Source organism: Ascaphus truei, chromosome 1 (genome assembly GCF_040206685.1).
Source record: "Ascaphus truei isolate aAscTru1 chromosome 1, aAscTru1.hap1, whole genome shotgun sequence".
Classification (NCBI taxonomy): Eukaryota; Metazoa; Chordata; class Amphibia; order Anura; family Ascaphidae; genus Ascaphus; species Ascaphus truei.
The window spans coordinates 476,928,356-477,000,444 of NC_134483.1; the positions used below are offsets into that span (position 1 = coordinate 476,928,356).

The following is a 72,089-nucleotide window of genomic DNA, read 5'->3' on the forward strand; positions in this document are numbered from 1 at the left end:
GGGATAGGTGGGGAACATGGGCTACATATGCAAACTTGTTTTTGGGGCTGGTGGGAAGATGTGATCGTTTTCAACAGCAGCAATTTAGCAGAATACACTAGTTCGATAGATCTATGGATGAGGTACATTGACGATGTGCTGCTGATTTGGAGCAGTGATCAGGAAACACTGATGCAGTTTATCAACATTCTAAACCACAACAATCTTAATTTTAAAATAACATGGGATGGCAGTACTGAATCAATTACTTTTCTGGATTTATTAATCACCAAGGACATAGAAAGAAACATGCAGATATCAGGCAATAGTCAACATCCGAAGTCTTTAATATCAGGTATTCCCACAGGCCAGGGGAGCGCAAACTTTCCCCGCTGCGCACCCCTGCCTGCTCTCCCCCCATGCTTGCGTACCCCCCTCCTTACCTTGTCTTCGGCATCAAATTAACTTAAATGCCTTAGGGAAGAGTGCGGGGCTTCAGCAATCGCCGTGCCCTCCCTGAAAAATCATGTGCCCCCCCCCCATTTGCGCACCCCTGCCTTGTGTCACGTCAAATTTGCTCCACTAAAGAGGAGTTTATCAAACAAGCTGAAGACTGGAAATTAAGATTCTTGAGGATAAGTCATAGCCTCAGAAATCTTAAGAAAGCATATACAAGGGCAATCAACACACATTATGAGACCTTATTGACCACCCAATCTAGAGCACAACAGCAGAACACCATAAGATACATAGGGACGTACAGCAAAAGATGGCGTGAAATAAGGAACATCTTCCAAAAGTAATAGTATATTTTACAATCAAACCAAGATCTCAAAGCGGTATTAGGGCATCAGCCTATGGGCACAAATAGGAGATCAAAAAACATCAAAGACACCCTTGTCCATAGCCATTTTAAAGATATGACACCCAAGCTTTGGTTACAAAATAGAACGATGGGGCCCTACTGTTGCAATTGTTGCGAGGCCTGTCCGTTTAAAACCTTTTGGAATTCCAATCATGATCGCGAATATAGCAGCAGAATTTATTAACTGCAAGACAGCAGGAGTTGTATACCTCAGCACCTGTCAGCGTTGTCAAGGTTCCAAACTGACTAACGGGGTGCATTTGATAATAAGTAGTTTATTGCAAAGTATGATCATACTCATTCAAAAGTCTATAAGACTCTCTGCCAGGGAGTGCCCAAGCAGACTCTTTTATACTTTTCTGGTTCCCTTGTTCAAAATGTGTTACTAGGCAGATTATACTAACCACTCCTTAATTCTTAAACCAATCATCTTACAGCTCATTAAACCGGTTTAGGACTTGCTTAAAGCAGCTATGAATAGGTACCTGGTACAATCTCTCACTAGGAATGTGGGCGTTACTTTAGTCACAGTCGTAAATCTACTTAGAAGCGAAACCACACCACACACACATCTTACACACAAAATGGATACTAATGACATAACTGACTTTACAAAATGAAAACTGAACATTACTTTCAATCCTTCTCCAGAGACCCCCCCCCCAGTCCATTTCAGTAATATATCAACAGTATGTTCATTTCAGCAATATTATTTCATCAACGTGGTGTGCAATACGTAGGTAAAACCTACAGACAAATGCGAAGACGTGTGAGGGGACATTAATTTGGTGTCTATGGAACTTGAGACACCAATAGCAAGGCACGTTAACAACTACTGTACCATAATGGAGACAGTAACTGTCTTAGATTTTGTCGTAGAAAACATGTTCAGTGCTCCGTCAGAAAAGGCGATTACAATGGGAAATTGAAGACATTAATCCCTTTTGGGCTTAACGAAAGAATCACCTTCAGCCCTTTCATCTAAACATGTTTGAATTATTTATGCATATGAAAATCTGACATAAATAAAGACTCTGAAAATGTTTTCTTAAAATAATCACCTTTATTTTTCTGTAATGATCCAAACAATTCATATAAGCTGCCTTTAGGTCCTAACAAACACAAAATAACTTTTAGTGATATTAAATATGACACTATCATAGACAAAATAGAGTTTTACCCCCATTCATGACAAACATATATCTACATCTTAACCTATTACAATAACAATGATGAAACAAATATTTGTGTTAATAGTTCATTGATAAACGTACATAAATACTTTTAGAAGTATTCTTTTAAAACAGTCTACACTAGTTTTTATTTTCTGTGTCCCTGCTCAGTGTCCAGTTACTAAAGAACCTTTGCCATTGAGGACCAATGTGGGCCAATAGAGGCTTGGCTGCCTGCTAGGGAAGGGGAGGACTTGGTGACACGGTAATCAGCTGAAGCTGCGTCACTGTGAGCGGACAGCATGCTTACTACTGCTGACTCAGCGCCAGCTCCCCAGCTGTGTGTAGAGTGTAATCGGAGGTGAAGGGGACAGACATAGGAGACTCTGCTTCTCCAACAAGAGGGTCAGTCTACTGACACCATCAGATACACTTACAGCAGCCTGATGTCCTTAGGCAGCGGCCAGGCAGGGAGCGAGCACGCTAGCGCTCGTGCGCGGTGACATCACGCGCTCTGCTCGGCCGGGAGATTTGTTGACAGCTAGGTACGTGTGCGGGGGGCGAGTCGGGGGGCACGGCCATGACGTCACGGAGCTGGTTCGCCCTCAGTGGGCGAACTGCTCATGTGACGCGCCAGCGAGCGGCAAATTCAAATTTGCTCGCTTCGGCAAGCAGCTAAGCGCCGGGCATGCGCAGGCGCTCGCTCACGCTGGCCACACACATTGCAGCAATGTGTTTCATCGCGGCCAGCGTGAGCGTGACTACGCCTGCTCAGCGGCACCCTGGACAAGGCTTTACACTGCTAGGCAAAGGGATTATTCCTATTATTGACAGCCTTCAGTTAGTTAATCAACACTACAGTTTGACTATTAACCCTTGGTTAGTGGGAGTCACTTCAACTTAGCAATAGCTAGCCCTACGCAGTACTACTGAGTTTTGAGGTGATTTTCCTCATTCCCTACCCGTAGCACCTTAGTCCTCATACTGTTTATAGGTATAATTTTGTTGGTTTTAGATTTCATGCCTTGGTGTACAATTTCTTACTGATTCATTAAAAGTTAATTTTTAGATGAATTCATATACCTAGTATCTCTGAAACAATCTGTACAAATTTCAGCTTACTGATACTCTGAGTGTATATCAACAAATATCTATCTTTGTGTTTGTGCGTCTATGTAGTATTATCTCTCTACCTATCATTATGCACCTCCCCCTCTGGGGATTTGAGTTAACTCATCCCCTACCCATTACTTACAAGTTGAGTCCTGAGCAGACTTTCCTCTGTTTTGTTGTTCTTACAGCTAAGCTAACCCATCATCATGCGGGATGATTGTACAGAGGTTTGTCACATCCATAGTTACAAGGAGTATCTCTTTTCCTCGTTATGGGACAGATCTTATTTTAGTTAGAAACTCAAGTCTTTTTGATATAAGAGCGAGCAATGGAAATTAGCGGCTGCAGAAAGGTTAATTTGTAACTATGGATTTGCCTAGGTTTTACAGCCTGCCAACAGACCCAAATACACAGCCCTCCAGCACAGCCATCTTGTTATTCCTATGGTGCTTTTCATGTATGTTTCGAGCTATGAAATGATATCTTAGTTATGTCATGCACCACCCCAGCTGGGGCACTGCTCGTCTCCTGCACTTGTCCTGTGAACACTTGGGATTCCTATATTGATCCCACCGTTAGCATTAACCTAGGGCACTACTGATAGTATTGATCGTGGCCTCATCTCTAGTTGAGTTACAACGGGTTGAATATTATTGGCTATTGTTAGCAGTGGGGATTTAATAGGTCTCTGTACCCTCTGTTGTTTGCATTCTGTTGGTCCAATTCTCTCACCTTACCTTTCAATCAGGCGGATTCTGCCCCAGTGTACTGTAAAAACCCAGTGCCCAAAACGTCAGTGGGAGCAAAGCCAACATGCATGATCTGACGTGGTGACAGCTGGAAGGGCGTTGACCCTCACGGTGACAAACCTCAAAAATGGTAATAGTGCAGCGAGTGGTGTATTGACAACATTGTTAACATTCTTGACACTCAGATTGATCATAAACAGTATTAACATAAACTTCGCTCATAAGCGTAATCTCTTTTCCCATAAAAAACTTTAGCGCTGTGTTCGGTTGCTGTAGCGGCTTTTATCTCTATCTCGCTTCTGTTAATGTTACCAACAGAGCTATCAACAGTGACAGCAGCTACAGTAATAACAATTATAATATTAATAACAATGGCTGTGGGATTTCTTTCATCGCTGCCCTGTTACCAATACTGGCGGTGATGCTGCTCATAAGCGGGCTTTATTCACCTGCCAGCAACGCTAATACATTAACTGTAACTTTTACTGGCTGGGGTAGTGACCAGTCGTTAGCACGTAGTGGCGCTAAAGAGGGCCTGCCCACGGAGCTGGTAGGGTTGGTGGCAAGCATATTTTGGTAGAGTATGTACTCGAGGCTGCCATACAGATACTTGGCAATGATACAAATATCTTGAACATTTCTCTTCTCAAAAATTAACTACAGGGCAAGTATATATATTTTTTGTGTTTCTGCTGCTGTTAAATCCTATGTTAGTTGGGTCTCTGTTTCCTAGATAGACAGAGCTTTAGTAAGTTGGAAGTGAGTAGTTATACTCATTACCACTCTGCGTGGAAGCATGTTTATTTTTCTGTCATGAAATCCTGCCATAAACACCCTCTTTGGAAAGTGCAGTCCCATGTAGCAGGTAAATGATAGTTATTGAACAATGCATCAATGAGATTGCCTTCCTCTGAAAGTTTAAGTGAAAATAGATTTTATTTTCAAGGAGTCCTGTAAAATGTATTATCGATCAGATACTTGTTATCCTCAATATAAAAGGTGTTTGGCTAATGACGGCATCATAGTGACTCTCTATAAAGAACAAACGAAAAAGTGTGGATTCATACTTTACCTGTAGATACAGATATCTCACAAAAGAAATTAGATAATTATTTTAAAAACCCACCAGAGCATTTGGCTACTGTGGGCAGGGCCGCCGACTGGGGGGATATCCGAGACAACTGTCCCGGGACCGGTGGCTGTGGGGGGCCCAGCAAGGCGGGGCTGGAAGTGCTGGAAGTTGGGCCTGTCCAGAGGTCAGCCCCAACATCCGTGTCTGACAGCCAGGCCCCAGCTGCTGATGGCCTCTCTCCCTCACTGGGCCTCTAGTTGCTGCCTCTCCCTCCTCTCCGCGCGGGAGCTTGAGTCCACCTGAAAGTTGGGCCCAACTTCCGTATCCACGCGGGACAGTCATGGCATCTCCCCCCTACGGTAAAAGGTGTGTTTCTCAGGGCGTGGGAGCTTAGAAAAGCGACCATTATGTGATCCCTGCTAGCGACACGGAGTGGCTACCGGCACCCCCTATGGCGGTAAGTATCTCCGGAACCAGGTGGTTCCCAGAGCTGAAATGAATAGGGGTTAGCTCCGGGGACCCCTTGCTTCAATCCTATGTTAAAAGAAGACAAAAAAAATTCTAACAAAAATCGCCAGCTTGGATTGCTTCTTTAAATCATTGTAGCAACGAAGAAAAAAAAACATTTCAGAAGATAATGTGATCAGTGAAAGAAAACATCCAGTGTATACTGGCCAACGTGAGACAACTCGTCAGGGAGATCTTGGCAATGTGCAGATCTCCTCATCTTCTACTGACATGTGAACAAGGGAACTTTTATAAGTGAAAAACATATAAACCAATATTGAAAAATGTCACTCATAAATAGGTATATTTGGATGGGATTGACAACAGACAAAGGTTTTACCCCTGCAGAGATCTGATGGTTTCACTGATGCGGTAAAAAGTGGAGAACAGTTATGGCGAGACATTCAGAAATGGATTTGCACCATAATACAATGCATGCTGGGTAACTTCTCTCTTAACGTCTCATTTTGCTACACGTAAGTGATCCCCAAATGAAAATCTACAATAAGCATCATAATAGACTGACACAGAACCCATTTGTTTGTCAGGTTAATGCCAAAATGACCACTGTAGGAGTCACTAATGAGGCGATATTTACTAAACAGTGCTATCTCATAAGACACACGTCAGCTGATTAAAGTAAGGCTGTAAGGTGTCTTCCAGCGCTAGAAGCTGTCTTATGGAAGAGTACCATATGGTAAATTCTGGCCATAAACCGGGATTCATCAAGCGCCGATGTGGGGTATTGTATTGAACATGGTCCAGCATTAACTGTCACTAGTTTATTTGTCAGTTAAGATGGGTTGGGTGCAATACCCCTCATCGGAGCTTGATTAAACTGCTTCCTGCACCCCTACAAATCTGTCCTGTTGCTGTACAGTTGTAAGCAGACACACATGAATTTAGCATATACTAACACGTCATATCATAAATAGAATATCCCTCTGAAGTAATTGCCAGTCAGCAAAAATAAACAAGAACACAACGAATAACTTTTTACAAATTGGGACATTTTCACGATTGCCAGTGTCCCCAATAGGTAGATTTTTTTTTCTCGTTGTTGGTTTTTTTAAATAATGATATAATATTAAAGTAATATTTTCTTTAGTGCATAAATTAAATTATATGCAAGCTTTGCTTATGAGGACATCAGTTTCAACATGCGTCAGCCACATCTGGTATTGAATGAGATGTTTCACAGTGCGCTCGTTCACAAGTATTGCACTGGTCAACCTGTACAGAAGTGTGCGTGCGTAAAAGGAGGAGATGTTCATCAGTCCGTAATGTTCCGAGAACGAATGGAGTGAATTCACAGGAAATAATGTCATAGTCACTGGTTGTCAGGACATTGCATGTGAGGAGACTCTAGTAGAGGCTGAAACTGCCATTCTTTTTAAACAGAAAACAGACAGTGTGCTCGTGTTTCTTTGTGCAAAGTTTTCTCCGCTTCTTTTTGTATTTACGAATGACGGTGACTGTTAGTAGAAGGACCGAGGTGGAGAAAAGGCAGAAGCAGAAGAATACCAGTGGTTTCTTCTGTTCTAGGAACACGCATAAAGGGCACTGGTTTTCATCACTTGCCACTCTGCATATGTTATCTGATGGATCCAATGGGAAGCCATTCAAACTGATTAGGGCGCTGTACACATCCACTGAGTATTTTGCTTTCAAGTTGTAGAATGGAGAGTTGAAAAATCCATACTGTGGTTTTGTTTTATCAGTCAGCTTAAATGCATAGTATCCTTTAACGTTGATTTTATCCTCTTGGTATGCTAAAAAGAGAAAAATACAAATAATCAGTTAGACAGAACGACATAGCACGGCTGATCAGTTCATGCAAATGAATATTAACAAATCTACGTAAGTACCAGCACTCACTGTCTAATAGCTAAATGATGAAAACAGTTGTAATGCAGAATAAACATTTAATAATAAAATGAACCAGAAATAAATCAGATGTGTTTGCAGAAACCAGTATCACAAATGGGCATGTCACAAAGTGAGGGGTGGGGGGGGGGGGGGGGGGGGAAAGAAGGAAAAGGGGAAAAAATGTTTTTTACAACTGATTTCATCATTTAGCTATTAGACAGTGAGTGCTGGTACTTACGTAGATTTGTTAGTACTATACAGGGGAATAAGGGTCCCCTTTTGTTCCGTGCACCCTGCAATTGCATATATTTAACACCATCAGAGTGCTGTCTATCGTCCCCTTTTACCCATGCAAATGAATATATTCAGCCTAAGAACACGATTATTTTAACATTGAGTTAAAAGCAACTTTTTGTCAGCAAATTGGAACGGCTTTAGGAAAGAAAAATACATGTATTTGCAGATTGTGATGCCATTTTCTGGAGAGAAAAAAACCCAGCAACAATTACCTTCGCTGGTGTAACTGCTTGAATTCTGTACCACAATAATACAATTGATGAGGTTAAAATAAATAAATGTATGTGCTTCAAACCTTTTGTCTAATTCTATACTGGTTTGGGTACTTTTGTATTCATATAGATCAACAATGATCCAAAGATGACAGAAGAAACTCAATCCCAACTCTGTTACACAAGAGGACAAAACGAACCCCTTTACTCCAGTGCCTGGTAGATTTCTCCCATGATCAGTAATCTGCTTTATGTCTTACTTTTTTATGCATACTCATTGATGCCTTTGCTTTCTAAGGCTGCGCCCACGCTGCTGCTGACCGCGCTTGGTGCTTGGCGCGGTCAGCCCAATCAATTATAATTTGACCGGCCACGCGGCGCGCGCTCATTAACGTGCATGTATGCTCACGGGTGCTGGGTGCTTGCCGAGACAAATTAAATTGACTTTCAGGCACGCTGAGGGGTCACATGACCTCCTCAGCGAGTTGGTGATGTCACCACTCTCAAGCATGAGCGCGATCCGCGGCACGGGGGACGCAGCCTAATGTGCAATCTACATCTGACATCACTGTCTCCATATCAGTGAATTCCCCATTTTGTGCCTATACTGTAGTTTTTCTTTAGTCCGTTACATTTTCATCACGCTAATCACAAATCGTGAAACTCTCTAGGTTTTACTGCACTAAAGGTGAGAGACTCTGAAACTGGGAAGGAAATTCATATTTCTGCAGGACAATGAGCCGAAGCAGAAAGCCAAAGTCACACTGGAGTGGTTGATCAAGAAGAGAATTCATGTTCTGAGTGGCCCAGTCAAAGTCCTAACCCAATCGAACATTTATGGCGAGACTTGAAGATTACAGTCCATTGATGATCTCCAACAAACTTATCAGAACTGGATCAATTTTCCCGGGAAAAATGGACAAAAATGTCACCATCCTACCTGTGCAAAGCTAGTAATGACCGATCCAAAAAGACTCAGTCGTAATTGTGGCAAAAAGGGCTTCTACCAAGTACTGACTTAAGGGGCTGAATACCTATGTGTAAGGAATCTGGTGTCTCAGCGTGACCATTACTCACCTCCCGTCGGTACTCAGGCGTCCAAGCGTCTGCAGCGCAATTCCCACATACCTCCGTTGTCTGCCACTGGCACTCTTGCTCCTCGCCATCACAGGATTGCACCAACCGAAGAGGTGCCTGTTGAACCGCAGCCTCTGCGTGTGTCCCCAGCTCCGCGCTCTATGCGCACACGTGCATCTGTCTCTGTCCCCATTTGCATACGCGCGTCAGTCACTGAATCCACGCACACACGCACGCCAGCCCCAGACGTTATGTGCATGCATTCCCAGCTTACAGAGCACACGCCTAACAGAGCACTTTTAACCACTGCTCCTGCAGTGAGGCGTCGCCCCCAAGCATCACACAGTACCATGCAAATCAATGATTACACTCAGCTGGGCTGTAACACCTCCGTCCTATCAGGGAGGACTCCTTGCAGTCCTCCAGGCCTGCCCCCTTTTCACATTGGCCTGCCCAGCTTTATTATGCCTGTGCTTCCCATCACTCGACGCTCGACATAGTTCTGTATGGAAGCATTTGACTACTCTCTCAGTGACTCCTCAGGTATTGACGCGGATTGGACGACTACCCCCTCTGGCTCTCGACTTCGGCTCTACTTGGACATCGTGACTTCTGGCATCCCTGTAACACGGCTTATACCTTCGACCATCCGCAACTCTCCAATCCCTGATCTTGGCAATGGCAATAACTACTCCTCCTTTACTACCGGTACCGGCAAGTATTGTCTTCCTAACTATACCTGGCCTGGCAACACTAACACCACACTCCGGACGCGCTCCCTTTGCTGCGGGTGCGTGTATCCCTACGTCCCACCTCAGCACACGGGACGGGTCTGGTCTGCGGGCAGCACCGGTGTAACATTATGTCGAGCCCACAAGACGCAGACCAGACTGAATTAGATATGAGGATTCCTAACCCCAAACCTTACGCAGGTGAATCTCAAGATTTTCGGGGCTTCATTAATCAATGGTACAATTTGAAATGGCCCCCCACCAGTTTTCTACTGGCCGAAAGAAGGTGGCCTACGTTTATAATCTGTTGACGGGTAGCGCACTGGCTTGGGCCTCCCCCATCTGGGAGCGGCGTGATGACCTTACCCAGAATTACTCAGCCTTCAAGACGGAATTCAGGCAAGTGTTTGATTCCCCCGCACGTCGGGAGGTGGCGTCTTCTTCTCTTTTACAGATTACTCAAGGGCGAAGACTGGTGACTGAATATGCCATAGAGTTCCGGACCCTTGCAGCAGAGACCAACTGGGAACAGGAGGCCTACGTCGCCGTATTCTGGCAAGGACTGTCAGACAGCATCAAGGATGTACTTGCTCTCCAACCCAGGCCAGGTCTTTTGGAGGATCTCATCACTCTGGCGATTAGAGTGGACCAACGTATTCAGGTACGCCGCACGGAGCGCCAGCGCACTCGCTCGGTAACCTCTTCGTCTCTCTCTCAGCACTACTACAGTCCCCAGGTCCACTTCACCACTCCGTCCTTCCTTGGACTCGTCCGAACCGATGCAGTTGGGGGTTCAACGGGTTCGCACCCCAATACGGCAATTCCGCCGCGCCGGGGAATTGTGCTATTATTGCGGACCTGAAAAAACATCTGACCCAAGAATGTCCTCCATCTCTGGAAAACGGGAACACCCAGTGAGTATGAAGGGGCTCTTCGTGGGTGTTATGTCTCCTCGTCCCCTTCCCCAAAAAGGATTCCCTAAAAAACTCACTATACCCGTGTGCCTCTCAGGCCGTAAGTTCCGCGTCTCCACAGTAGCCTTCATAGACTCCGGAGCCGGAGGCAATTTCGTGGATCAAGAGTTCGCCAAACACTACCAGATACCGCTCGTGGAGAAAAAGATCCCCATCGCCTTGGTCGGAATTGATGGGCATCCACTCACGCCGGCATTTATCTCATTAGAGACGGTTCTGGTTGTACTTTCCTCTGATAATCACAAGGAAACCCTGACCCTCGATGTAATTCAGGCTCCGGGAACACCCATAACCCTAGGTTTGCCATGGTTACAACTACACAACCCACGGATCAATTGGACATCCACCAACCCCATCACTTGGGAACCAAGGTCAAGCGAACCACAGCGACTCCTAGCGAATACCACCGTTCCTGAGACGAACCTCCCTACGGTTTACCAGCAGTTTCTGGACGTATTTAATAAGGTACAATCTGACCTTCTACCCCCACACAGGTCATATGACTGTCCTATTGACCTGATTCCTGGTTACACATTATCTAAGTCCAAGACTTATCCTCTTTCTCTCCCCGAAACTAAGGCTATGGACGAGTACATCCAGGAGAACCTGAAGAAAGGTTTTATTCGTCCATCTACTTCACCAGCTGGAGCAGGGTTCTTCTTCGTAAAGAAGAAGGATGGAACTTTAAGACCTTATATTGATTATAGAGGGCTTAACCGCATCACCGTAAAGAATCGCTACCCACTCCCCCTTATCACTGAACCTTTTGATAGGTTGCAAGGTGCCAAAATCTTCTCCAAGCTGGACCTCAGGGGAGCTTATAATCTTGTACGCATACGTCAAGGAGACGAATGGAAAACGGCCTTCAACACGCGTAGTGGCCACTACGAATACCTTGTGATGCCTTTCGGACTGTGTAATGCTCCGGCCGTTTTTCAAGATTTCATTAACGATGTCTTCCGTAAAGTACTCAACGACTTTGTCATAGTCTATCTGGATGATATCCTGATTTTTTCAAAGGATTTACAGGACCACATCTTTCATACATCTTACGTACTCTCTCGCCTTCGTGAACATCGCTTATATGCCAAGATGGAGAAATGTACCTTCCATCAGACTTCGACCCAGTTTCTAGGCTACATTATTTCCAGCGATGGTTTCATGATGGATCCGGACAAATTAAAAGCCGTTACTAACTGGCCTAGACCCGACTCTCTTAAATCCGTCCAGCGCTTCCTGGGATTTGCGAACTACTACCGCAAGTTTATCCGTGATTTCTCCAGAATTGTTGCACCTATCACAGCCCTTACGAAGAAGGGGGCAGATCCGTCGGTTTGGTCACCAGAGGCCAATACCGCCTTCAACACACTTAAGGAGGCTTTTGTGTCCACACCGGTTCTCCATCACCCCAACACTGATCTCCCTTTTCGTGTTGGAGGTGGACGCCTCTGATTCTGGCGCCGGTGCCATTCTATCCCAGAGACCTTCACCCCAAGAAAAATTGCATCCCTGCGAATTCTTTCAAAGAGATTTACCTCAGCGGAGAGGAACTACGACGTGGGGAACAGAGAGTTACTGGCCGTTAAAATGGCACTTCAAGAATGGAGGCATCTCCTGGAAGGGTCGAGGGAACCGTTCACCATCCTCACAGACCATAAGAATTTATAATATATAGAGAACGCTCACCGTCTGGGTCCACGGCAAGCCCGCTGGACTTTGTTCTTTTCCAGATTTAATTTCCAACTGTCATATATTCCTGGGACTAAAAATGTCAAAGCCGATGCACTCTCAAGACAACATTCTTCCGAAGAGAGACCAGAAGATTCCATGGAGACCATTTTACCTCACGATAAGATTTTCGCCGCATCTTCCTTCAGAAGCTTTGACAAGATTGTCAAGTCACAAAGGTCCATTCCAAAGAACCTGAAGGTCCCCAGGGGCAAGCTCTTCGTGAGACCTAATTTCATACCCGAGGTTCTGGATTGGGGACATGCCTCGAGAGCAGCTGGTCATCCTGGCTACAAAAAGACTTTGGACCTTATAAGTCGCAACTTTTGGTGGCCCAAGATGTCCAAAGACATTTTCGAATATACGCACGCTTGTCCGGTCTGATCGCAAAACAAGACAATTCATCAAAGGCCTCATGGTCTTCTCCTTCCTCTGCCCATCCCAGAACGTCCATGGTCACACATATCAATGGATTTTATTGTGGAGTTGCCAAGGTCCAAAGGGATGAATACGATTTTAGTAGTGGTGGATCGTTTTTCTAAGATGGCTCACTTTATCCCGCTCAAAGGACTTCCCACCTCACCCGCCCTTGCAGATATCTTCACTGATCACATCTTTCGCATTCATGGTATTCCTTAGTCCATCGTGTCTGACAGAGGGTCACAGTTCGTATCCAGATTTTGGAGAACTTTTACCAAAAGACTAGGGATCTCTTCTTCTTTTTCCTCAGCTTACCATCCTCAGTCCAATGGTCAAACAGAAAGGGTCAATCAGTCCCTGGAAAAATACCTGAGGTGTTTCATTTCCAATTCTCAGGATGATTGGGCACAACTTTTGCCATGGGCCGAATATGCTTTTAACTCCGCTACCAACGAGTCCACCCGAGAGTCGCCATTTTTCATCAATTACGGTTTTCATCCCCCATGTCTTCCCGTCTCCAACATTCCTTCCGGAGTCCCGGCTGTAGACGATCGTGTCACATCTCTGCAATCAGCATGGTCCAAGATTCAGTCTGCTCTTCTTACCGCCTCTCAACGGGCCAAACATCAGGCAGATCGCCACCGCCGTCCAGCACCCAGATACAAGCCAGGGATATGGTATGGCTGTCCTCAAGAAACATTTATTTGAAGGTACCTTCCCCAAAATTGGCGCCGAGGTTCTAGGGCCCTTTTCCGATAACTGAACAGATTAATCCGGTAGCATTCCGGCTTCAACTTTCCGACAGCATGAAGATACCAAACGTGTTTCACACATCTCTACTCAAGCCATTCGTATCCAGTCATTTCTTCCCCAACCATAACCGTAGGCCTGATCCGGTTATTACCCAGAATAGGGAAGAATATGAGGTCCAGTCCCTGCTCGATTCTCGCATATCCAGGGGTCAACTGCAGTTCCTCGTGCACTGGAAGGGTTTCGGCCCAGAGGAAAGGTCTTGGGTTCCACTTCGTGATATCCACGCTCCGGTTCTTCTGAAGACTTTCAGGAAGAAGTTTCCAAACAAACCATTTAAGGACTGTCCTGAGGCCGTTCCTGAAGGGGGGGGGGGTACTGTAAGGAATATGGTGTCTAAGCGCCGTCAGCGCGACCATTACTCACCTCCCGTCGGTACTCAAGCGTCTGCAGCGCAATTCCCACATACCTCCGTTGTCTGCCACTGGCACTCTTGCTCCTCGCCATCACAGGATTGCACCAACCGAAGAGGTGCCTGTTGAACCGCAGCCTCTGCGTGTGTCCCCAGCTCCGCGCTCTATGCGCACACGTTCATCTGTCTCTGTCCCCATGCGCATATGCGCGTCAGTCACCGAATCCACGCACACACGCACGCCAGCCCCGGACATTATGTGCATGCATTCCCAGCTTACAGAGCACACGCCTAACAGAGCACTTTTAACCACTGCTCCTGCAGTGAGGCGTCGCCCCCAAGCATCACACAGTACCATGCAAATCAATGATTACACTCAGCTGGGCTGTAACACCTCCCTCCTATCAGGGAGGACTCCTTGCAGTCCTCCAGGCCTGCCCCCTTTTCCCATTGGCCTGCCCAGCTTTATTATGCCTGTGCTTCCCATCACTCGTCGCTCGACATAGTTCTGTATGGAAGCATTTGACTACTCTCTCTGTGACTCCTCAGGTATTGACGCGGATTGGACGACTACCCCCTTTGGCTCTCGACTTCGGCTCTACTTGGACTTCGTGATTTCTGGCATCCCTGTAACACGGCTTATACCTTCGACCATCCGCAACTCTCCAATCCCTGATCTTGGCAACGGCAATAACTACTCCTCCTCTACTACCGGTACCGGCAAGTATTGTCTTCCTTACTATACCTGGCCTGGCAACACTAACACCACACTCCGGACGCGCTCCCTTTGCTGCGGGTGCGTGTATCCCTACGTCCCACCTCAGCACAGGGGACGGGTCTGGTCTGCGGGCAGCACCGGCGTAACATTATGCAACCAGTATTTTTCACCTTTGCGGGCATTTAACCTCTTCCTCATATAACAGTGAGGAGTATAACCACTAGAGCTCGGTAGCTTTGAATAAAAATAGTTTGTTTGAAAAAAAAAATGCGCATACATTCTTTGTAATTCAACAACTTGTGACACTATTGGTAAGGGGTGATTACTTCCGTACGCCACTGTATTCCTCGTATAGGATGGAACCATGATGGAGTTTGGACCGAGTTGAGACTAAAAACTAAAAGTAAATATTTTTCTTTACACATTTTTCACAGTAGTGTATCCTGACATCACAAATCGGCAGTCTTTAACTTTCATAGTTTACTTAACAAATTAAGTTGTAATTTTTGGAATAGTGGGAAATACCTGAGTCGTAATGCATTCAATACGGGGATAAAATGTAAAACCAGACGTCCAACCAGTGGCCTCCATTCTCTTTCTCACTTCATATTTTAAAATGATTAACACAGACACAACTCTGGATTGGTAAATCATTCAGTCCTGGTGTGGGGAAAACCTCCTCCCAAGAGAATACATACATTATATTTAGTGAAAGTAAACTTGTTTGCATTTATGCTGACACATTCACTTACCTTGTAATACCTGGCGGTTGTATTGTTGCAAGTAATAAATTCTGAGATCGTCGTAGCTTGAAGATTTGTCATCAATACCATTTGCTGTAATATAAATAGGGATATCTCCATAGTTCCTTTTGATCCATTGGAGGACTTTTCGTATGCCGGACGGTACCACTGCCACCCCGCCTGCTGAGCTCAGACACGTCGCATCAGAGAGAGTATGAATGTCCCGGTCAGAATCGTATCTGCTCCCGTTCTTGGGCTCATGAATCACAAGCCTGGTCGTGAAATGATTCAGGGCAAAGAAATCAGCTGCCCCTCTTACCAGGCTCCTTTCTTCTTCTGTGAAATTGGGAAAGAAAGAACTGGACAGTCCTCTTTGGTTCTTGGCGAGAATGTATTCCCTCATGTGGACTGGATAGTCACCGGAACCAAAAAGTGGTTCTGCTAACCATGCAATGTCAAACTGTAATAATCTGTCTGCAGCTTCGGCGTGGGATTTGAGAAAGATGTTGGCAGGCTCAGCCCAATCTGTACGTAGAGCTAAAGACACATAGCCGTGCTGGACAGATCTGTATTTCTTGTCATAAGTCTGCCAGGCCATAGCATGAGCTATAAGCACATTGTGCACCGCCTGATATGTATTATTACTGCTACTATCATAGTAGTGATTAAGTCTGTTTGGCTCATTTATGGTGATCCACTGCTTCACCAACTCACCCAATTCCTGAAAGCACAATGTTGCATAGTCATGGAAAGCCTGAGTGATAGTCCGGTTTAACCACCCTCCATTTTCTACCAAAGGTCCTGGAAGGCTTAAAGAAGTGTGTGTTGGATAGTAAAGTGTTACCATGGTTTTGATGTTAAGATTAGATGCCTCATCTACCATGCACCGGTAATACCTGAGGACTTCCCTGTTAATTGTAGACAAATCTCCTTTTGGGAGAATCAAGGACCAGTTGAGGGCAAATCTGTAATGTGTGACTTTCATTCTTGTCAACAGGGCCAGTTGTTTCTTGATGCTGATGAAATCGGTGCATTGGGCTGGTCGGGTCTTCAACTTCACACCTTTAACTGCGTGTAGATCCCCATTTCCAGTGCTATTCCACACATACAATCGGCGGTCAGTAAACTGGGGAGATGAAGGCATGAGCTCTGCCTGTGAAAACAAAGAAAATAACTCAACAAATGTTACCCTTCATAACAGTCGCCCAAAAGGCGTATGCCTTTGGTGTCAGCCAAAGTGCAGCCAAAGGGCAGCCAAAGGATGTCACTGTTTGCTGCCGTTTGCTGTTTGGTAATATTACAGCTGTTCTATTGTATTCTGAAACTCTCGAGCCTTCTCATCCCCTGTACCCAATGTTTCAACCTACCCTATAGATTGTAACTGTCCTCAAAGCAGGGCATCTTCTAACAATACATTGCAGGTCTATCCTAACTCTTCTAGCACAATTTAATCTTGTCTGTAATTGCTATTTATGCTCATAATCATGTCTCTAACTGTCCATAAAATGTCTGCAAACTGAATGTATAACCTTTGTTCATTTAATGCAACCATTTATTATTATAACTATGGCTTTTCCCATCTGTCTCATGTGTAACAGAATAATTGTATTTAATTGTAGTTGTTCTCAAACTGACTGTAAAGTATTGCGATGTCCCCTTAAGTGGAGGGCTGTATGTACTGTACTTAAAAAATAAACGATGATGATTGTTCCGTAAAGAATGTGGCTCAGAGAGGCAACTGCTCCTAGGACCAAAGTAATTTATGCTTTTTTTTTTTTGTTACCAAATGTGTATTTTTAAATATTTGTTTAAATTAGTCTGTACACATGGACTTGGGAGAGGTTTGGTTTCCTCTAGATGCTACCGTTTGTGTAATGTCTCCGTGTGCTCCACAAGGGTCTGCACATGAAAAACCCATTATCCTTATTGGCTTTCTGATAAAGGCAAAGTGGGGTAGACAACCCTTGATCGACCAACAATCTCCCATTCAAAAGCCCCTAACCAGTGCCTCCAATTTAAGTATGGGTAGATTTGTTTAAGGAAGTCAATCAGGCTGGCTACATAGAATTGCACCTTTAAGAAGGATTATTGAAGAGCTGAAGGAGTCGCTCAGTGGTAGGAACACTGTCTGTGACGCAGGTGAACACAGTTTACAGTTTGCAATCCCAATGCCAGCTCTCCTTGTGACCTTGGGTAAGTTCCGGTTCCTCAGACACCGACATAACAATGTAAGCTTTCTGAGGCAGGGACTTATTTTTCCTCTATTGTTATTTGTACAGAGCTGCAAAGATTATCAGCACTAAATAAAATTACGTTATTAATCCTGGAAATTATTTGCTATTCCTGCACAATTCCCTTACATCAAGGGAAATTTTTTTTAAACACTTTAAGCAACAACCCTTTTTTTTTTTTTTTTTTACAGGATTGCCACTGGAGGGCCCCAGGAGACGAGCTGCTATTTTTAACACCAGAAACTCTCCGGTTTCCAGGATACTTAGCGGTCAAGTTTCTCTTAGGCAGGGCTGGCCACCACTTGTCCTCAAGAGCCACCAACTGGTCAGTTTTATGGATATCCGTACTTCAGCATATGTGGCTCAATCAACGACTGAGGGATATCCTTAAAACCTGAACTATTGTTGGCCCTTAAGAACTAGAATTGGCCAATCCTGTTCAAGGGGATTTAAATGGTTATAGAATATTGGCTTGCTTGACCCGCGAGTTTTGAACTGCCATTTTGTTTCCCATCGAGGAGGAGAGACACCTGTAACTTCACCATAAAGTGTGAGGTCCCCGGAGCTGAAAATAATGCAGTTCAGCTCTGCAGGACGCTCTAATCCAGGCCTGTTAAAATCATAATAACTTTCTTAAATAAAGGAGTTTGAGGAGTTTCACGTTCTTAAAGTTTTTTTTTTTGTTCATTTATTGTTGAAACTAACCTGTGGATCAGCTTGACATATTTTATTGCAGACTATGAAGCAGCAACAAAGTCCACAATTACATCAAATGATAGGCACACTGCAAGAATCTTATATGTACATGAATGAACTCATTAGGCTCTTGGGCTGGGACTGATCAAGCAGCAATGCTGGGTATCGGACCCCCATCCATCAGTTACTGCCATTGACTTGAATGGCAATTGCTGCCGGAATGGATGCAATACCCTGCGTCACGGCTTGATGAATCGCGGCCATGGTTCCAATAGCATTATCCATCATAGGGCCATGTTATGCAACGCGTTATAGTTTTCTCTGTGGCACGTCGCCCTGGCAGTGAAAGGGTCAAATATATATATATATTATCAGCTGATGAACACGACAAGACGGCTTAATGTTACCTTTAGAATAGAATCTGTTACACCCCAGTTGAAGTCACATGGGAACTGTCCATGGGTTGAGGAGGCGGACTCCTTCACAGGGAAGCCATTGTGTTGTATGACCTGCTTGTAATAAAACGCCGAGGACTTGGGGATCAATTCTTTCTCGGTGCTGTTGAAATCGACATAAAACAGCCCGCGTCGTATCTTGTAGCCTTCTTGCCATTCAAAGCCGTCCGCCAGAGACCACGCAGTGTAACCAAACACGTTAATGTCATCATGTTTAATAGCTGAACACAGAGGGGGGAGAAAGAAAATGATTTAAAGTGACATCTTTAATTGGCAGAGACTGGATACATAACATAGTTACACAGTAGATGGGGTTGAAAAAAGACTTCCGTCCATCAAGTTCAACCTATTTGGAATGTGCCCCGTGTGAGGAACGAACTCACAACCTTCAGATTATGAGACTGAGAACATGCACTGGGGAGAGGTTTGTACACTGTATGGTATGTCGGAAATGAGTTGCCCTTGCAGTGGATCCCAACTCCAGTCCTCGTGGACCGCTAACAGTGCAGGTTTTAATGATATCCTCGCAGTAGCACTGGTGGTCCAATCATTTTGGAATGATCAGCTAGTCCGGTGGCCAACTCCAGTCCTCAAGGGTCACGTTTTAAGGATATCCCTGCTTCAGTCAATGACTGAGCCACCTGAGCTGAAACAGGGAAATCCCTTAAGCCTGACCTGTTGGTGGCCCTTGAGGGTTGGAGTTGGTCATTCCTGAGCTACATCCATCCAGTGCTGGGGCAGCTAGTATTGATGAGTCTGTACAATGTATGTCATGGCAGTTCCAGTAGCGCATGGACTTCAGGATTATAGATAGGTGGCAGTGTCTGACAGTGTCAGAGTATGTTCATAACTCTTATATCTATGCTATATTTATAAAGACATACAAGTACAAAACATTTTGCCCGCTTTGAATGTTATCAGGTCACTACTCTCGGGGGGAGTTATTCAAGTATCAAGGATAGCCCTAACCGCGCAGTGACAGGTAATAGCGTTCAGGAGCCTATGCAGCTAGTAGGGGAATAGAATGCCAACTCCCATTCCCCAGAAGCAGAGAAATAAAAGAATTGCTTGGGATAAGAACCTTACTGATTTAGATATTATGTGATTCAATCTGATGGTCACGTATGATGCAGGAGTAAGAATTACCAACGAGCACAGTAGTAAGTGGTTCTATGTATGTGATGGTGAATTTCCACTCAATATACCCTCAGTAATATGGAGAGTGAAAATCCTGTCTTTTGTTAATGGCTTCAAACCAGTATTAAAACCCGATAGACGGACTCATTGTTTGTAAACATTTCTTTATTTCCTTTGCATCCTGATCACGTTTTGAAGCATTTATCCCTAACTAACCTCAATAGTGGTCCATATAAGCAGTGGTGCTCAAACTCAGTCCCCAAGGGCCACCAACAGATCAGGTTTTAAGGATATCCCAGCTTCAGCACAGAGGCTGTCTCAGTCAGTGGCTCAGTAACTTTGATTGAGCCACCTGTGTTGAAGCTGGGATATCCTTAAAACCTGACCTGTCGGTGGCCCTTGGGGGCTGAGTTTGAGCACCCCTGTTGTAAAGAATATAGGCCCATATTTACTAAGCAGTGCTATACTTTAAGACACCTCCTGGCCCAGACGACACATCAGAGCCCATCCACTTGGGACATAATGCATATATTTGAAAAATATATAATTTTTGTGGATACGTTTCTTAATGTCATACATAGTTAATATTGACCTATTATACATCAGGGCTTGCACCCAGCACACTGGTATTTTGGAGGTAACTTATCACTAATAGGTTTCCCAAAAGAAACATAAAAAGAAGCAATAGCTTTGCAATAGCAGCATTGGTTACCTATAAAGCCCCATTCCCTGCGCTCTCTGTATTTCTCTCTATTCTTCTCACTCTTTTGAAAATTTCTCTAAGAACTATTTTGTACAGTATCTGGAACATGGATGTGATGGTGCCATGTTTCCAGCATATTATTTATCTTTGCGTACTATAAATATCTTGAAAAACTTTCTTCAACAATAAAAGAATTGACATGAACAAAAAAAATAATAATGTACAAACCTTGCAGGACCTCGTTGATAAATTTCTTCATGATATATATTGCTGTGGTGTCTTCGGTCTTCACGTGGCTGTTGGAATACCAGCCATTCTCCATGATCATGATTCTCGGGCTGTCATATTCCAGTTTAATCCAATTCAATAGCCCTCTCAGGTGAATTGAAACTCGGCCCAGCATGGTGGCGTTGTATGGGCTTTTGAAATTATTGGGGCCGAAAGAAAATGCAAAGAAGTCTGCCGTCCCCTTGATATAAGTCTTCTCGGTTTCAGTGAAGTTGGGTAAAACGGAGCTGTGTTTTCCCTTAAGGATTTCAGGGTAATCTCCGTCGCCGTGAATGGGTTTAGCAAAGCGGCCAAGCACTGTGTCCAAAGACATCTGGCACATCTCGATGGTTATAGGGTTGGTGTTTCCTTTCTCTGGTTCTATCCAGTGGGATCCCAATGTTACAGACAGGTATCCCTTCTGAGACTGCCGGAAGTGTGTGTTATAGGTGTGCCAAACCATAGCATGAGCCTGCAAGAAGAAGCAGATATTATGTCATTCCTATGTAACACTACATCTGTGTTTTTCAACAGGGGTCCTACGAGCATCTCTAAAGGGTTCCCTGCAATTTTCAGGTCATATGAGAATTGCACCAAATACAGAAGAATTTACAATGCATCTGATCTCAGACGCGCTATTAGAGAGGGTTGGGGCTCCTTACAATGTATCTGATCTCAGATGCACTATTAGAGAGGGTTGGGGTTTCTTACAATGCATCTGATCTCAGACGCGCTATTAGAGAGGGTTGGGGTTTCTTACAATGCATCTGATCTCAGATGCACTATTAGAGAGGGTTGGGGTTGCTTACAATGTATCTGATCTCAGACGCGCTATTAGAGAGGGTTGGGGTTCCTTACAATGCATCTGATGTCAGACGCACTATTAGAGAGGGTTGGGGCTCCTTACAATGTATCTGATGTCAGACGCACTATTAGAGAGGGTTGGGGTTCTGCAGAATTTCACAATATAATTATAGGGTTCTATACCCAAGAAAAGGTTGAAAACCACTGCACTATCGTGCAAACCGTGCACTGTAATGCACTCATTACATAAAACATTCCAAGTATACTTCATTCATACATCTACCATTAAATAAAAAAAATGTTTTTGAAATATCTGTAATTCCATAGAAACATTACATTAAAAAAAACACTTGTGGTATTTGTATTTGCTGTACACTGTATGGTGGAGGGTTTTCATCAGTGTTTTACCAACCATAACTTATTTTGTTCCTAATAGAATCATTGTAGCGAAACAATCTAATTGGCTTCCTCAAACAAAACGTACCGAGCTAAATGCAAATATTTGGCTGATTGTGTTTCTTTGATAGTAAATAATCAATTACATTTCTGAGGGGCCTCTGGTTGAGGCAGTGTTTGTTAATCATGTTTTGTTTACCCTTATGTCACCGTGTCCTTATCAGAGAACCAATAAAGATAAGGGGAGAAGAAGAGGCAAACTGTTATTGAAACACAGTGATGAGACATGCAAGAGTGGAGCCAGAGTAGGAATCAAACCCCTCCCAAGTCTTAGGCACGGTATATAGCGCGGATTTTTAGTTGGCTGACGTTAGTCAGCCTTTCTATAGAAGGGCCGCGCGCACGGCAGGGAGATGGGAGCCGACAGACAGCGGCGAAGATGAAGAAATTCATCTTTTTGCGCCGCTGCCTGCGCTCAAATATATGTATATGTGTGTATTTGTGTATGTATGTATGCATGGATGTGTGTTTATATGGATGTGTGTGTGTGTGTGTGTGTGTGTGTGTGTGTGTGTGTGTGTGTGTGTGTGTGTGTGTGTGTGTGTGTGTGTGTGTGTGTGTGTGTGTGTGTGTGTGTGTGTGTGTGTGTGTGTGTGTGTGTGTGTGTGTGTGTGTGTGTGTGTGTGTGTGTGTGTGTGTGTGATTGCAGAAGTTAAAAAAAAATATTTATTAAAGTTTTTTTTTACTTTAAAAAAATCTATCTAGGACTTACATTCACTCACACAACCCATGCAAACACATATACTCACACATACACACACATACACACACATATACACAGATATACCTTACCTGCAGCTCCCGGCACTATATACAGGAAAAGCATGCGGCACGTGCACGCGCGTTCGCATAGGAACGCACGGCCGCATCCTGTATATAACAGGCCTTAGGCCTGTAATATAGTCGGCGTGCTTGCTGCACCGTGCGCGTGGCTGTGGCTGTGGTTAGCCATTGTATGCTAGGTAGTGAGCGTGGAACCGGCCGACAGGGGGGAAGATTCAGAAAAGTATGTATTCGCACCGCTACTGCCGCTGTAATGTGTGTATGTGTGTATGTATGTATGTATGTATATATATACAGTGTTCGACAAACCTATACATTTGCTCGCCCCGGGTGAGTGGATTTAACATCGTGGCGAGCTCCTATTGGCCCAAGCAGCACACGTTTGGTACTAGGTGACGAGTAGATTTTTTTGTTCGGCGAGTAGATTTTTTGGTGATTTGTCGACCACTGTATATATATATATATATATATATATATATATATATATATATATATATATAATCCACAAGAGGCCAGTCAGCACACTGTAATGAAGCAAAAAAGCAGATGCTAGTCTCATAGAAAAACACACAGCATACGAACCAATCCAAGGACCAGTAAAGAGACAGCAAACTGCACGGGGTTAATCCAATAAAAACCTGTATTCAAAACATAGACACACGTAAGCCAACGTGTGTCTATGTTTTGAATACAGGTTTTTTTTGGATTAACCCCGTGCAGTTTGCTGTCTCTTTACTGGTCCTTGGATTGGTTCGTATGCTGTATATATATATATATATATCTCAACGTTGCACAATAAAAAAAATTTCATTCATACTGTACGTCTTTTAAAAAAAAATATTATTTAATTATTAACTCACACAATCTATACACAAACATATACACACACACACACACACACACATATATACACACAGTTACCCAGTGACACACACACACACAAACACACAGTACCTTCCAAGACTGTCGCTCACAGCAGCACGGACCCGTACACACAAAAAGTGTGTGGCACACCCACTATATTACGGGCCTTAGCTGACCAACTAACTTTACAAAAAAATATTTAATTGCCATTAGCACACTTTGGTCCTAGGAGTCACTGCCCCTTTAAGATGCCAAAAAAATACAATTACATCCTGTGACTAATCAACCAGATTACCTTCTCTCGTGATAATTAGAAAAGGCTTAACGGAGTACTGCTGTGCAGCTTTAACAGGCAGAAAGAGCTTAATTAAATGATACCTTTTTTTTTGGTATGGTGTTTTTCAAGCATTCCTGCATTAATATTACAATTACTTTTAATCATCTTAATGATAAATGGCTGCCAAGAAATAAAATGTTAAAATAATAGTATATGGTTTTGTTTTTTTGGCAGATTGACAATGCAGTTTCTCCCCAAAGTGACTGCGCAGAACATATCTCTCTGTGCATTATCTTCCATTCTCTCTGTGCATTATCTTCCATTCTCTCTGTGCATTATCTTCCATTCTCTCTGTGCATTATCTTCCATTCTCTCTGTGCATTATCTTCCATTCTCTCTGTGCATTATCTTCCATTCTCTCTGTGCATTATCTTCCATTCTCTCTGTGCATTATCTTCCATTCTCTCTGCTCAATCAAAATGGTAACAATGGAAAGAGGTTGTTTAGAAAACGAAATATAAAAGTAGCAATCCCCATCCACGATAGAAAAAAAGATACTGTTAGTGAATTAACAGTTCTACAAAATATGCGAAAAGGTAGCTATATGATTGTCTCAAAATAGCCTGGTCTACAAGACGGTAAAAGTGCCACTTCGTCAGATAGCTGTAGCCATGTTGGCCTGAAATGTCGATGCTGTTGCTGCTCTATCTAAATAAGTGAAGAATTTATGTTGCAGTTGAAGCTTTCGTGTTCCTTGTAAGACTACGGCCCCAGTGTCAGCTCCTGCACGCGCGTCTGGCGGCCTGGCGGCGCGTGCATGGGTACAAGCCTCGATCTGCAGTCTGTGCTTGAGCTGCAGGGGGGAAGACAAGATCGCGACTGGGGGTGGGGGGGGGCATGGCGGGGGCGCGACCATGAAGTCACGCGGCTGGTTCGCCCTCATTGGCTGAACCGTTGCCGTGACGAGGCCAATGCTCGGCAGCCGCACCAAAAGACAAAAATCTTGTCTTGTTTTGGCCAAGGCGGTCACGCATCGTGGCTTGTGCACACACGTAAACACGGCGACTGAGGCCTGCCCCATATAGGGCTGTGCCTTGTGTGTGGCGCGCACTGCAGCGGTCACTGGGGACCTGGCCTAAGGAGTAGACCGTGAGTATGTGGAGTGCTTTCTCTTATCTTGTTTTTTTATATATTGTGGTGGGTGTGAACCATGGTGTCTCCTAATGTAGGACTCTGGTGCAGTAGAAACGGGAGCCCTTCTTGTTCTAGCTATTTTATTATGTAACGGTGTAATATGTATGTATCTCTTTATATAGAGCCCACAATGTACTCTGTGCTTTACTAAAAAGACAATACAGTACAGGGATTTGGAATACATTAAGTGCAATAAATAAAATCAGACAATAGGAAAGGAAATCCCTGCCCCGGAGAGCTTACAATCTAAGTGCTATGTTGGGAGACTAGCAGAGACAGCAGGTGAGGGAATAAGTGCAGTATATGGCAGTGCTTGGCCACAATGGTTGATAGGAGTGACTGTGGGTGTGGGACAGTAGCCATTAGTCTCGGCTATTGAAATGTTTCATTTGAGGTGAGTTTTAAGGTTTGACTTAAAGGTCGGGAAACAGGGTGGCATCTGAGCAGAATGAAATAGTTTTGTAAAGAATTGACCAATTGGTTTCAAATTGCTTTCCTTAAACAAACATAATTATTCTTAAAGCAAAGTTTTGGATGATTGTGTTTCTTTGGAAAGTCAGACCCAAAACCCTTTTTCTTTTTTGGGAAGTTTTGCCAAATGTGTGCTTCTTCTACCCTGATCCCATCCTGCCCTTACCAAAGAGCCAATAGAAATAAGGTAAAGGAGTGGAGGAGCTCTACTTCCGTTCCGACCAGGCTGACCTCTTCGTCAGAGCAGTCAGCCCGACCTGCCCCATGAAAAGTGACCATGTACGTATGACATCCAGTATGTCACAAGGGCCCTGTATGGGTGAGGGAAGCCAGCAGCTTCATTACAAAAGGGAATCTCCTCTCTAATGTCTGCCTCCTCCCAAGTCTCTTCCACTTTACTTTCTTTCTTTACTCAACACTATTGAAACTGAAACCTATTCCAGCTTCACACGGTAAAGCCAGTGTAACCAGGTCACACTGAAGACACCCAAAATGTCGAAACAGCCCCTCTGTGAGTAGCTGTTACTGGCTCTGCACTTCTTTAACCCTGGATGTGCTGGAAAGCTGTGTAATACGGCAGGGATACACTTATAGGGGTCCATGTTAAAATGGACATGAAGCAAAAGGTGACACTGAGTGCTCATTTACTTGTAATTTCCCAGAATCCCTGGCTGCAGTGGAAGCACTGTATGCTAGGAGATAATGGTGAGAAGCGGGGCTGCAGACCTGTCTGAGACGTGCGAATGTGCTCACAAGTGGTATTTTTATTCGCTGTTTCTTTACTCACTAACAGAACCAACAGAGCAATGCGTATAATTAACTGTAGATGACTTAAGGGGCGGGCAGCTCTAAAACACCAGTATCGCAGGTTGTGATTGGACCAATTTCTACGCTATGTAACACCCCTTAACACGCCCACCCTCAAACCTTACTGGGATCACCTGTCGGGCTGGACCAGACTCCACCCTGAGCTATACGCCATCCCACAATGAGCAGCCACTTTACCTGTTTGTTTCACCGTTTTCCCTCATTCCCTCTATAGTTTAAGCTCTCACGAGCAGGGCCCTTATTACCTCTCTGTATGTAACTCTGTCATTGTCCAAATTTGTAAGAAACTCTGTTTATCTCATTATAAAAATCTCTGCACCCCCATTGTACCGCACTGCGGAATATGTTGCCGCTTTCCAAATAATGATAATAATAATATAATAATATATAATAATAATAGTAGACAAGAGTTTTCAATTTTCTTTTCAAGGGGCATTTCCACCGAAAAGGTCCTGAAAAATAATCACACAGTAACATTTGTATAAACATCTCTGTGCAGGGATTTTCTATCAAAAATATATATTTTTTAAAACTGTTCAAATGCTTTATAACTCGTATACGATCCCAGCATGTTCTTTTATTACATGCTCTTTGGGTTTCACTTTTGGGCTATCAGGGAATGTAGTAAATCTTATGTAATATATTGAAACATACAGTATATGAATAATGCTTGCAAGATGTAAGTACAATATTTTCAAGTCTTTTAGAATACATCTTAAATGACATTACATTACAACACTCCTGCGCCCTGCCCTCCTAATTAGGGTTGCCAGTTGACTTCTCCAAAAATACTGGACGCAATGGTGAAAGGTGCGACGCGCTCGAGACACACACTCCTCTCACCTCTCTCTGCCCTCCATGCAGTTACCTCCTCTCCTTGGCCCCACCCCCAGGCTCCTGACACCTTCTCCTGTTTGGCTGCATTACCCAGCAGCAGCTAATAAGGATGGAGGAAGCTGCCCAGCCCCTTAGCAATAGCCGTGCCCTCTCCCTGCTCGGGGATATCCTGCGGCCCCCCCAAACCAGTCAGGTCACTATGTCCAGAGAGGTAATACCAGACACATACATGTCTAGAGAGGTGATACCAGACACATACATGTCTAGAGAGGTGATACCAGACACATACATGTCTAGAGAGGTGATACCAGACACATACATGTCTAGAGAGGTGATACCAGACACATACATGTCTAGAGAGGTGATACCAGACACATACATGTCCAGAGAGGTAATACCGGATACATACATGTCTAGTATTAGCTCTAATGTTTTGCTGGAGTGTCCAAATACAGGACAGTCCAGTTCAATGCTGGACACCTGGCAACCCTATTCCTAATTGTCAGTGGTTTCCGATGCGGCCCTCTTGGAAGAGCAGTTGAAGAGCCCTGCAGTATACGTTATTAAACGGGATGCACATTCATCAGGTTTTCTATATTATTTTGTGTGTGTGAAGTACATTGGCAACAACATACAGGAAGTGCGATGGATCAGCACTCAAAAAACTAAAGACCTGGGACGCCAACGTCGCTATGCCGTTTTGCTGTAGGAATTTTGTGCCAATTCCCTTTTTTCTGACGATGCGTTTTTTTGTATTATTATTGGATTTAGGTTCAATTAAATAATTTTTGCATAAATGTACTTGTTGATTTAACTTTTTTGAGTGCCGGGCCAACACATGTAGATTTGTTTTCTGTGCCCAACGGTGGGACCTGAGCAGACAACTAAGTCTTGTACAGCAGGTGAGTGCATGTTCCAAATAGACATTCATTTGCAACCACACGACAGATGGAAGGTAATAAAGGATTTCATCATAAAAATTGCCTGTGAGTGAATGCACCTTTAATAAATTTAAGTAAACACGGCCTTGTTTCCGTTCATTTACACTGCCTTGTGTTTAATGATTATTCTGTATAAAGTGTTTACTTTATGTACTGAAGACAGTCAGGATCAATAAAGTGCATTGTGATCCCCACACGTGTGACATTGTCAATACAGCTGACATGTCCCTTCATACACGCATTAGATACAATACATTTGGTGGGAATATTAACCTAGTTAATCTCAAACCACAAATGCACATAGGGACTATATCCTATGTTGATCATGCCGGTCCAAAATAATCTTAACCAAACAACAGTCATTTTTATAACCCAGAAAAAAATATTTTTAATTAATAATTAAAGCTGTGAAGACATATGTGATATTCCACCCCTGTCTCTGCCCTGTCACACGTGACATATCTCTCCCGCACCTCGTCCCCAATTTCATTTAATTCCCTTTCCCACCTGCATCCCTTTCCTTTTTTTAATTGTAACCATCGCCTTTCTCCCTTGCTCCCATTTCTCTCTCCTTCCTCTTCATCCCTCTCTCTCTCCCTCCGCTTCACCCCTTTCTCCTTCCTCTTTACGATGCAGGAGGTCGTGGATGGCGGTGCAACTGCCTTGCAAAAAACGTTGGACTGGAGATTGCAGGGTACTGGGTACAAAAGTTTATTGGCACATAGAAAACAGCACAGCAAGCACTCTGACGCGTTTCAGCCGCACGGGCCTTTGCCTTTGTTGCATCACCATCTACGACCTCCTGCATCTTGAATTCCTTCGGTAGGAGCACACCAAACAGCATCTGGACCTCCAGCAAATCATTTATGTGAGTCAATTCCATTTCTTTGCTATTCAGTTCATCAAGTTTCACTATATTCATTGTATCTATAGCCTGTGACACCCACATAAGATATACCTAATTAAGGTTATTTGGAGTCCACACAGAGGGGCTATTAAGGGTCTGATAGTGACATTACTGATTGTGGATATTGTGGAGTTTGGAGGTCTGAATTTAAGTATGCTGTTTTTTCTGGAAAGACGATTATGATATAAGGACATTTATGCATTGACTTTCCTTGTGAGAATTGCATAGGGGATACTCCTCTATTTCTCCTTCCTCTTTACCACTTTCTCTCTCTCCCTCCTCTTCGTCCCTTTCTCTCTCTCCCTCCCTCCTCTTCACCCCTTTCTCTCTCCTCTTTATCCCTTTCTCTCTCTCCCTCCTCTTCATCCCTCTATCTCTTTCTCCTCTTCACCCCTTGCTCTCCCTCCTCTTCACCCCTTTCCATCTCCCTCCTCTTCACCCCTTTCTATTTCCCTCCTTTTCATCACTTTATCCCATATCCTTTCTTCTTCCTTTTTAAAAACATTTTTTTATACCATCCTATCTTTCTGCCTCTTTTTCACAAATTCCCTGAGTATCATCCAACTGTTTCCTACAAACCCCTTGGGCATGTTCCCTATCCCCTCTTTTGTTCCTGAGTGGAGATGCCTATGAGCGAGCCTCAAAGGACTTTCTTTTGCCTCTCTGCCTTCCAGCCAAGCTTCTGTCTCCAGCCTCCGCATAGCTGGAAGGGAGGAGGAAAGCCTGCTGCTCACTGACAGCTAACAAAGGACGCAAAGGGTTTTTGTAGCAAACACGGAGGCCCTTATTTTGTAATAATTCACCTTATTCTGTAAGGTGTGATAGCGTGGATGACGTGCTATTTCCTGAAAAGTCCCGTTGACATTATTAGGGCTTTCATGCGATAGCACGTCACCTGTGCTTTCACACCTTACAGAATAAGGTTCTGTGAGTCTGCCAGGAATGGGGGAAAATACATTTGACCTATGAAGTGGGTAAGTGTATTTTTCAACCCTACAAATGCCTATAATCCCTTTAACAGGGCAAAAATATTTACTGTTTAAGTGGTATATCTTCTCTCCCAATCCCTAGTCCTGCTTAAATGGGCAAACAAGATATTGGTGTTTGAATTGACCTTTCCACTTACATTTTCATAGCATTATTTACTCTCCAGAACCTCCATCAGTTCCGTCAATCACAGAGAAATGTGGATGTAATGTCACTTTTGCTGAGTATCTTTCAAAATGGTTGTCATTGTGGTTTAAAAATAAAATAACAACCCAAATTACTGCAGCATGCTTATGTTAGTTTGCTGCTAAAGAAGGCAGCAACATTGTATAGTCCACTAGTGCTCAACTCCAGTCCTCAAGCCCCCCAACAGGTCAGGTTTTCAGGGGGGGGGGGGGAGATGCTTGAGGACTGGTGTTGAACACCTCTGGTATAGTCCATGGAATTGTACATTGAAAGCAAGTTTTGGGGGTCTAAATATACGTATGTATGTTTCAATGTAAAATGTTATTACAATACTTTTAAATGTAACTGTTACTAAACATCTCAAACTATGAAACAGACATTAATAATGTTAGATGAGGTATTACACGTTGGAACAGAGAAAGGTCCCAAGGCCATTAATTCATTTCACATCACCATTGTGAAATGATTGTTCCTTTGTAACAATTAGAAATGAATTCAAGAGCGGCGACCATTCTGCATGTGTCCCCAATGCTTCCCATAACTATTAAAGTGACAGTTCTGTAGCTGCAGTATTGGATGGTTGCTATCTGTGGTAACGTTGACACCGTAATATTGCTAAGCTGAATCTGTCTCTTCCTAGGCTTGTTTGTATGCCGATGATATAAAGCAACAGCCCACACTGATCCGCATTTTGTGTAACTTTCTTCAGGTCCATATCCTTTTGCTCTCTCCAACGCTGACTTTATGTCGATGCTCCGTTCAGAAGATTTAAATGTTTGCAATATTAAGCTCTCTCCAAAACCCAGCGCAGTCTAAAGGTTACCATGGTAACCTCAGAAGCGAAAGATGAAGAAAAGCATGATTTCGTGACACTACAAAATTCATTAATTTTTTTAAAGCGCAGGACATGCTCGGAGGACAAAATACTAACATTAGATGAGCTACACTCATATAGGCTTCTGGCGTCCGTTGCTGTATTAAATTTAATTGTGTGCCTGAGTACTGATCAGTATATTGGAAATCAAATATATTTTCCATAGTGGGACTGGGGCTATTACAAAATGAGTGGTATTTAGACATAGCGTGTGGCTAGTAAAAAAAATATATTGTTTTGCTGGAGGAAAGCTGCAGTGAGATTAAACACAGCAGTGAACCAGTCAGCAATGTATGTCACCTGTCAGCTGCCCTTCTGAAGGTGTCTTAATACAGGGATTAATCCTACTTTTATAAAACCGATTTGGCCTGATTAAATCCACACTGCCACAAGGCGAAAAAGAAATTAAATTCCTGGTATTATTTTTAGGCAACAGAGAGGTCATTTGATGGAAATTATAGCAGTAAAGATTACTAAAATGTGCAGTCACAAAACAAAACACTTATGTGAGCAGTATTTGTCTTCCTTAACCTCTCGCGTGCCAGGGCTGCCGGGAATGGTAGCCTTACTATGCGTTTCAGCCCTTTCTGGCATTGAAGAGGTAAAACAAATGTAATCAATCTCAGGCCCAGATACACTGAGGGTAGTGAGTTAACCTAACGCTAACCAAAACTAACATAACCTTTATCCACACAAAAGAATAACATGTTAACTCAGATCTACTCATTTAAATAGCGGGGATTTTATTTTTTACTTGCGTTAGTGATATTGATTTGCAAATGAGGAGTAAGCCACCTTGGTCCGTTAAGATTAAAGCAGAGATGTGGTGTTAGTTACGTCCGGGGTGATGAACTCCAGTCCGCAAGCCCCCCCAACAGGTCAGGTTTTCAGGATATCCCAGCTACAGCACAGGTGGCTCAATCAGTCCCGACTTCAGAACATGTGGCACAATTAGTCCCTGCTTCAGCACAGGTGGCACAATTAGACCCTGCTTCAGCACAGGTGGCTCAATCAGAAATTCAGTCTTTGACTGAGCCACCTGTACCGAAGTTGGTATATCCTTAAAACCTGACCTGTTGGGGGTGATGAAGGTTTGAGGACTGGAGTTGAGCACACTTGATTTAATTCATACCTAAACTTTGTGTTACGTTCCCACCCTGAAATAGGGTTTTTACACTTTCTGGATGGGTGTAATGCCACAGTTAAGCATACGTTAGCTAACGTAGCAGGAATTTCCCGCTGTCTTAACGTAAGTTAAAGACCTTTTTCAGGGTCTGGATCGGGGGAATGCCAAGACAAGCATAATGTCACGTGATTGGTAGATAACGCAAATCTAGGCTTTAATTAGGGGGGACAGTCTGCCAATTCGGTTGTTAGAATGCTTACCAGTTCGAAGACCTGGAGCGGTGCTGACGCATGATGCGCAGCAGACTGAACTGAGCCGGAGCGCTCTCCTCTACCGCAACCTCAACTCCCTCCTATCGGGAGTGCCGCACTATGAATTGTGGGGAGCAACTAATCAGTGCTCGGCGGTGATTGACAGCCAAGGCTACCAACAGAAATCATGGGGCCCAGGACAACTGAAAGGAACAGCTCGCCAACCCCGGAAAAATATTTTTTAGCGCGCATCTTTTACTTAACTGTTTTCTTCTTGTTGTAATACGGAAAAAACATTACAATGCAATCTGTATATGTTTATATTTTCAACAAAAGACAGGTGCCTGCCTGCTTTGACTGACTGCCTGGGTGGGTGACCGACTGGGTGGGTGGGTGGCTGACTGCCTGTGGTGGGTGACTGCCTTGGGTGACTGCCTGTGTGGGTGGGTGACTGACTGACTGCCTGGGTGGGTGGTTGACTGAGTGACTGCCTTGGTGGGTGAGTGACTGCCTGGGTGTGTGAGTGACTGCCTGGGTGGGTGACTGCCTGGGTGGGTGAGTTGGGTGGGTGAGTGACTGCCTGGGTGGGTGAGTGAGTGACTGCCTGGGTGGGGAGTGAGTGACTGCCAGGGTTGGTGAGTGACTGGGTGGGTGAGTGACTGGGTGAGTGAGTGGGTGAGTGACTGGATGAGTGACTGTTTGGGTGGGTGACTGACCTTGACAGGGTGGGTAAAGCTTCCTTGTCTGCCAGACGCTTCCCCCCCTGCCCACGATATCCCTGTGGCTGCTGCCCGGGGCGGGAGGTGGGCTCGGGGGGTGCGGGCGAGGCACGGGAGGTAGGCAGCTGGGGGGGGCGAGACTGGCGGGCTATTTCCACGGCTGGAGGTGGGCGCGCGGGGGAAGCTGGGTTAGTGCGGGAAGCTGGGTTAGTGAGGGAAGCTGGGTTAGTGAGGGAAGCTGGGTTAGTGGGGGAAGCTGGGTTGGCGGGCACGCGGGGGAAGCAGGGTTGGCGGGCGCAGGCTCACCACGGTGCTTCCCCTCCATCCCACGTTGGGAGCAGGATGGGGGAGCCGGCCCACAGGCAGCAGGCCAGACACCCTGATTTCCCTGCACATGCGCACCGGGACCTTGGCTCTGCGCATGCGCACGGGAATCTGCGACATTTTTTTCCCTAATAAAACAGGCATGGCCGCGCAGGGGGCCCGGGATGCCAACCCCGGCAGACCCCCCCTGTTGGCGGGCCTGTTGACAGCCGCTAAGCATTCAAAAATTACGCCCCATAATTCCTAGCGCAGTGCACCACATGGAAGTGGCTGGGGAAGTCCACGGGGCACAAGCAGAAGGTAAGGGAGGCGTAAGGGCCGCTAGCTGATGTGTGAGGGGAGAGTGAGAGGTGTCTGTGTGAGAGGAGAGAGTGTGGTGTGTCTGTGTGCGGGGAGGGAGTGAGAGGTGTCTGTGAGAGGGGTAGTGAGAGGTGTATGATTGAGGGGGGGGAGGTGTCTGTGTCCGTGCACCTCATTCTGGGGGAACAAATGGGGCTCACAGCGTCAGGAGGAACGTACACACTGGGAGACAAACAGAAACTGTCAAGAAAGAGGAGAGTAAAGTCCTTTGGAGGCTGTCTAGGACATGTGGTTGCAGCCGTTTCGCTGCGACTAAATGACCGCCGGCATTTACCCGCTACTCACCTCACTGCAGGGACACTCAGCTGCCGACCGCTTCTCCACCAAGTCGCTAACCTTACCCTAAATCCCCTAATCTTACCCTAAATCCCCTAATTTTACCCTAAATCCCCTAACCTTACCCTAAATCCCCTAATTTTATCCTAAATCCCCTAACCTTACCCTAAATCCCCTAATTTTACCCTAAATCCCCTAACCTTACCCTAAATCCCTAAATTTTACCCTAAATCCCCTAACCTTACCCTAAATCCCCTAATTTTACCCTAAATCCCCTAATTTTACCCTAAATCCCCTAATTTTAACCTCTAATACTAATGAAACCCTCTACCCTAAAGACCTTAACCCCACACTCTAAACGCCTTACCCTAAGCCCTTAGCCTACCAGCTAAAACCCCTTAAGTTAACCCACTACTCTAACCACTAAAACCCCTAAAATTAGCCCCCTACCCTAACAGCTAATACCCCTAAAGCTAACCCCCTATGCTAATTGCTAAAACCCCTGAAGTTAAACCCCCTACCGCCTACCCCAATACTTACCTTATCGTAGATGCGGCCAGTGGTGGAAGGTCCCTCTGTGGCCAAACATCGGCGGGGACTTGGTCATGGCGAGATGGCCACGGCCAAATGTCCCAATCCATTTGGTAGGAGGAGCACTCACGGTACCGCAGTATACATTGCCACAGGTGCACAACCAACAAAATCCAGGCGGGATCCGTATCTAACAGGAATCACAGAGTTAGGCTCTCACGGGGTCTTGTCACCACGTAACAAAGGTCCTAGAGTGGACCGAAACATTGATCCTTTTATGTAATAAATTAATATTTTCCTACATTACAAGACCCCGTGAGTGCCTACACTTTGGGATTCAAGAAAGAGGAGGGCACAGAAAGACAAAAAGACCGAAGGAATGGATCAGTGAGAGCGTTTCTAGGAAAAAGATGCCACGTCCACTACATCTCGAATTGGGGATTCCCGTTTTCAGTGTTTCTTTTTTGGAGATAAAAACTCAAAACAACTGGATAACACTAGGTCCAGATGGGCCAGCGATCCAGAGGAACAACCCCTAATTTAAAGCACCCAATACCACTCAATGGGAAGATGTGTAGTAATAATGCTGTAGGTCAATATAGCAATGGACCCTAAGAAATCCACTAGGAAAATTATTAGTAATAAGTAATAATAAATAATTAAAAAGCTTTATAGGAACAATATATATAAAATAATGGGGTTTACAATGTGTCCCAGGTGCAACAAAAATGCTGCTCACCATATGGCAATGTAGGTATAGGTACCTAAATAATACCCACCATAGAAAGACTATAGGTGAGCGCAATAATAACTCTACAAGGTATACAGTGGCTAGAATAAGCCAATCGAAATGAGCCTACTAGGAGGCAGGAGGTTTCTAAACCAGCTCCCCCCTCCCACATATATATCTGTGAGCCTGGAGTATGAAGTCTCCCTGGTGGTAGTTACCATGGTATGAACGGTTAACATATACCGTGGTAGTAACGGTTGCTGTACAGTATGTATATGCCGTGGTATTTAACAGCTACAAAATACATTAGTGACTCTGATACATGTGTCTGGAGTCTGGAGTAGAGGAACCCACTAGTTTATATTACCGTGGTATGAACGGTTCCGAAAATCCGAATCAACACAACCATAGTGATAACGGTTGCAGGGACAAGAGTAGATAGGTAGTGGTGTATGCAGAATTTTTAATATGAGACAACAATAGTCATAATACTTTGATCCTGTGTAATACAGAAACAGAGATTGGAGCAATAATGCCTAACTACAGCTAAACCCCGTTATAACGCGGTCCTCGGGGTCCACCCCGAGACCACCGCGTTACTAACGGGGTTGCGCTAATTTAAAAAAAAAATGGCCGCCGCATCAGTGCATACAGTATTTACCCCGCGGTCCCGGCTTCCCCCTGTCACCGCGTGACAGGAGATGGGAGGGGGGATTCCCCTCCGGCTTCAGCTTCCCCTGTCACCGCGTGACAGGAGATGGGAGGGGGGATTCCCCTCCGGCTTCAGCTTCCCCTGTCACCGCGTGACAGGAGATGGGAGGGGGGATTCCCCTCCGGCTTCAGCTTCCCCTGTCACCGCGGGATAGGATATGGGAGGGGGGATGCCCCTCCGGCTTCCGCTTCCCCTGTCACCGCGTGACAGGAGATGGGAGGGGGGATTCCCCTCCGGTTCCGGCTTCCCCTGCCACCGCGGTACAGGAGATGGGAGGGGGGATGCCCCTCCGGCTTCAGCTTCCCCTGTCACCGCGGGACAGGAGATGGGAGGGGGGATGCCCCTCCGGTCCCGGCTTCCGCTTCCCCTGTCACCGCGTGACAGGAGATGGGAGGGGGGATTCCCCTCCGGTCCGGCTCCCCCCCGCCGCAGCACAGGGCCCTCGCGCCGCAATACAGGGCCCCCTGACCCTGCCGTAGCGCAGGGTCGTCCTGCCCTCCCCCCCCCATAGCCCCCCACGCTGCACCGGGCCATCCCACCAGCCCCCGCAGCATCGGGGGCCCCCGCAGCAGCCATCATCCCCCTCCACCGCAGCACCACCCCCACCGGCACGCCCCCCCCCCCACTCTGCAGCCACATGCCTCAAAAATCATCCCCAAGGTAAGGTAAGGCTGATTTATGTATATGTGTAGTGTGTGTGTGTGTGTGTGTGTGTGTCAGTGTGAGCAGTGTGTGTGCAGTGTGCAGTGTGAGCAATGAGCAGTGTGTCAGTGTGTGCAGTGTGAGCAATGAGCAGTGTGTCAGTGTGTGCAGTGTGAGCAATGAGCAGTGTGTGTGCAGTGTGCAGTGTGTGTCAGTGTGAGCAGTGTGTGTGCAGTGTGAGCAATGAGCAGTGTGTCAGTGTGTGCAGTGTGAGCAATGAGCAGTGTGTGTCAGTGTGAGCAGTGTGTGTGCAGTGTGAGCAATGAGCAGTGTGTGTGCAGTGTGCAGTGTGTGTGTAGTGTGTCAGTGTGTGCAGTGTGAGCAATGAGCAGTGTGTGTGCAGTGTGCAGTGTGTGTGCAGTGTGTGTGCAGTGTGTGTGCAGTGTGTCAGTGTGTGCAATGAGCAGTGTGTGTGCAGTGTGCAGTGTGTGTGCAGTGTGAGCAATGAGCAGTGTGTGTGCAGTGAGTGTGTGCAGTGTGTGCAGTGTGTGCAGTGTGTGCAGTGTGTGCAGTGTGTGCAGTGTGCAAAAAAAATTTTTTTTTTTTTTAAACGGGAGCCACGGGAAAACCGCGTTATAACCGAATCGCGGTATAGCGAGGCGCGTTATAACGGGGTTTAGCTGTATATGTAAATATATGGCACTGTCCCTGCTTATGTCACAGAAAATGCTGATAGTAGTGAATACTCCTAGTGCACAGCGCACATTTAAGGCAGTAGTGTAGTAATTAACCCCTGTTCGCAGGGGAATAATTACACAATATCAGCTGCCAGGAGCATAGGTCCCCCACTACTGGTATTAATCAGTCTGTGCCCGAGTGGTGTTGACTGCTCAATACCCTGGTATGTGCTGTGAGAGAAAAATCTATCGATGTGGTAAAAATGCGGGTGCCTGGCCAAAGCAGCAACAAAGTGCCCATAGGAACAAGCGGCTATCCACTGGTGAGAGCATTTCTATGAGAAAGATACCACTTCCACTACAGTACATACAGTGCATTACATACAGTACATTACATACAGTACATACAGTACATTACATACAGTACATTACATACAGTACATTACATACAGTACATACAGTGCATTACATACAGTACATTACATACAGTACACGTTTTCAGAGTTTATTTTTTGGTGAAATCAATGTAGTTTTTCTGGGGTTTTCATGTTATGTAAAACAATCTGTGTTTTACCAGTGTTAACAACAGAAAAAGAGTTGACATGCATTTCAATTGGGTGGTTATCTGGGCACTTTTCTTTGTTTCCATACTTCCATTGGGTATACCGTATACTATCTGGGTTGCTGGGTTGCAAGAGGTCTTATTGAATAATAAATCATGCTTTATTTCCGTTTTTTTTAATTGGTTTTAACTGGAAGTGCAAAATGATCAGTCAGTGCTGTTTTTCGCTTTGTTTTTCGGTTAAAACCTAAAACCGGAATTTCTAACTATAATCCAATTGACATTCCATGAAGAAAAACACTTATTGGACCCAAAAACCCAGCGGTTGAAATGTGATGGACCAGCGGATGGGGAGTACCATTATATTGTAATTTAGAACCTCGGAGAACCAATACTTTCTTTTTTCTATTGACAGACCCAAATTGTTCTACTTTCTATTTAAAGGAAAATGTATTCATTTTAGGAAAGCTTTCTCCTTCTCTGCTTTCTCAGCATAAAAATAAATATTTTCAAAATTGCATTTTCCAAATATTAAATAAATGTATTTTTTTTTTTTAGAAGTCAGGCACATTTCCATAACTTTCTTAGGTCACTTTGACCAGTGCACCCAAAACCTTGCTAATCTTTCTTTAGGCCCCCGAATACAGAAAAAGTATTCCACGGACAAAACAATTGCTTTTTGGGGGGCTCAATGCAAAATGTTTGGTTGCCACTGATCTATACCAATGATATAGGTTAAGTGCAACAGGGACATAACCTGCATATGCCTGCTTGCTTGTGGGTACAAATGCAGTGGGAGAATGTTTTTGGTGCAGCAGCTGCGAACTCAAGGTGAATAAAGGTGTTAACCTGTTGGCTGCCTCCCAGGTGGGCATGTCTGGAATATGGAAGGTGGTCTGTTTACATGGCTGTTCTGAGTATCTGTCTGCTGCCTGGTAAACAAGGAGGACAAACACTCAGTGTCTGAGAATCATGTAAACAAACCTTTCACTATTGTCTTATATCTAGCTCTTGATAAATGGACGGGCTTCTCTGTTATCAGACGACATGCAGGGTCAGATAAAAATCCTGATGAAAGAAGGTGATGCTTAGAACCAAATAAATACAATTACAAAGGAAACTCAGTCACGCTCTTCTCTGCGTGCTTATTTCTCTATTTGTAGCCTCTTCTTCACACACATACATATACCCAGCTATGTATCTCTCTTTCTACGTAATAAATATATAAATAGTAGTACACAAAATGGCCGCACTCACTGGGTAAATTGCCTAAACAGGCCGAGGTGCTGCTCGGTAGAAACATGGCTTCTCCATTTTGGCTTTATTTTTGTTAAATAAATCATGACACGGTGTAATATGTTATGTGTTGTTGTTCATCTGAGGTTGTATTTACCTAATTTTTAGACCTGCTAAGGAACAGATGATTGTTATTATGTCCTGGTATGTAAAACTATAGAATTCAAAGAGGGTGTACTTTCTTTTTCACACCACTGTATATGATGGCTGCATTCTCTGTACTGAGGGTGTCCGTGCTAGATAAAAAAAAAAGGGGGTATCTAACAGGGAAAATAAAAAGACAACAAAAGTATTCAAAATATCAGCACCGGACAGAGTATAAGCAAAAAAAGTGGTGTTTATTAACACATAACACACAGCTACCCAACATTTCGGTCCGCGAAGGGACCTTCGTCTGAAGAAGGTCCCTTTGTTCACCTACATTTAACTAATTATAATTAAGCCTATCATGTACATATACTAATTTAACTAATCATAATTAAGCCTATTATGTACATATACTTCTTGCTTATCAGCCTTATCAAACATAATATATTTAGAGATGATAAATGACTGTAAATAAGTAACACTAGAATTAGCATAGAATATAGGAGATGAAAACAGCGTACCTAAGAAAGAACATTGAAGGTAATGACTAATGAGAAAATACATTTCTGGTTCATTTTAAAAAGATAGAGCAGCATTTTGTCAGTTATTATTGGGTTGTCATTTTAGTGCTATACAGGAATAAAAAAAAGTAATAATAAAATGAGGGATATGAAACGATGCTACAGACTACTTCACTAGTATGTAAGAAAATGCGCAGAAAGAGCCAACCTTGATTAACTCCGTGCCAGCCAGAGCTGCAAGACATTTCATTTTTAACTCCTCCCTCTACTCTGGTACCTTTCCCTCTTCCTTCAAACATGCAACAGTTATACCATTACTCAAAAACAGCAAGCTTGACCCTACCTGTCTTTCTAACTATCGACCTGTCTCCCTCCTGCCTTTTGCCTCTAAACTCCTTGAACGTCTTGTATTCTCTCGCTTGCTCCATTTTCTCAACACCTATTCTCTCCTAGACCCTCTACAATCTGGCTTCCACACTGCTCACTCCACTGAAACAGCCTCACTAAAATAACTAATGAGCTCCATGCTGCCAAAGACAGAGGTCATTACACTCTGCTCATATTACTCGACCTCTCTGCAGCATTTGATACTGTGAACCACCCTCTTCTCTTTCACATTCTCCATACTCTTGGCATTCGTAACAAAGCTCTATCCTGGATCTCCTCTTACCTTTTCCACCGTACTGTCAGTGTCTCTTTTGCTAATACCTCCTCCTCTATCAATCTCTCTGTGGGTGTGCCCCAGGCCTCTGTCCTGGGACTCCTTCTCTTTTCTCTTTACACATCTCTTGGGTTCAAATATCACCTCTATGCTGATAACACACAAATGTATTTTTCTACCCCTGACCTTACACCTGCTGTACAGACTAAAGTTTCTGAATGTCTCTCAGCTATATCCTCCTATATCATCCCTATATCATCCAACTTAAACTTAAAATGGCAAAAACAGAGCTCCTCATATTTCCTCCCAAACCTGGCCCTACAACCTCCTTCCACATTACTGTTGGAAGCACTATCATTCACCCAGTAGCCCAAGCACGCTGCCTAGGGGTCACACTCGACTCCTCTCTCACATTCTCTTCTCACATCAAAAGTTAGCAAAAAAATGTCATTTTTTCCCCAGCAATATTACCAAGATACGCCCTTTCCTTTGTTGCTCGACTGCAAAAATTCTCACAGACCCTCATTCTCTCCCGTCTCAACTACTGTAATCTCCTGCTGTCCGGCCTTCCTGCCTCTCACCTGTGTCCCCTACAATCTATCCTAAATAATGCTGCCAGTATCACTCTACTATTTTTGAAATCTGTCTCCGCGTCTCCCCTGCTGAAATCCCTCTCCTGGCTTCCTATCAAATCTCGTATGACACACTCAATTCTCCTCCTCACTTTTAAAGCTTTACACTCTTCTGCTCCTCCTTACATCTCAGCCCTAATTTCTCACTATGCACCATCTCGACTCTTGCGTTCTGCTCAAGGATGTGTTCTCTCTACCCCTTTTGTATCTAAAGCCCTCTCCCGCCTTAAACCCTTCTCACTTACTGCCCCACACCCCTGGAATGCCCTTCCCCTCAATATCTGACTAGAACCCTCTCTATCCACATTTAAGACCCACCTCAAAACACACCCGCTTAAGGAAGCATATGAGTAGCTCCATGGTTGATAATTAACACCTCATACATAAACCTTGGCCCCCTGCAGATGCACTTACCAGATCGCCCTCCTACTGTCTCTGTAAGTTCTTCCTACCAACCAATTAGATTGTAAGCTCTTCGGAGCAGGAACTCCTTTTCCTAAATGTTACATTTATGTCTGAAGCACTTCTCCCCTTTATGTGTTATTTATATTATTTGTTATTTATATGATTGTCACGTATATTACTGCTGTGAAGCGCTAATTAAGGGCACTATATAAATAAAGACATACATACATACAAACATTACCTCTCCAGCTTTAGCAAGAGGATTGGCTAATAAAGTGCTTCTTGTGCACAACCTGAATCCTTTTGAATTTGTATATGGCCTTGAATGAGTTAATCATAGCTCATGTTTTGTTCTATTCCTGTGACATGACTATTACAGCCTTGCAAATAAGTTATCAATGCTTAGGAGCCCATTGGAAAACTAGTATCCCCCGCCTAGTATTTCAAGGGTTATAGAATTACATAGGGATTGTGTGCACATTTCCAGGTGCCCGGTAAAATAACTTAGGCACCAAGGGCGTCTGACTTTTTGCAAGGCGAGGCTGTTACACTTATATTGTTACTATTTTATCATACACACAGATAAGTACTGATGTAGTATTTTTACGAACAACCCTTTACTGTACATACATGGAATGTAGATTACTGGTGAGTACTGATATCATATGCACACTAACAAAAGGTTTCTATTAACCCCCAGTGTAGAATACAGGAGAGTGCTAGTATACTGGAGGTATGAGTTTCCCATGCAACCATGTATAATTGGAGGAGTTTGGTATAGGATTGACACAAACACATTATATTATATACATTCAATGCCGAATACAGAAGAAAACGAACACAGTATTGTAACACAGCCTAACAATATTTAACCCTACCAAATGTCCTGGTTTACCAAGGACAGATCTGATTTGCACAAGTCTGTAGAAAGGCACAAATAGGGCAGGAATAACGATTGGCAGCATAAAATAGTTCACTAAATTATGGGAGTTGTGTGTCAAAAAGCATTAACCCCCCCCCCTGCCCCCTCCCAGTTGGGGAATTGATATGCTCCAGACCAGTTGTGAGACTTTGATATATATGCCCTATGTTCTATTATAAATAAAGTACCGCACTTTAGATCACCTTTCCACCCCTTCTCTCATACACCGTGTACTATATAATTGTTGGCTCAAGTACACATGCTCCATTTAAGCCTTCCAGAAATGTGGTAGCTTTAGCTATATCGAGAATGCAATGTGCAATACAAAGGGGCCTGGATATGGTATTAGCGTTAACACAACTTTACTAAAATAGCATAGAATGTAGAATACAGGTGAGTATGGAGCTAATGGAAACCGCTATTACAGTCAAAGATGTAACATGTACAATGCTTCTGTCAAATAACAGTTCCTCAGGTGACATAAAGGTAAGGTGAGAAACCTGCCATATAGATGGGTCAGTCTGTGGCCCTTTCAGCTCACGTGGAAGCCTGTTTTATGACTTGTTCTACTTCTGTTACATTGAAGTATTCAGGCTGTTGTGCCCTGACAGACAGGTTAGCTAATCCACGCAGTTTTGCCCATTAATTGCAAACGTTCAAGTGCACAAACGTACTTGCGTGGCTTAATAACCGTGACCTTTATTGGTTTATAGCTCATATCACTCAAACCTACAGGATTTTTCAGTGGGTTAAATCTGGGGGCTGCAGTTTTCTAGGACAGGCACTGCCCCAGGAGTCTGATAGATGTCTCCTGACAATACCTTGGGTTGAGAATGAGCAGGTTGTGATACCTTTTAGCGGACCACCATAAGAGTTCTTCACACATTAAATTATCGTGTGCAGAGCTTTCAAAACCTTATAGGTTCCTTCTTCACGTGTACTTTACATGTTTAAGATTGATAAATGTTTTTTTTGCGGGAGTTTGTGAAGGTCCCAGGTTCCCACCTTGCCCCTCATGCTCTCAGGTTGCCCACCTTGCCCCTCATGCTCTCAGGTTGCCCACCTCGCCCCTCATGCTCTCAGGTTGCCCACCTTGCCCCTCATGCTCTCAGGTCGCCCACCTCTGCCCAGTGACAGAAACAGAGGTAAACCTTGGAAGGGGGAGTGCCTGTGTTAATAAAGAGTCAGAGACACAAGGCAAAAGTCAAGGCTAAACCTACATAACAGCGTAAAGGATAATGTCGTTATTAATTAATTAACAAGTACCCAGGAAATGCAGGAAGAGCAAAAATATTGGCGCAATGAATCTGTTTTCCACATATTAGTATTTGAGGGAGGGGGGAGAAAAATGACTCGCAAACACGCAGAGAGGGAACTGGATTCTGATCCTGACTCCCACTTCAGAGGCCAGCGTTTTAAAGAGAAGAATACAATAACACAACCACAGCTTGTAAAATAAGCAAGTTAATTGAACACCATTAATATAACCATATCAGTTTTTTTCTGTTAGCGTATATCCTAAAGCACCAATATATATATATATATATGTATGTATCTATCTATGTATATAGATACATATATATCTATCTATATATATCTATATATATCTATATATATATATATATATATATATATATATATATTTATATTGTATATATATATATATATATATATTTATATTGTATATATGTATGTATGTGTATATATATATATATATATATATATATATATATATATATATATATATATATATATATATATATATATATATTAACCCTGTGGGTGGCAGAAGGGTCCGGAACACATTGCACTCAAGAGATTAAACAAACAGAAAACATTAACTTATTTAAAAAAAAATATATCAAGTATCTTCAAGTAATTTAATAGACCAGAATAATGCAAAATAAATAAATAAATAAATGCGCAAGTATTGATAAATACATATCAACTTAACCAATGCAGTTAATGTCCACCCTTTCCATATTTATAAAGTGCTTATTTGAATATGTATTTAATACTGTATATGTATACATATATATGTATAGTGTATCCATGCGTGTGTGCATACAGTGTGCAGATATGGGATATGCAATAGCATAAAGAAAAATAATGGGATATATCAAATAGTGTATCAACTCAACATCACAAATAACATTGGTGCACTTTAGTGGTATTCAGGTTTTGCGTTTATTACACTGTATTTGCTGCAGCGTAAACCTGTGGTTTTCTCTATGCAATAAGTCCATACTGTACCTACCTATGTGTAGCACTGAATGCTTTACCCTAATGTGGGATGTCTTGTATGCTGTGTGGTGGAGGCTGTGCACTGTGCTCTGCAGGTGAAGGCTCTCCTGTGCATATACCTTGATAAGGTTGTGTGCCACCGCAGAGACTTGTGCCTCGTCCCCTGTCTGCCACGGTGCATGCACCCCTGTGCCATAACCATGCCAGGCTATCAGGTAAGGGTTGTGCATGGTGATCCAGTACTTCACCCGGTCCCCAAACTCCTGGAAGCAGAACCTGGCGTAGTTATTGAAGAGATGGGTGACACTCTCATTTGCCCAGCCCCCGTACTTCTCCTGGATAGACACAGGCAAGTCCCAGTGGTACAGGGTGATGACAGGCTGCAGGTGTCTGCTGATCAGCAGGTCTATCAGACTGTTGTAATACTTCACTCCCTTCTCGCTGGGGATCTGTGATACTCCACCTGGAAATAGCCTCGGCCAGGATATGGAGAAGTAGTAAAAATGCACCCCAAGAAACTCCAGGGCAGGCAGAAGAAGCTTGTGCGGGGAACTGCTGGGGGTGTCTCTGGGCTGCTGATGATGACTGCTGTTTGCCACCCAGGTCTGATGGGATCTCATAAACTGGTCCCATGTAGAAGGTCCCCTGGTAGAGTTGTCCTCTTCTTCCACCTGCAGAGATGAGCTCCCCACACCCCATAAGAAGCCCTGGGGGAAGGTGCCATAGGTAAAAAGCTGGCTCTCATTCAGAGGGTTCAGCAGATGGTTTCTTTCCCACACTCTTCTGCCTTCACCAGGGCTACCAGTAACTTCTCTTATGAAAACTAATGCCACAAAGAGCCAGGATCCTTTCAGCCACAACTCACTCATTGTATCCTCCTCTGGTCTCCTGCCTATGGGGCTCCTTTCATGTATGTGGCTGGAGAAAGTCCCATTCAGTGGCCAGAGGCTGTGCAGAGAATAGGGATCTCCACTGACCCTGTCAGCTGTCTTCTGCTCTGAGTGCTGGACTGACTTATCTCAGCTCCTCTATAGAGCTGGATTGTAAAAGTCCTGTCAATGATTAGCTTGAACTGTGAGCCCAGGAGGGGTCGCAGAAAGGAGGGGGTGGTGATGTCCTCCTTGCTGCAGCTATTGGGAGGCAGATCTGCGTTCATATTCCTGGACAATATGTTACCTATCATAACCCTTAGCAGTGCTTGGGAATCACTGTTTAATGTTGTTATTGCAATCAGGTTATAGTAAAATGACGCTATAACCCTTCAAGTGTCTGAAGTTCCCGCAACGCATTGCAGTGCAGAGCAATATATTGCAAACTCCTCAGGCATTGCAGGGCTAAGGCTAGGACTGACATAGAAAGGAAAACATGGTGTTTATGGTTATTAATATAAAGTAATATGAAGGGGAAATATAGAGTTGTTGGCACACTGAAATGGGATGGCAACATCTATCATTCGTTACTTTATTTATTAAGTATATGTACATTTGAGAGACTTATTTTGAAAACTATTGTGTCTACAAGACAACAAGATCTTCATAAAAGATGCAACATAAAAGTCCTTCTTTATCTACACTTTGGGGGCTATTTAAGAAAGTGAAAATCGGGCAAAATCCTTGCAAAGCTGGGCACTTTCCCAGGTAGGTGTCCCTGTGTTTCTGTGGATCAGCATTTATAGATATAGATATTTATAAAGCCTGTTCTGGGAGTTTTTCCTCCCTGTATGCCTGTGTTGCCCGAGCTAAGTCAAGTTGAACCATTGGGTGGTTCCCTAAAGGAAACACAGTGTGTTTATGGCATATTCCCTATTTTACTGTGCCGCAGCAATTACAAATGCTAAAATTTTTTAGGTACTTTATACAATTTTACACCTTTTATTTTGCCCTTTTTTTGTCCATCAGCACTGAGATAGTCTTAGGCTGCGTCCATAGAGGGGGGTGCCGCGCTCCTCCGCGCTGACGCTAAGGCTTGTCTGCGCAATCAGGAGCGCTTGCATGAACTAGCAGACGAGGCGGGGGGATGCAGGGGGAGGCGGGGCACTGACGTCACTGGGCCAATAGTAAGCGCCGATGTCAACGTCACGGCACCGTGATGTTGACGCTGCTTCGCTCTGATTGGAGGTTTTCAGCTGACAGCGCGCTCAGAAACTGATTCTGCTGTAGGTTGAAAATCCCTGCGCCTCAGCATGCCTGCGGACGCTTGCGGGAGCCCCCTCTCAGGGCATCCTCATTGAGGATGACGGGGCTCATCGCGGAGCGTCGGCACAGCTCAGCGCTGACTGTCCTTCTATGGACTCAGCCTTAGGGTTTCATTTTTCTAATAGTCATATCATAAGTGTGTCTGCATTATATGTAACTGACAGTCATATCATAAGTGTATCTGCATTATATGTAACTGATAGTCATATCATAAGTGTATCTGCATTATATGTAACTGATAGTCATATCATAAGTGTATCTGCATTATATGTAACTGATAGTCATATCATAAGAGTATCTGCATTATATGTAACTGACAGTCATACCATAAGTGTATCTGTATTATATGTATCTGCATTATATGTAACTGATAGTCATATCATAAGTGTATCTGCATTATATGTAACTGATAGTCATATCATAAGTGTGTCTGCATTATATGTAACTGACAGCCATATCATAAGTGTATCTGCATTATATGTAACTGATAGTCATATCATAAGTGTGTCTGCATTATATGTAACTGAGTCATATCATAAGTGTGTCTGCATTGTAACTGATAGTCATATCATAAGTGTATCTGTATTATATGTATCTGCATTATATGTAACTGATAGTCATATCATAAGTGTATCTGCATTATATGTAACTGAGTCATATCATAAGTGTGTCTGCATTGTAACTGATAGTCATATCATAAGTGTATCTGTATTATATGTATCTGCATTATATGTAACTGATAGTCATATCATAAGTGTATCTGCATTATATGTAACTGATAGTCATATGATAAGTGTATCTGCATTATATGTAACTGATAGTCATACCATAAGTGTATCTGTATTATATGTATCTGCATTATATGTAATTGATAGTCATATGATAAGTGTATCTGCATTATATGTAACTGATAGTCATATGATAAGTGTATCTGCATTATATGTAACTGATAGTCATATCATAAGTGTGTCTGCATTATATGTAACTGATAGTCATATCATAAGTGTATCTGCATTATATGTAACTGAGTCATATCATAAGTGTATCTGCATTATATGTAACTGAGTCATATCATAAGTGTGTCTGCATTGTAACTGATAGTCATACCATAAGTGTATCTGTATTATATGTATCTGCATTATATGTAACTGATAGTCATATCATAAGTGTATCTGCATTATATGTAACTGATAGTCATATCATAAGTGTATCTGCATTATATGTAACTGATAGTCATATGATAAGTGTATCTGCATTATATGTAACTGATAGTCATATCATAAGTGTATCTGCATTATATGTAACTGATAGTCATATCATAAGTGTATCTGTATTATATGTATCTGCATTACATGTAACTGATAGTCATATCATGTGTATCTGCATTATATGTAGCTGATAGTCATATCATAAGTGTATCTGCATTATATGTAGCTGATAGTCATATCATAAGTGTATCTGCATTATATGTAACTGATAGTCATATCATAAGTGTATCTGCATTATATGTAACTGATAGTCATACCATAAGTGTGTCTGCATTATATGTAACTGATAGTCATATCATAAGTGTATCTGCATTATATGTAACTGAGTCATACCATAAGTGTGTCTGTATTATATGTAACTGATAGTCATATCATAAGTGTATCTGCATTATATTTAACTGAGTCATATCATAAGTGTGTATGCATTATATGTAACTGATAGTCATATCATAAGTGTATCTGCATTATATGTAACTGAGTCATATCATAAGTGTATCTGCATTATAAGTAACTGATAGTCATATCATAAGTGTATCTGCATTATATGTAACTGATAGTCATATCATAAGTGTGTCTGCATTATATGTAACTGATAGTCATACCATAAGTGTATCTGTATTATATGTAACTGCATTATATGTAACTGATAGTCATATCATAAGTGTATCTGCATTATATGTAACTGAGTCATATCATAAGTGTATCTGCATTATATGTAACTGATAGTCATACCATAAGTGTATCTGTATTATATGTAACTGATAGTCATACCATAAGTGTATCTGCATTATATGTAACTGATAGTCATACCATAAGTGTATCTGCATTATACAGTATGTGAAAAGCTTCCTTTTTTGAGCGCATTACTAAATATTTTAATAGTATTAGGTCAGATTAAATGATGGAAGATAAATAAATATAGATATTATATTTAATATAGTATACTCTCCGTAATATTGCTATCACTTTTGTGGCATTAATACTAAATGAGAAAGTTTTATACAAATGTTCGCATACTGTTTATATAATATATACAATGCTCACGATGGTAACATTGTTTAAAGAAAAGAACACACAAACACATACATTACTGTGAAAAAAATAAATATATATATATATATATATATATATATATATATACATATATATATATATATATATATATATATATATATATATATATACAGTGGTTGACAAATCACCAAAAAATCTACTCGCCACACAAAAAAAATCTACTCGCCACCTAGTACCAAACGTGTGCTGCTTGGGCCAATATTTACTCGCCCGGGGGTTAAATCCACTCGCCCGGGGCGAGCAAATGTATAGGTTTGTCGAACACTGTATATATATATAAATATATATATATATATATATTCTGTTTGATTTACCAACACTGACAACACAGCCTATTTATTAATAAGCCTTGTGAGCTCTCACCACATTCATTGTCACAAAATACAATGAATATTGCATTTACTTGTCTATTTGTAAATTTGATACAAGCACAGTGCATTTTCCTATTTACTACTAATCATACCTTGGCTAAATGTGCGGACGCTTTAAAACACCCTGTAACGAAATAGTCCCCAATATATTTTTATACTAAAATCAAGCCTCTTACTGGCAACTGCATTAAAAAAGCAAAGAATGTGTATTGAACATTGATGCAAACGGATTACAAAAATATTGCTACATGAATAGCTGCTAAACAAATATTGTTTCAGTTCTGCATTCAATCCCTGACATATGAATTCTTATAAGTTGTTGATTAAATTGTGTCATAAATGTAGGGATAGGCACTGATATGAAATTTCACCACGTTGGCACATAGGATACAGTACATTTTACAGTCATGCTTGTCAAAGGAAGTTCACAATGAACTTCCGCAGATCTTATCGCAGATACAAATATGAGGTTTACCATGAAGTGCTAACCTCAGCTGATAGACTATACAGCAAGATGCTGCAATTATCTCCATAGTGCATAGAGCAGTCCTCAAGGGCCACCAACCAACAGGTCAGGTTTTAAGGATATCCCTGCTTCAGCACAGGTGGTTCAATCAGTGGACCTTGAGGACTGGAGTTGTTCGCCCCTGGCATTGAGCAAACGTTCAATCTGTGCCAATCAGTATACAATTTGTTATGAATTTCTTACACATGACGCATTGATCCATCGAGCAAAGATTTTTTATGACACAGACAAGAAACCTGCATTATTTACCGATGCGAACGTTGGCAGATTCGTCATATTACTGCGCTGAACAACTCCGCCACTCACAGCTAAAAAACATTTCCCAAGTCTCCTACTGATGCAAGTCAAAGCAGGTTGGGGGCAAACATCCTGGCACACTGATGCAAATAGATGGAACATAAACTGATGCTAAGAGCGTCGGTTCTGACGCTTGGATACATATTCTTGTAATGTCATCAGAGGGGGGAGCCACACAGGCCCAGGGTGGAGGTGACCGTCATCTGACAATTTTAAAGTCCCCACTGAAATGAAAAAGTAAACTTTCATAGAAACCAGTGAAATACTTGCTTCTAAGATGTAATACCTCCTAGCACCAAAGTGAAAAATTAGCAACAGCAGTTAAAATATAAGGACTTCCCTTTTAGTGACAGATACCCATTTTTTTAAATTATATATAAAAATTCAAATAACGAATAGGCAATTACATTATAATTTTTTTTTTTACTTTATTTTTATTACATTTTCAAATCTAGATGAATGTGGGTATGCAGAAAAGAAAGGAAATGGTACAATTATCATTGCCAGTAGTATTAAGCTGATATTTAACAGTAAATAGTTGACACTCATTTGGCGCTGCGTTGCCATGGCGACGCGTCACCGAAGACAAGGTAAGAAGTTGCAGAGGCTTCACACGTTCCCCCGTCATTAATTTAAATGCCTTGGGGGAAGAGCGCGGGGCCGCTGCAACCGTTGCGCCCCCCCCTTAAAAATGTTTCACCCCCCCACCCCCAGTTTGTATCTGTGAGTGTGTGTCTTACCTTTTCGGTAGCAGGTCCTCTCCTGTAGCGTTGCGTCGTCATGACAATGCGGCGCCACATGCCACGTGACGTCCGTTGCCATGACAACATGGTGTCCGGTGACATCGCGTGATCATGACAACAATGCGTTGTGATGTCATACAAGGAGGGCCGCCCCCCCAGCCTACAGGACCTAAGTGAAATAATGCCAGTGACATCAATTTGAGTGATTGGTGCCTTTTTTTATACCACAATCTGAAACATATACTGTAAGTATTTGTAAATCATTATATAGAGTTAGTTGTAAACATGGCACGCTGAGATTTGGGAGGAGTTTCATTTCCCCCTGGCTGCTCCCTTTGGTCTGATGTCACTGTGTGCTCAACAAAAATTGCACATCAAGCCCACTTTCTTCACCTCCCTTTATCTTGATTGCTTCTATGATAAGGACAGGGTGGGTGGGATACGGGTGGAAAGAACCCTTCATTGACAAACACTCCCCCATTAAGAGGTCCCTAAAAATGTCATTTGTAATACAGTTCAACAAAAAGGAAAGCAGATAAAGCTTAGCTATTCGGACGGTTAGAGTTGTTCGGGGAAGCCAATTAGACTGTTACATTTCTTTATAAAAGATTTCTTTTCTGGGCGGCTATTTCCACAATACGGCAAACTTTAAAAAAAACAACTAAAAAACAGGGCTGAAAAAAAAATATTCTTAATATTCCAAATATATAATAGAGATAAAAGTTTTATGCATTTAGGTCAAATGCATATAACTAAAAGCTCACACTTTGATCTGAAAGATCAATACTATTAGTGAATAGCGTTGAGTATATAGCAACAACATTACAAGAAATGCGTATGATACTTGCCATTTTTCTAAGTATATCTTTAGGAACACATTTTCTGAGGGTTAGGTATGAGTAAACCTACCAAATTAATGCAAGTATAGTCTTAGTGATTTTAACAAGCTATTCACACCGTCTACAGGTATAGCCGTAATCTCCTACAGGTCTGTGCAAACCAGGACTTTATCCCGGGTAAAGCAGGATGCTTCATGGCGTTAGGTATACAGGATACAAAAATGGGTAGGGGGAGAGAAAATAAAATGAATAAGCTATTTTATTTATATAAAAAAAATTACCAGGAAGTAATACATTGAGAGTTACCTCGTTTTCAAGTATGTCCTGGGCACAGTTAATGACAGATACGTTAAATGAACAGAGGTTATACATTATGTTTAGAGACATTTCATGTACAGTTGGAGATCATATATGTATGTTATAGGCGCATGTAACAGTTTCTTACAGACCAGATTAAAATGTGAGGCAGCTGATGTCTTGGAAGAACTTAGACTGGTGGCAGCTTTGAGGGTATTGGATTGCGTTTTCTGGTACAGATGTAGCAGACGTTATTGATCCTGTTAGCGCAACGCATTGCGTTAAAAAAAAAGTTACATATAATATGCGTTAAGAAAATGTCACGCACGTTGTTACTATATGTTCCAATAAAGCTGTGTTAAATCCCATGTCACATATAGAGCCAGCGTCAGCGCAATGCGTCGTGTTACCGGCAGCTATAATGTCTGCTGCATGTGTAAGGCTTCTGCTGCTTATAGTCCCAGTTTAGAAGCTCAGAGACGCTGCCCATTAGGTTAGTATGTAGGATTGCCTCTTTCAGTGAGAAATGAAGTGCTATGAACCTCATCAATGGATGAAGGCTGCAATCATCTCTCTTACCCAGGGAAATCAGATAGGAATACAGAGACTGAGCCTTTCCCCGCCTCCCGCAAACCCTTCTGATAATGAAATGTAAGTGTACTTGAGATTTTCATGCTACTCAAATCATTGCTCTGGTGTCTGGTCGTATATTTTAGGAATACTCGTTTCTTACAATCACATGAACTTTCAAGATAATTAAATGAGAATCTCTAGAGGCAATGGGCAACAAAATCACACATTTGTTTCTCAAGTGTGTCGGGGACGATTTACAGATGATATTCACGCTATTTTCATATGCCGCTCGCACTGTGCAGAAGGAATCAGAAGGTAGATTTTCCGTAGGATGCAGAGAGGTCGTTTCTTTCCTACACACAAAGCTGTGACCCGGAATCTAGCTGAGTTATTTATCAAAGTCTTCTGGCTGCAAAACTACTGCACCAGATTTATTCCAGATAAACAAAACCAATGAGATTTTCCTGGTTGATGAATCTGGGGACTTAAATAAATGAGCCCCAGGTTGTCCGTGTATGACAGGATTCTTCAGCCAGCTTTCCAAAGGGGCCAGATAAAAAAAACAAAAAAAACAAAACACACATTGGGGACTATGTACAAAAGTTAAAAAAAAGGGGCAAATCCTAGAAATTGCTCTGAAAAGCCTCGATTACCTTCTGCTTGCGTCGATTGACATTTGTGGGTGCTCGTCATGCAGTAACTTCAGCGTAAGAGCCTGTGGTAGCTAAGGCTGCGGCCAGGGTGATGCTGAGCGGGCGGGTGCGCTCGCCGTGATAAAACATATTGCAATGTGGCCAGTGTGAGCGCGCGCCTGCGCATGCCCGTGAGCGCACAGCGCTCAGCTGCTTGCAGAGACAAGTAAATTTGTTTCTGCCGCGTCATGTGAGCGGTTCGCCCAATGATGTCATGGCCACGCCCCCCGACATGCCCCCACACGTGCGCAACTAGCTGGCCAGGAATCGCATGGCCAAGCAGAGCGCATGATGTCACAGCAGCAGAAACCTATTTACTTCACAGAAAAGGGGCGTGTCTCGGGGGGGTGTCTCTGGGGGGGTGTCTACTTTTGCCCTGACGCAAAGCGAATACTTAATATGACACTTTTGTTTTGCCCGTTTGTTTACTGCCACGTCCGAGGTGGCGGTAGTGTGTAATATTCCTTGAAACATTAGCTTGGCATCAATTTGGTAAGTACGTTAATTATCAAGCATTTGTTTGGATAACATTTTCAGAGAAACTGTTTGATTAAAGTATAAAATACATATTTAACATAATGTTTTTTGTTAGGAACTTAAATAAGTCTATGTATAAATGATGATAAATTTATATATAAGATATACATCTCTATCAGGCATGTAATATAGTTATAGATTTATTTATATATGTAACGGGTATTCCTTATCTGATCGACCCACCCAATCTCATATTGGCCCCTGTGGTCTATCCAGCCCCCATTACATGGTCATGTCTGGTGTTGCACCTGTTGTAAACAGGACTCCTGAGTCTCCCGCATGATGGTGTTCGGGGATTGTCAACCCAGACAGGCAGCTGAGGTAGTGTGTATGAGTCCTACCTATATCACGTGCAGCGCCTCCACCTCATCAGGATCTCTGTGGGGCAGGGAGATGGTTCTGATGAGGAACTTCTCTGTGGTGCCATCCTCTGTAGAGTAACTCCAGACTCACACATGAGGGTATCTTTTATCAAGAGCATATTTATTGTTCGTATATGGGCCAGCTGCCCCTCACAGCTTAGCAGCACATTTCGTTCTGCTGTCCCTTTGAAAGGTACGCCCTCCCAATGGAGTGGGATCCCCTCTCCCCGTAGGGAGATCACCCCTGTGCCAGGTCCCTGGACACAGTGTAGGCCTTGTTGCTTGTTAACCTTGAGCTGGGCCACTAGTTACTGCACTAGTGGGCCCCTCACTCTCAAGTCTCAACCCAGACTTGTTCCTTTGTCCAACCAACTAACTTTGGGCAGTCTGTGCCTTATATACCTCAGGAAACAGGCACATCTCTGATGTCACTAACTGTGGACTCAGAGTATGTAGCCACTCCCTTCCATACATATGACACCTCACCAGGGTGTGAAGGCAAACCTCCATGATTACGTCTGGCAGCCCTGTAACTTACCAGGTTTACTGCCAGCATGAGAGGAACTGCAGACCATTTTACAGCATGGCTACATATATATATATATATTTATATTTAAACTGATTCACTACTGTGGCTAATAATTAGGATTGCTTGAGGTCACACTGCGTTCCTGCAATCAATTAAAGGTAATATTGCATTTAGAAACTGCAATATAAATTAGGGACAAGCGCAGTGACTAGTCTATTTACGTAAAAAGCATGGGTCAGCATGTAGGTGTGAACGCTAAAAAGTACTTTAAGTAAATAGCCGCCCCCCCCCCCCCCAGGAGTAGAAGCGCACAAGTGTATTACACTGTAATTATTTGATCCTTTTTGATATTTAAATACTTAAAAAATGACTATTTTGACATTTTGCACATTTTTACACTACTTTAAATAGCATGTGAGTTTTGGTGTGAAAGACTGCACTTAGCTGCCTAAGCAACTATCGAACAGGCAGAGGCCCTCAGCATGGGGCTGTTATCTGCATACAGGCTGGGGGCTGGCCACAGCTTGGTCCTGGGTCGGACGGAGCCCGGGGAGGGTTCAAAGGAGGTTGGCACCCCGGGGGTCCATCCGGCAGTTTAATGCAGTTTTTGTGCCCATATTTTGCAGTTGGGAGACTATGATACACGACACCCCAGGTTCCTCTGGAAAGTGTCGTGCTCTATGGGAGAGAAGTGCCCCTCTTCTGTCCACGCTTTGGTTTTGAGGCGAGTGGCTCTGAACTTGGGGGGGAGACAATACGCTATTCTGGACCTGCTCAAACCGGGCTACTCAGCAGAAATGTCATATGCAGGGGGATTCTGAGTAACAGATGGTAGCTTTGCCCCGTCCTCAGTCACACACATACCCCGAAGCCTTATGGCCCAGATTTAGAAAACGATGCCATGCCGTAAGTAAGGGCATTTTATTTAAATGGGCCGTAAAGGTTCCTTACAGTTTAGCACCACTTTGTAAATATGGCCCTAAGCCTCAAAGAGAGAGTTATGTACCACAGCCCAGCTGCAAAACGGGGGCAAAAATACAGCAACAACCTTACACCAGATGTATCAAGGAAAAAGGTCCCACAGAATACAATGGCATGTTTGGCTTTGATAAATATGGTGCACTTTGTTGCTCTCGTTTTGCAGACGGAAAACATTTCTAACAAGTCTCCTGACAGCAAAACCAGGTTGAAAAAAAATGGCATTAAAGTAATCAAGAAAGAACGTTCCGATTAAAATCAATGGTAATTTCGACTCTGATTAATAATAAGTGTTTTTGTCCCATTTTTTGCAGGCAAGAGACTTTGATAACTTTGCTTGAACTTTTTTTTAAAATTAATTTCCTAATACTATTTTTGATACTACTTTGTGCCCCCAGTTTTGCAGCCAGGAGACCTTGATACATACTCCCAGCCCCAAATGACTTCCTTATTGTGTGAAAATGTCACACAATAATTGTGGTTTATGCACATATTAAAATACTCCTCTGGTAATTAAAAGAAAGGTATCGACGTTAAAAGGTAAGATGATGAGCTTGTTAAGATATATACGTTTGCTTTGGCTGTTACTATCAGGGAGGAGCTGGCAATAAAAGCTAAACAAATGATTCATTCTGCTTTAATTCCCCCTTCACATGGTAAATGAGGCGTGTACAATACAAGGTCGGCAGTAATACAGAGCAACACAATAGGGTCTATTAATCAAAGTCTCCAGGCTGCAAAAACGGGTGAAAAAACAGCCTCCAATGTAGCAAAGAAAATAATGCCATTGAACGCGGTTGTGTGAGAGAGCATTTATTTAAACGTCTGATCAACACATTTGCACTTGGATTGCCCCAGATTTGAAGCTGGGGTACTTAGGTAAGAAGCCGCCAAACTCGGCAGTTCTTTGCATAAGCATTGAGAATAAATAAAGATGAGACCAGGACGGTTATTCATTAGACTGCGATAGTGCCAATCAGGACGCTATTGCATTGAAGCTGCCATTGAGGTCAATGGGAGTCTCCTTGCGACAGTGCCCTGATCGTCACTATCGCAGTTTAATGAATGACCCCCTGGTCCCCTCAGGACTCGCTATTTATCTACAGATATAGCAACACTGACTCCTCGCTGCCGCGACCACAGTGGTCGTGTTACCGGACGATTAAGGCTGAGGGAGGTCCCATTCAGGACCATGGAGCCCCGCAGTGCGATCGCGGCAAACATTATCCTCTGCGCCGCTGACTTTTGTTTCCTTGTCCGTGGCACAAAGGACAATAAGGCTCCGGCCCCAGTCCTCCCGGCTGCACGCGCGCCTGGCGGCGTGGCTGCGCGTGCAGAAACTACAGCCGCGATCGGCGGTCTGTAGGGGAGCTCTAGGGGAGCACGGGGGGCGGGGCCATGATGGGGCATATCTGCCCTGCCATTGGCTGCGCGCCGACCACATGACCGCATCGCTGCACAGGAAGACAAAATTGACTTCCCGTACGCGTCACAGCGCTTTGCGCGCCCACACACACAGCCACTGGGGCCTGCCCCATAGAGGGTTGTGCTGTGCTGTGTGGCTCGCACGCCGTAGTGTGCGCCGCCGTGACCACTGGGGACTCAGCCTAAGTCTTGTTACAGCTGTATCAAACCTGTGACACAACAAATATTAAACTTAAAATTGAATACATCCTTTGATAGTGCTGTCTGTGAAAGTTCTCCGCATTGCCAGGAGGCAGACGCGGGTTTAAAGAATAGCAAAATAACAGTGTCGCTGACACACACCAGTTCGCAATGCTTCTCAGCGTTCATTATCGGGGTAACATCGGACTTCATACATTAAACTTCAATGTGAGTTTCCATGCACCAATCAGCATTATTGCAGCTCTATGAATAACCCTCACAGTCTCCAAGGCGAATCAATGAAAAAAATCCCATCTAAAGTTCCCTGAGGTGTGGTTAGTTTGAAGGGGCTACTGTATGTTTCAAAGGGATATTAAAACAAATAAGAGGGTGTAACAGGGGACTTATCCCTGTTCAGTAATGTGCCTTTAATCTAGCAGTGTGGTAGTTAATTACTAAACACCACCTGCCTGATTAGATTGCTTACAAAAGCCTGCCTTTGAGACAGGAAGTGACTCCTTAGCTCTGACTGAGAGCTGACCTTTGGAGACAGCACATGTCTTGAGCTCTGCCCAGCATAGCTGATTGCAAGACACCAAACAAGACTTCTAAACCTGGATGCTGATATTTTCTGTGCACGCACGGGTGCGGTTCCAGGAGAGCAGAGAAGCTTACTCTACAGCAGCTAACAGATAAGACTTTCATTATTAAGAGACTGCTTATATCTGCTTATTTTCATGCTATATGTTTGGGGCTGGGAGAAATGGTTGACTAAGGGAGATGTGAATAAATTGCATAGTGTTTCACTAGAAATACTCCCAAGTGAATAGAAGCTTTGTTCCCCCTTCCCCCCCCGTGTTTGGATAATTTCCTGATGAAAAGGAACAGGCACAATAAAGCCTATTATAATTTCACATTATAAAGAGTCCTAATTGTGTACCTCTGTGAACGTCCGTCTACAGAGGGTTTAATATCCGTATTTCATATATGTGATATTACTAACCTGGAAGAATCAGATATCAAGTGCGTACCGATATAGCCAACTTTATTCCAAGTCACTGCTGATTCACAACAATGGCCGCTTCTCCCGTTGCCATGGGCAGCCATAACATTGGAAACATCTGTATTTTACATAAAGTTGATGTCTCCAATGTTGATTCAGAGGGGCAATTCCACATAGGACCTTAATACGTGATTTGTTTAATGGTTTAACTCTAAGTGCCCTTAAATGACATCAAACAAACCAAATTATTTTTACATTTATTTTTCAATGACTCCCTCTGTTTTATTTACTATGTGGAAGGGGCGGTGGTCTATCTTGTTTTTTAACCCCATTAAAAAGGTAATTTGATTCATGCGCACTCCGTAGCTGTTATATGACCAAACAGAAATGGGATAAAGAGAGATAAAGGCAGTAACACCCACCCTAAACTTTGTATTACGATGTTGACGAACTGCTGTTTCTTGCATTGGCTCTGCCCCAGTTTTGCAGCCGGGGAATTTTAGTAAATAGAACCCAAAGTATTTTTGTTGATTTAGCACCAGCAATAAAGATTATTGGTAACAACAGGATTTAAGTCTGCCAACTGCAAAACTGGGGCAAAAGCAGAGCCAAAAGCAGCACTATATAAAAAGAAAAAAAGGAGTCCTATTGAAACCAATGGGACATTATCCTCTCATAATTCCGCTGTTATGCTTTTGCCCCAGGATTGCAGCCGGATTATTCTCCCATGTGCTTTGGAAGGGGCTTGGAAAGGGAATGTTTTGGGGGCCTATTTACTAAAGTCTCCTAGCTGCACATTTGGGGCAAAACTATTGCAAAGATGTGCACCCGATGTAGCAAAGAAAAAACTCCAATTTCTTCTAATAGAATTACTTTGCTTTGATAAATAGGGTGCTTTTTTTTGCACTTGTGTTTGACCCAAATGTTGAAGTCGGGACACTTTTGTAAAGGACACCTTAATGTGTGACCTTATGAGGTTACTCATCCAGTTCTGTTACAGGGTAACACAACCATACGGGCGTTAACATCCATTCAAGTCAATCGGAGTTAAAGCAGCAATCCTTCCCAGAATCCTGTGTGAGTTTAACTCATCTGTTTGTATCTTGCCCCCTGAACATGTCCTGATTTTTTGATTTTCTTAATAACTAGCTTTTGATGTTACCACAGTAATCATTAGACCACAGTGGGCTCTGGGGAGAGCTCCATTTTGACCTGCTGGACATTTCACACGCTTATATCTCCTGAAGGAAGCATCAGATGTAAAAAACTAAAAACAGCCATGGAAGGGAAGAATAATATCACTCAATAAGGCATGTGCTTTTTGCTCGTTTTCGAGAGATCGAGTTTTGCACTCTTATGAATCTGTCCAGATGAGGAGACTCCTCTTCCGTTAGTGTCATCAGTGGTGTGGTCATGTGATTACTCCTGACCCTTTTTTCTTTTACATGGATGGGAAACAGAGTTCACAGAGCTAAATAGCTTTAATTTCAGCCTAGGTGACCACCTGGTTCCAGACATACATACCTGTAAAGATAGCGCACAGTACCTCCAAAACTACAGAACAAGTTTGCCTTACGTGACCAAAACGCTGAGACAGTGGTCATGTACAAATGCGGAGTTCAGTATTGGATTCGGGTCCACTAGGGGATATGGACTGAAGGTGTCATGCAGGGAGATGCTGCGGGTGTCACGCAGGGAGATGCTGCAGTTGTCACGCCGGGAGATGCTGTGGGAGATGCTGTGGGTGTCACGTCGGGAGATGCTGTGGGTGTCACGTCGGGAGATGCTGTGGGAGATGCTGCGGGTGTCACGCCGGGAGATGCTGTGGGAGATGCTGCGGGTGTCACGCCGGGAGATGCTGTGGGAGATGCTGCGGGTGTCACTCCAGGAGATGCTGCGGGTGTCAAGCCGGGAGATGCTGTGGTTATGCTGCGGGTGTCACTCCGGAAGATGCTGTGGAAGATGCTGCAGGTGTCACGCCGGGAGATGCTGTTTAAGATGCTCTGGGTGTCACTCCGGGAGATGCTGTGGAAGATGCTGCAGGTGTCACGTCGGGAGATGCTGTGGGTGTCACGTCGGGAGATGCTGTGGGAGATGCTGCGGGTGTCACGCCGGGAGATGCTGTGGGAGATGCTGCGGGTGTCACGCCGGGAGATGCTGTGGGAGATGCTGCGGGTGTCACGCCGGGAGATGCTGTGGGAGATGCTGCGGGTGTCACTCCAGGAGATGCTGCGGGTGTCAAGCCGGGAGATGCTGTGGTTATGCTGCGGGTGTCACGCCGGGAGATGCTGTGGGAGATGCTGCGGGTCTCACTCCGAGAGATGCTGTGGGAGATGCTGCGGGTCTCACTCCGAGAGATGCTGTGGTTATGCTGCGGGTGTCACGCCGGGAGATGCTGTGTAAGATGCTCTGGGTGTCACTCCGGGAGATGCTGTGGGAGATGCCCCGGGTGTCACTCCGAGAGATGCTGTGGGAGATGCTGCGGGTCTCACTCCGAGAGATGCTGTGGTTATGCTGCGGGTGTCACGCCGGGAGATGCTGTGTAAGATGCTCTGGGTGTCACTCCGGGAGATGCTGTGGGAGATGCTGCGGGTCTCACTCCGAGAGATGCTGTGGGAGATGCTGCGGGTCTCACTCCGAGAGATGCTGTGGGAGATGCTGCGGGTCTCACTCCGGGAGATGCTGTGGGAGATGCTGCGGGTGTCACGCCGGGAGATGCTGTGGAAGATGCTGCGGGTGTCACTCCGGGAGATGCTGTGGAAGATGCTGCGGGTGTCACTCCGGGAGATGCTGTGGGAGATGCTGCGGGTGTCACTCAGGGAGATGCTGCGGGTGTCACGCCGGGAGATGCTGTGGGAGATGCTGCGGGTGTCACTCCGGGAGATGCTGTGGGAGATGCTGCGGGTGTCACTCCGGGAGATGCTGTGGGAGATGCTGCGGGTGTCACGCTGGGAGATGTTGTGGAAGATGCTGCGGGTGTCACGCCGGGAGATGCTGCGGTTGTCACGACGGGAGATGCTGTGGAAGATGCAGCGGGTGTCATACAGGGAGATGCTGCAGTTGTCACACCGGGAGATGCTGCGGGTGTCACGCAGGGAGATGCAGCGGGTGTCATGCAGGGAGATGCAGCGGGTGTCACGCAGGAAGATGCTGCTGTTGTCACACCGGGAGATGCTGCTGTTGTCACGACGGGAGATGCTGTGGGAGATGCTGCGGGTGTCTCTCCGGGAGATGCTGCGGGTGTCACTCCGGGAGATGCTGTGAGAGATGCTGCGGGTGTCACGCTGGGAGATGCTGTGGAAGATGCTGCGGGTGTCACGCCGGGAGATGCTGCAGTTGTCACACCGGGAGATACTGCGGGTGTCACGCAGGGAGATGCTGCAGGTGCCACGCCGGAAGATGCTGCAGTTGTTACGCAGGGAGATGCAGCGGGTGTCACGCAGGGAGATGCTGCGGGTGTCACGCCGGAAGATGCTGCAGTTGTTACGCAGGGAGTTTTTGCGGTTGTCACGCCGGAAGATGCAGCGGGTGTCACGCAGGGAGATGCTGCGGGTGTCACGCCGGAAGATGCAGCGGGTGTCACGCAGGGAGATGCAGCGGGTGTCACGCAGGGAGATGCAGCGGGTGTCACGCAGGGAGATAAAGCGGGTGTCACGCAGGGAGATGCTGCTGTTGTCACGCCGGGAGATGCTGCGGGTGTCACGACGGGAGATGCAGTGGAAGATGCAGCGGGTGTCACACAGGGAGATGCTGCAGGTGTCACGCCTGGATGCTGCGGGTGTCACGCCGGGAGATGCAGCGGGTGTCACGCAGGGAGATGCAGCGGGTGTCACGCAGGGAGATGCAGTGGGTGTCACGCAGGGAGATGCTGATGTTGTCACGCAGGGAGATGCAGCGGGTGTCACGCAGGGAGATGCAGCGGGTGTCATGTAGGGAGATGCTGCGGGTGTCATGCAGGGAGATGCAGCGGGTGTCATGTAGGGAGATGCTGTGGGTGTCACGCCGGGAGATGCAGCGGGTGTCACGCAGGGAGATGCAGCAGGTGTCATGTAGGGAGATGCAGCGGGTGTCACACCGGGAGATGCTGTGGGTGTTACACAGGGAGATGTTGCAGTTGTCACACTGGTAGATGCTGCGGGTGTCACGCCGGGAGATGCTGCGGGTGTCACGCCGGAAGATGCTGCGGTTGTTACGCCGGGAGTTTCTGCGGTTGTCACGCCGGGAGATGCAGCAGGTGTCACGCCGGGAGATGCTGCGGGTGTCACGCTGGGAGATGCAGCGGGTGTCATGCAGGGAGATGCTGCTGTTGTCACACCAGGAGTTGCTGCTGTTGTCACGCCGGGAGATGCAGCGGGTGTCACGCAGGGAGATGCTGCAGTTGTCACACCGGGAGATGCTGTGGGTGTCACGCCGGGAGATGCTGCGGGTGTCACGCCGGGAGATGCTGCGGGTGTCACGCAGGGAGATGCAGCGGGTGTCATGCAGGGAGATGCTGCAGTTGTCACACCGGGAGATGCAGCGGGTGTCACGCAGGGAGATGCTGCGGGTGTCACGCCGGGAGATGCAGCGGGTGTCACGCAGGGAGATGCAGCGGGTGTCATGCAGGGAGATGCTGCAGTTGTCACACCGGGAGATGCAGCGGGTGTCACGCAGGGAGATGCAGCGGGTGTCACGCAGGGAGATGCTGCGGGTGTCACGCCGGGAGATGCAGCGGGTGTCACGCAGGGAGATGCAGCGGGTGTCACGCCGGGAGATGCAGCGGGTGTCACGCAGGGAGATGCAGCGGGTGTCACGCAGGGAGATGCTGCGGGTGTCACGCCGGGAGATGCAGCGGGTGTCACGCAGGGAGATGCAGCGGGTGTCACGCAGGGAGATGCTGCGGGTGTCACGCAGGGAGATGCTGCGGGTGTCACGCAGGGAGATGCTGCGGGTGTCACGCAGTGAGATGCTGCGGGTGTCACGCAGGGAGATGCTGCGGGTGTCACGCAGGGAGATGCTGCGGGTGTCACGCAGGGAGATGCTGCGGGTGTCACGCAGGGAGATGCTGCGGGTGTCACGCCGGGAGATGCTGCGGGTGTCACGCAGGGAGATGCTGCGGGTGTCACGCAGGGAGATGCAGCGGGTGTCACGCAGGGAGATGCTGCGGTTGTCGAGCGCGAGGATTTGTGGGGCGTTTGTAAAGTCCTTTTTATACCACAGCTTACATTTTTTTCTCCAATCTCTTTTTTTTAAACTTAATTTGCAATGATTTTTTGGGCAAGTATAGTTAGGGTACAGAAATAAGAGAGAGAATAAATAATAACAACAATATAAAAATACATTCTTACATAATCATTGTGACGATATGGACAATGAGACTATTATAAAAAAGGTGAAGCGCAGCCATTGTCCTATCGTCTGGATTAATATACAGGGTTGCCCTGTATATGCATCTTATTGTGGCTCCTCTGGCCAAACTAAGTTTTGTGAAAATGTATATGTGAACCTGCATTACATGTGTAGCCCTGGGTAGTTTTGGGGCTATAGTTCTGTCTTCCTCCTGGCAGTAATACTTAGTAAGGGCAGGTTTGCCAGGGGCAATCATGGGTTTTCCCCACACATGCTGTGCAGTGAGTCAGTGAAGGTAGTGTCATCAGGGTCTGTGTCCAATTAGAGACACAGGGTTGGTGCTTACTGAAGCTACTTACTGCATAGCACTTCCTGATTTAGTCAGTCTGTCCCTACCGTGAGAGGGGCAAGGTTACCCATATCAAGCTGTCAGGGCTCTGGCAGGCTTGAGGCCTCCCTCCGGGGAACGAGGGGTTAACCAATACCTCCTACCCTAATAGGGGGTAGGGGAAGAGCAAGAACCAGTCATGGTGCCCTTGGCTGGGAGTGAGTTCAGGGACACCCTAAGGGTGGGCACGCTAAGAAGAACTGCTGTGATTGTGACTGCTGAATCCAGGAACCAAATAAAGCATCCTGACCTTTTATAAAAGATCTCCTGCCTGAGACTGAAGTATATTGGGAGGAGGGGGACGTGTTCTTTTGCAGATACTTCACCCCATACAGCTGGGGGCTGCACAAGATGGAGGTGCTGCACCTGTGAGTAGAATTCGGGCACAGCCCCCAGAAGCCTGTCCTGTCATCCCCCATGCCATCACGGGAGCCTCAGAGCCCCCTGTTACCAGCAGGTATGCACCACTCACACCGATGTAGCCAGCGCAGTATTTCCCTTAGGAGACCCTATGTGAGATGGGGGGGGGGGGGGGGAATAATGAGGGTTACACATGTAAAGTGTATTTGTGCTTGTGAAACTGTATTTCTTTGTTCGCTGGGCTTGCTAGGTTGGTAATTGTAACGCTGCTGACTGCAGGACAGGATACGGACCCACAGGGCAGAGGTACGGAGTAGGTACACCACGACCTTGGCCTGGGATCTGGGGCCTGGGATGCTGGGGAAGGTCCGGTTCCAGGGAAGGGCAAGCACAGGCAAGGGGAAGACTCAGGAACAGACTAAGGAACGAACAAGGATGAAGGAACCACACTGGAACAACAGGAACAACGCAGGAGGAAATCCGGTCCAGGCAGGGGTCAAGACAAACAGGGTCAAAGAGTACTGGACTACTTTGCACGAGAAAAGAAAAGTTGCAACTGCCTTCTATTTAAAGGCCAGAGAGAGGCTTACTACCTGTCAGGGGGTAAGGGCAGGATTTGCCAGGAAGTAAGATGGCCCTGCTTGCGTTAGTGGTTATTGAAGTCACTTCCTGTCAGGAACTGAGGACAGTATTTGCCAGGAAGTGAGATGATCCCGATTGCTTCAGTGAGGATGATGTCACTTCATGGCGGTGGCCATCTTAGGTATCAAACAGATCCCTTATAATAATACACTCACCCAGTCTACACGCCCATAGATCCCGGTTTAACTGGTTTAATGAGGTAGTAGTTACATAGTTACATAGTAGATGAGGTTGAAAAAAGACATGCGTCCATCAAGTTCAATCTATGCTAAATTTAGACAACAGATACTTTATCCTATACCTATACTTACAGTCATATTGATCCAGAGAAAGGCAAACAAAAAAAGACAAAGGAGAGGGTTGAAGACAAAGGAGAGTGGGGATGGTCCGGCCTGCTATCTGGGAGCCATTGTCTGCCCCAGACAGAGAGGCGGCTATCTCATCAGGAGATAGCAAGTCAGAATTGAGAATATGGGCAGGTAAGCGCTGTTCTCATTTGCTGGTTTGTAATGCCCGTCCTCCTTATCTCGGCCTCCCCGTCACACTTCCAGCCTGGATTGGCCAACACAGACGAGCCCTCGTGCTGTGATTGGTCCCACATGCAACATCCATGCTGTGATTGGTCGCTACCCATTCTCCATGCTTTCCTATGGAGACAGGAACCTAGAAAAGGGGCAGATCTCCATTCCACAGACCTTGCTGAGGCTATTGTGGAGATGGACTAAGCAGTGTACTCTGAGGTTGGGCCAGAGACAGCCAGTGCTGCCTGGAGTTCCCAATCGCCCACAGTAGTGGAAGCTGCGCCGGATAAGCCATATTGGTGGCGCCGGGCACCTAGGACTTCTAGGGTTCCCCCTGTATTCCATGTTTGGAGTGAGTATAGCTCTGTTGGTGATATTGTGTTGATTCTCTTGGCAGTTCCTCATAGATTTCAGCGAAACACTAGGGTGGAACACAAAGGAGATGACAGGGGAAAGGACAAACAGAATTTTTTTTTCAATCAGAACCTAAAAGAGCCTGGGTTGCATGGGGGACCCAGGACTAAACATGTCGTGTTGTTACACCTCATTAACAATGACCACAAAAATGGGTAGCAAGGCCGTGGGGTAGCAGTGAGAGGCAAATCACCAAACCAGGCGAGCCTACACCTGGGAGGCCTAGCTATCGCACCTAGCCCTCGACTGGAGTAGCGCCTTCTTAAGCGACCCTTAAAGGTCATCTAAGGGTCTGTATTGGAGCCTGCGAGCTGAGGATTAATTAGTTTGCCAACATGGCTATATCAACAGGCTAAATAAATAACCCCGCGCTGGGCGTCATGGGGCGAGACCATGGTCCAATTCTCACAATTCGCTGTCCTCCCGCTGTGTCTGAATGGGCTGTCCGGATCTCAGATTTTGGAGCACGCCAGGTGCACCACAGGAGTCACATGGGCCTCCATCTCCAGTGTCAAAGTTCCGTAAAAGCGGGGCATCATCTATTTCCTGTATCCGGTCCCCTTACGTCTCCCACATCAATTAATGATACCAGGGCCTCGGCTGAGTCACCTCTACACTTCTGTTCTTGGTGCCTGGTCAGGATTTGGGCCCACTCTCGACCAGGTCACCCACAGCAGTTGTTTGGACCTCATCGCTCCATGAAGCACAGGGCATCTTTCGAATCTCTGATGGAGATGTTGGATCCTTCTTTATGAACAATAAAAAAGAAGAAAAACATACAGTACACATATAGTGCAAAAAGGTTTTCATAGTTGTGATTCTAATAAATGATATGTAATTCGCTCACATTCTCCGTGAGCGATAGGGGCTTTATGGTTATCAAGAGTGACCACCTCATATGTTGATTCAATAGTGATGTCCTTCAGGATACAGCTGTGTAGAGAAACATGGGAAGGAGGATCCCATATACATGAAAAATAGAGGACACAAAAAAATAGTGCAGATAGCTTTAAACAGGAATAGTTATAATAGTGAGTACTAAACTCACAAACATAAGTTGGAGTCAAGCAGTGGAACCGCCCTGGGTCAAGTAATGGTGAGAATTCAGCACTCCCTCCTTTTCTGGGGATCCACCCGCTGTGGCCGTCTACAGTGGAATTTCAGGAAAGGAAGAACTCAATCTTTTGCAGAGTATTCACCAGAGTTCACCAAAGCTTGGCAGTCCTTCAGCAGTTCGTGATGTCCACACTATGCATTTCGCTCTAATCAGAGCTTCCTCAGGGCTTAGGTTATGTGCCCTCCATCTTCTCTTCTTTTCATTTCAAATTTCCTGCCAACGCTGGGCACAGACGGGCCATCATCGTGTTTGCCGACGCACGAGCTGTCATTGCTGTAAGGATCCGTGATCGACGGCGTGCTCAGCGCGGTGTCCACCTACCCCAACCCTGGATCCCTGCTTCCTCCTCCTCCCGTGACTCGCCCCGCACTGCCGCTGGTACCAGCTGTCAGCCTCTGGTCGCACACGGACCCTGCGCCGGATGAAATACTGTCCCCGCCTCCAGGTTACGCCCACACGGTGACATCACCGGTGCGCAGCGTGCACACGCTAAGCGCGGTCAACGCGTGCATGCGCCTAATCAACTCCTAGCTTTGGGCCAATACGCCACAGCTGCTGCTAACGTCCACCCAGCCTATCACAGTGAGGGATACTGGTGTCCTACCTGCCTGCAGCTCATTAGCCTAATGTTCCTTTATATGCTCAGCCCTCTGGCAAATCAGCTGAGCATAACCCTTCATTCCGTGCAAAGTGCTTACTGCAATTCCTGCCTCTGTGTCTTGTACCAGTGTCTACTGTTCCTAGCTCTGTCTTGTCTGACATTGGCTTTTTCTGGACTCCGTACTTCTCTACTCCTGACCCCGGATACCAACGACGATCCGCACCTCTCCAATCCCAACAAGTACCTTCGACGATCCGCAACTCTCCAACCCCGACCTCGGCAAGTATCTTCTACCACTCTGACCTCTATAATCCCGACCCGGCTACCACTACCAATCTACACTCTGGACGTGCCCTCGCGGCTGGAGGTTTGTGTTTTGTCCATCCCCACCTCGGCCCCGCGGTCATATCCTGTTTGTGGTGAGCACTCCGTTACAATGGCGCATGAAGCGTTTCAGCGACGTCATGACTAACGGTGCACGGGGACATCATAATGCACCGCACTGCATACACAGAAACTGCATATCATCCATACAGCCGGGGATTGTCAATTTATAGGTATATTTACACATTAAAGACTGAATGAGTACATTGGTAACAGAAAATATATATACACAATTAAGTATTATGCATTTTAATAGTGTTTCTATCCATATAGATTAACAATGCTATCTACCAACAATCACTTGATTTTCAAAGCTTCCATTTGTGTATATATTGTGCTGAGCAGCTGTACCACGTATCCTTTCGACTCAGCGTCATAACTCTCCCCTTATCTCTAATTTTTAACAAAAATGATTATACTATATTTTTTTCATCTTTCATTTCATAAGTGCTTTGGGAAGTGCTTTCTACTATACTGGGGACTTTTCTGATTTAATTTCAACCCAGTTGGTTGTGTTGATTACAGAAAGCTGTACCAAGAACTGATTGATAATTCTTGTTTTAGATACCTCTATTTTTAAGGTATACTTTTAGTATATACAGTATAGATTTTTTCAAGTGTTTAAAAAACATTATGGATTTATCACACTAATAGATATTTATGCTTACATAAATAATTTTTATAGGATGTATCATAAATAGTATTAGATAAGTTATATTTTAGAGGAGCACGTGCCCCTGTGCCAATGAAGAAGTTCGATTGTAAGCTTTTCAGGGCAGTGATTTAGTTTATGTAACCAGCGCTTATTTGTAGTACTCCTCCCTGTATTAAGTCCTGTATATTATCTCTGTAAAGCACTGCATAGCCCACTGGCTGGAGCTATATAAATAAAAACATGTTACGGCTGCATAGGGACAGAAAGCAAATCGATTGGGAAACTTTTAATAAACTGCATGAGGCAAAATGTTAAGTATCTTGGGTTCTTTTTAGCATCTGCACTTTAACATTTGTTCTTGATTCTTTCAGACTTTAATTGCTATTAACCGATGTCCCTCTACATAAAGGTACAGGATAAAGGAAAAATCACCTAGTTTTAAATGGATCAATTAGTTCAATGTGGTCCTATGTGGGGCTGTATCTAAGACAGATTCAAAGTATATGAATGGTGTCTTTAAAAAAATCAGATAGGTACTGTATACACACTTTTAAATAATGATTGAAAGACTGAAGATTTAATTTCTTTTTACTTTTTCATCCGAGACACTGTGGGTGGAAAGGGATTGTTACTCCACAACAGTAAGCACAGAAGGGTGGGTAGCCGTTTTGGTCCTTTCTTCCGTGTAGCAACAAAGGAGAGAGAGGGAGTAAGTGCTATGACACCTTTTATTGGATCAACAAGTAGTTGAAATGTTACAAGCTTTCAAACCTCTCAGGGTCCTTCATCGGGTATGACATACGATGAAGGACCGTGAGAGATTCGAAAGCTTGTAACATATCAACAACTTGTTGGTCCAATAAAAGGTATCATAGCACCTACTCCCTCTCCCTCCTTTATTACAACAACTAGCTGAGAGCCCCGGCGTTGCCCGGGATGTTTGTGGTGTGGGTGTGGCATTTGGGTGGGGAGTGGTCCACACGGCCCATGTGCGGTGGTAGTGCTGCTGTGGCTGTACTGATGGTGATTGTATCGGTGTGCTGATTTGGGAGGGTTTGGTGCTGATGTGGGGGTGCGGATGTGGGTGTGCCGATGGGGGAGGTGCAAAGGTGGCGATGTGTGGGTGCTGATGGTGTTGATGGGGGCTGGGAATGGCGGGGAGCCGAGAATGCCAGTGTGCTGGGGGGGCATGGTGTGCTGATGTGGTGGTGCTGGGGATAGTGTGTGTGTGTATACATGTTTGTGTGTATACATTGTATGTGTGTGTGTGTATACATGTGTGTGTGTGTATGTGTACGTGTGTGTGTGTATACATGTGTGTGTGTGTGTGTATACATGTGTGTGTATGTATACATGTGTGTATGTATACATTGTGTGTATGTATATATTGTGTGTATACATTTTTGTGTGTGTATACACGTGTGTATACACGTGTGTGTGTGTGTGTAGACACATGTGTGTGTATACACATGTGTGTGTATACACATGTGTGTGTGTATACACGTGTGTGTGTATACACGTGTGTGTGTATACACGTGTGTGTGTAAACACGTGTGTGTGTATACATGTGTGTGTGTATACCTGTGTGTGTATACGTGTGTGTGTGTGTGGGAAGGGGGGGAGGTGGTGGGAAGGGGGGAGGAGGGGGGAGGTGGTGGGGAGGAGGGGGGAAGGGGGGGAGGTGGTGGGGAGGAGGGGGAAGTGGTGGAAAGGGGGGGGAGGTGGTGGGAAGGGGGGAGGAGGGGGGAGGTGGTGGCGAGGAGGGGGGAAGGGGGGGAGGTGGTGGGGAGGAGGGGGGAAGTGGTGGGAAGGGGGGGGAGGTGGTGGGAAGGAGGTGGTGGGAAGGGGGGGGAGGTGGTGGGAAGGGGGGGGGAGGTGGTGGGAAGTGGTGCGAAGGGGGGGAGGTGGAGGGGGTGGGGAGGGGAGGTGAAGGGGGAGGGTGGAGGGGAGGTGGAGGGGAGGTGAAGGGGGGTGGAGGGGAGGTGAAGGGGGGGGTGGAGGGGAGGTGAAGGGGGGGGGGGTGGAGGGGAGGTGAAGGGGGGGGGTGGAGGGGAGTTGAAGGGGGGGGTGGAGGGGAGGTGAAGGGGGGGTGGAGGGAGGTGAGGGGTGGGTGAGGGGAGGTGAGGTGAAGGCCGCTCCCTCACCCGTCCGGCCGCTCACTCACCCGTCCGGCCGCTCCCTCAGCCGTCCGGCCGCTCCCTCAGCCATCCGGCAGCTCCCACGTGGATCTGAGGCGGGAGGCAGCTTGTTGTGGCCGCTCCCCCGCTGTGTCCCAGGCGCTCGCTCCCCCGCTGACTGTAGCGGCGCCGGGGTGGGGAGGGGGTGGAGGGGAGGTGAAGGGGGGTGAGGGGTGGGTAAGGGGAGGTGAGGGGTGGGTGAAGGGGGTGAGGGGAGGTGAAGGCCGCTCACTCACCCGTCCAGAAGCTCCCACGTGGATCTGAGGCGGGAGGCAGCGTGTTGTGGCCGCTCCCCCGCTGTGTCCCGGGTACTCGCTCCCCCGCTGACTGTAGCGGCGCCGGGGGGGGGGGGGGGGCTGAAAGCGCGGGAAACAGGGAGACACGGGGAGAGGAGGTGCGCGCGGGTGTGGAGGCTGATGTTCGGGGAGGAAGAGGCGGAGGCTCCGGGACCGGCGGGTATGTGAGCCCCACCCCCCGGGTTATACATGCTGCTAATGTACACCCCCCCCTACTGTGTGTGTGTGTGTGTCCCTGTGTGTGTGTGTGTGTCCGTGTGTTTGTGTCCCTGTGTGTCCTTTGGCCCGTCACTCCGCCTCAGGCCAATGAGAGGTGTGCGGGGGCGGGCGGCCCAAGGGACCAATGAGATTTC

At 45.0% G+C, this 72,089-nt stretch overlaps 1 protein-coding gene across 1 annotated transcript; it reads right to left on the reverse strand.

Moving 5' to 3' along the window:
* Nucleotides 1–1,887: 1,887 nt before the first annotated feature.
* KLB (klotho beta) lies at nt 1,888–45,986 on the reverse strand. The gene is made up of 5 exons (XM_075567823.1): nt 45,084–45,986; nt 20,839–21,349; nt 18,723–18,991; nt 15,398–16,541; nt 1,888–7,229 (listed from the first exon to the last, which is right to left on the reverse strand). Exons 1-5 carry the CDS (start codon nt 45,831–45,833, stop codon nt 6,823–6,825), a joined length of 3,081 nt encoding a protein of 1,026 aa, XP_075423938.1. The 5' UTR covers nt 45,834–45,986; the 3' UTR covers nt 1,888–6,822.
* Between the last annotated feature and the right edge of the window lie 26,103 nt (nt 45,987–72,089).

Excerpts from the sequence above, each read along its gene's own strand:
- KLB (XM_075567823.1), bottom strand. The coding sequence starts at position 45,833 with ATGAGTGAGTTGTGGCTGAAAGGATCCTGGCTCTTTGTGGCATTAGTT. Across the intron at positions 21,350-45,083 it reads TGGCACACAACCTTATCAAG|GCTCATGCTATGGTTTGGCA; the intron begins GTATATGCACAG and ends TTCTTCTTGCAG. Across the intron at positions 16,542-18,722 it reads TAACAGATTCTATTCTAAAG|GCAGAGCTCATGCCTTCATC; the intron begins GTAACATTAAGC and ends TTGTTTTCACAG.